This window comes from Dipteris shenzhenensis, chromosome 22 (genome assembly GCF_047967505.1).
Source record: "Dipteris shenzhenensis isolate YYH24624 ecotype China chromosome 22, Dip_SZ_1.0, whole genome shotgun sequence".
NCBI classification, from domain to species: Eukaryota; Viridiplantae; Streptophyta; class Polypodiopsida; order Gleicheniales; family Dipteridaceae; genus Dipteris; species Dipteris shenzhenensis.
Genome location: NC_141617.1, coordinates 39,081,477 through 39,153,565, shown reverse-complemented (window position 1 = coordinate 39,153,565; position 72,089 = coordinate 39,081,477). Strand labels below are relative to the sequence as shown.

General features: G+C 41.4%; 2 protein-coding genes across 2 annotated transcripts in view; one reads left to right on the top strand and one right to left on the bottom strand.

Annotated features, from left to right (window-relative positions):
* LOC147888092 (uncharacterized) overlaps positions 1-2,186 on the top strand; it is a 7,319-nt gene extending 5,133 nt beyond the window's left edge. Inside the window, exon 7 of the mRNA XM_087393781.1 lies at positions 468-2,186. Within this exon, the coding sequence (XP_087249907.1) occupies positions 468-1,403 (936 nt within the window). The 3' untranslated portion in view covers positions 1,404-2,186. The remainder of the gene's footprint in view (positions 1-467) is intronic.
* Positions 2,187-38,837: 36,651 nt separating this feature from the next.
* Positions 38,838-40,758, bottom strand: LOC147888091 (transcription termination factor MTERF8, chloroplastic-like). Its single transcript, XM_087393742.1, has one exon. It carries the CDS (start codon positions 40,554-40,556, stop codon positions 39,432-39,434), a length of 1,125 nt encoding a protein of 374 aa, XP_087249868.1. The 5' UTR covers positions 40,557-40,758; the 3' UTR covers positions 38,838-39,431.
* Positions 40,759-72,089: the final 31,331 nt, after the last annotated feature.

Here is a 72,089-nt window from a genome sequence, read left to right as displayed (position 1 = left end):
CTTGGTGTTGCTTTTCTTGTAATAAATCTCTCTCTCTCTCTCTCTCTCTCTCTCTCTTAGCTCTCTTATTTCATTCCTTTGTTATTCCAAATATTTTATACTTTGTAAGATTGGATAGATTCATAGTTTTTGAAGGTATTATGTAGGTTCTGAGAATCGGATATATTCTAGTCGTACAAAGGTATACGCTTCGAGAGGGTGTGAAGGCTCTTTGGCATTAGGCCATGAGTCATGCTGTGTGCCCTCCTCAAATAATGGTATTTCTTGGAAAAAGATGAGGTTCTTATTTTCAACCTTAATAGTGTTACACATCTTGAAAATTGTATTCTCCTGGTTTACCCTCTCCGATCTCTGTGTTTTTTTTTTTTTTGGAGAGAGAGAGAGAGAGAGAGAGAGAGAGAGAGAGAGAGATTTTTAATAATAGATAGTGGAATTCTAAAGAAAAACGTGGTATGTCGCTTGTACAGTTGGCAATGCAGTCATCCAGCAATTTGGGACATGATTCCTTTCAGCATCCGCCCAGAATGTCTTTACAGCCAGTTAGTTTACCTTCTTTGCAAATGCCTGCACTGCCTTATTCGAGAATGCCTGTGCAGTCTTTTGTTTGGGCTTTGGCTGTTGCACAAGCTACAGCTACAAATGAGGCATCCAGTCTGCAGAATAGTGAGATGCTGTCCGGAGTTGAGCAAAACCTTGGAAGTAATACAAATGATTCTTCCAGCTTTGGAGGATGTATGCAGCATCAGTCATCCCCCTTTCTTTTCCCTCATTCAGGGGGCATGTCTCCGAGCAATCAGGCCCCTACCTCTGTAGTTGCTGAACAAGAGATCATCTGCAATACAAACACAGATTCTCCCATGCCAGATTCGGTGTCTCAGAAAGAGACCAGCTCTGTTTCAGGAGCTTGTGTAGAAACTTCTACTCTTGAAAGCACAGGGATGCCTTGTGAACGCCAGGATTTTGGCTGCAGCCCTACAAATTTGGATGCCAAAAATATGAAACTGGTTTCACAAACTGTGAACAGTGCAGTTCAGCCAGCCTGCCAGCCCCAGCCCCTGCCATACGCCCAAGCCAGGTGTTTATCTGTCCAGCCTGCTGCAACCTTACCCGCATCATCCTTCAAGTCTCAGGCCAGCATTTCTGAAACAGTTGATGGGTCGGGGACATTGGGGCGGTCTGTTGGTAGTGCAAGTCCACAGTTTACACGAGCTCTTAGCTCATATGGAATCCCATTAAATGGAAGCAGAACTGGGGTTTCGTTCGAAGGATCTCTACAGGGTTGTTCATTTACTGGGAGGAAGACTTCTGCTGCAGCAATTGCTGCAGCTGAAGCCAGGAGGAGGAGGAAGGAGCTTACTCGTAGTAAGTTTTTGCAGTCTCGGGCATTCAGGTTGCGCTGCTGATCACAGGAACCTATCATGGAGATAAATTCTGATCAGGAGCTTTCCATCGATTCTTTGTTATTATTCTTTACTCGATCGTGTGAACCAGAACTAGCAGGTGATCGGCACAATGATTCATGAGGTCGATGAATTCACTAACATTCAATCACCGATGTTTGGAACACGGTGTGCTACAATGCTATTTGTCTTGGCGATTTGATATGTACATAGGATGTTATGGCAATGCAATTGTTCCAACCACAAAATCATTCAAAATGGTTGGAAGGATTAGAAGAGGCCATTTAAGTATTTTGCAGGTAAGTTGAAAAACTGTTTTGTTGCTGTTTCTTTTGGATGTTTTACAGCATATATCTGATTGAGGGGAAATATTCCATTATAAGTTTAGCAACAGTATTCTTTAAAGGGTGGCCTAAAGGCATTCCCAGAAGAAACTTTTTTGTACACTTAGTTTGAGTTGAAGTAAATCAAGGGCTTTTGGTTTTTTCGAAAACCCCTCAGCATTGAGGGACAATGATGTGTGTATTCATTACAATTGATTGGTAAGAGTCCTTGTGGCACCATGGAATATTATGGTATGCCAGGGTATTGTTCAGATGGACATTGCTCGTTTACGTCTCTTTAGAAATCACAGTTGTGTAGTAGTCCATCTGGGCTGTTATTAATGGTGTCTGGTGGACTATAATGCTGGTATCGTTCTCTGGTTTTACTGCTCTGGCTTCTTGCTGGTCATTTGATTGACCAATTTTAAAATCAAACGGTGGTTATCAAACATGAAATATGTTTTCTTGAGGACCTCAATTTCCTCCCTTTTGGGGTTTAATCTAAAGAAAAGAGCGGAATTTTGCATCTGTATGCAATGTTTCTTTATATTTACAAAGGTGTCAATTTTTTTAAGCTGATGTCAACTCCTGGCAAGGTACATGTCACTGCTGCCCTGTAGAATAAGTGGCCAATGGTAATATTGCATTACTGGCAGTTTTGGTTTTATGCGGTATCATATAAACAAATGTCTTTGTTTCTGCCCCCTTTGATCTGGTGTGGGTATGTTTTAAGGCACGCTGGAACTGACCCCCGCCCCCCCCCCCCCCAAAGGCCCAATGCCAAAAAGTAGAGTGTCAAATGTGAACTTACATTTACCAACTTGAGAACTACCAAGTTGCTCCAGACTTTCTAGCAATGTGCTTATTTGAAGTGTAATAATTCATCAGCCAGCTTTTATGTCAACTTGTATGTATTAGAATGCAGGACTTGTCCCCTAACGGACCTAAGTCTGGCATGCTAAATCTGCATGAATGCTTGTAAGGTGGCTGAGGTAAGATAATTGTTCTTTTATTTGCAGAAGCCTGGTACAAAAGGCAACAGAAGAGTCTAGAGTCTGTTTCCACTTAAAGTCAGTCCTGGGGTATGACAAGTTTTCCGCCTTCTGTGCTTTGTACTTTTTGGTCTTTTGGTGACAGAAGCCTTCTGCCTGATTCTTATGCTCTACGAATTTGACTTCTGTATGCAAGTTTTTTTAGTATGCTATGATACGCCGCCTATGGTGACTTGTGACTGAGTTTTTTAATGGCCACTGTAGTTTGTAGTTTGAAATTCATGTATGGCCTCAGCAACATTTGGTGACAGTATTAATGAGGTAAAATAATTGTTCTGCTATTTGCAGAAGTCTTATACAAAAGGCGATGGAAGATTCTAATAGAGTTAGTTTCCACATAAAGTCTGTCTTGGGTATGTTGCCCCCTTCTGTGCTTTGTACTTTTTGGTCTTTTGGTGGCACAATGCTTATGCCTGCTCTGATACCATGCCAATTTGACTTTTGTTACGGTTGCTTGATTGGTATGCTCTGATGCCAGCGTATTGTGCGAGTTTTTTATGGGTTTCCGGGTTTGAAATTCATTTATGGCCTCAGCATGACAATAATAACCTATTGCTCATTGGTGGTAACTGACGGCCTCTGCAACATTTGCTGACAGAATTATAATACTCTGTCTTTAGTTTACCCTATGTTGGTAAAGTACGCTACAATTTCCATGCATTTGCGAGATGGTAAAAACCAACTGGGAGAGAAGGTAACTGACAGCCTCAGGACTCTCATGGAAATCCTAAAGACAGATCCTTTGCTTGTCAGACAAATAGCTACATATCTTCACTGCTCCACTACTGCACAGGCTCATACTCATGGTAGATGTACAGCACAGCAGATGATGCCCTCCTCTCGCTCCTGAGATGAGACTCCTTTTGAATGCACCTTGTGCATCACAGGAGTGGAGGGTAATGTTTCTTGCCGTACCCAAGGGCAAAAGCCCTAGTAATGATGGTGTCACTCCCACTTTTTGAATGAGTCATTGAGATTTTATTGGGGATTCTATCAAAGCGGCTTTCCAGGATTATGCCTTCCTCCCTCTTGACAGGTTGATTAATCCCATTCTCCCAGGGATGAAAATACCCCGATCACATAGTGGATGCCTATCACTCAAGAGCCTCACAAAGGTAGTGAGCTTGAGACTCCCAACAACTTTGGTATGATCTCATTCATGAGGCCCAGACTGGATTTGTGTCGAGCAGGATCATTTTTAATTATATTCTCCTTTTGGCAAGCAGTAGAATGGGCCAAAGACTAAGAGAAAAGTTACGATAGACTGGACTAGGGCTTGGGAAAGGACTCTTTGGGCTTCTCACGATCTTAGATCTGCTGAAGACTGATTTCAGATTTCAATATCAATCTAGCTGAAAGAAAACATAATTGGCAGATTCACCAGGAATATGACGCTATCCCCCACACAAGTACAATCTGAAACACACATACTAAATTGCTACAAAATAGAATGCCGACCAGTGGCTTACAATGCTCTTTGGAGAGGTGAACCTGAAAATGCAGCGACCAGCTTGCCTCACAATGCATCCATAATAACTAGCAAACCTTGAGTGAGTAAGAGGATTGGCCACACCCTTTGACCTTTCAGAAGAGTCAGGGTCGAACCACTTTTGTGGCGTTGACACAATAAGAATGCAAGAACACAAATGCATGTATGCAATATTAACATTTGAATGGCTACCCTAGAGAGAGGGAGGTGACTTGCTGATTTGTGTGACACGTGACAAAACTACATCAGTTAGACTAGTGATATAGTTCTATGTGGTGCCACCATCCCCTCTATACATGGTGACTACCTACTAGCCATAGGTGACCTAACCTATGACCTAAGGTCTAGCTAACTTTTAATACTCCTAAGCCCAAATCATGCCAAGGGTGAATTAATGAACTAAATTCAAAGTACATCACCTCACTTCTCCAAAACTCCGCCTTATGAACAATGGATTAGGCTTTACACCCATCATGTGGAAAAATTATTCTTGCTTAATCTTAGCATGAGGTTTGCTTAGGATATCATGAAATATAGAATTTTATATAGAATTTTTAGACAATTTATCTTTGGTTGTTAGTAAATAAGGGACTTGGATCTTTTTGAGTAAGACCAATATCATTCAAGATTCTTCTTAATTATATCGTCTCACAAGTTGCATTTGTGGTTGCTCTATATTCAGCTTGTACTAAACTATATGTAATCAACCCTTTTTCGATATGGAAGCAATATTTGAAAGTAGATCTTTTGTCATCTAGAAATCTACCCGAGTCAATATCCTTTGTTGCCTTCTAATGGATTTTGGGGATCAATCATATATTGGCACATTGCATTGACTGAATAGCTATGCTTGGTGTGGTGGTGGTCAAATTTATTATGCTTTTAACTGCTGCATGTATAAAGTTCCATTTGTCTTGATTCTTCAATAATGTTTCTTCTAGGTTCATTGGACTATTTATAAGCTTGCAATCTATTCTTTGAAGTATTTAAGGGTCTTTGGTTGGAAAATATACTTTCTCTTCTATATCTTAACATTTAGTAGACCATAGGTTTGATGTTTCACTTCAAGGATACCAAATTTCCTTGAACCTTTATTTAGAAAATTTCATGGTTGTGTTTTCGCATGATACATCCCTTGTATATCATCTTCTGTTGTTGAAGATGAAGTAGCTGCTTACAAACCTTCTTCAGTTCATGAGAAAAGGCTTTGCATATTCAGATGATCAAACCGAAATTTCAATAACACAATACTTTTCATGCTCAGTTCAAATATGTAGGCTTTAAGGTTTGGTATTGAAGATGCTAACTTCAACTCCTTTAGTATAATCTTGAAATCTTTAGCCTTGTCTTTGATGACACAAACACCCTTTTATGATTCAACCTTTTTGTTTTCTTTATTAATGGCATTAACAAACAAAATGTTCTTAAGACCAAGAATGTAGGGAATATTACGTACATCTTTGTTCACCACTTGTATTGGTATCTTATCAATACCTTTGGTATGATGAAGTGATGAATCTCCTACATGATCATCATCAATGCTACTCTTTTAAAGGTGGGAGAACCACTCATTATGATGAGGGAATGGCTAGAAGCTCATAAGTCCATAATCGATTTCATCAACATGGCCAGATTTGTTTGGTTTTGATACTAACAATGCTTTTTCAGTACTAGAACTCTGCAACATCACAATGCTTGTCTCTACTGTTTGATGTAGACTCTCTTCTAGCCATGTCTTTATTATCTTATGACATTTTGAGGCAAAATGACCATGTCTCCCATTGTAATAACAAGAACCCTTTTTCTTTGTATTCATGAAGATCCTTGTCACTACCTTGACAATTATCATGTTGTTTGACTTTGGACTAAATTGACATCTCTAAAGTTACTTCATACTCATCTCTTAAGTTGTCATCACCCTTATCTACTTTGCCTTTTGGTTTGCTCAAAATGAGGTAACCATGAAGCTAATTGAGTGTGAGAGGCCTCTCTTTGAGAGCACAGTGATAGAATAGTCCCACGAGTGTTGAGAAGAATATCAACCCCTTGTTTAGATTAGGGAAGTAGCCAATAGGAAGGCTTGGGCATTTAAAAAATGAAGGAAACCATATTGGCCTCTCATTAGTGGAGAGACCTCCCCTAGGTCCCCTCTTCTCCCCACCACCACCTAGGGCATTCACTCGATGGGTACCCACGCGCCTTTTGGGTGGTCCCCTCACTCTTCCCTCTCTCTTGGTGGGCCTCCAATATCGTGAAATATTTAAAAAAGTGAAAAATTTCCAAAAATCTTCCCACTAGCCCAAACACCTTCCAAAAGTCCTCTCACACTATCCCCATTGACACACAGGCTTTGCATGCATGAAAAGGGCTCTTCTTGTGGTGTAGAATCTCCACAAACCTCTTCCTCCTCTCAAGCTATCCTTGTGCACCAAAGTCCTTTGTGTAAGTGAAAAGTGTTTTTCTTTTGGCATGAACCTCTTCTTCCTCTATGCTTGTTCCCATTCTTTCTAAGAGGGTGAGACAATTACCTTCTTCTAGACCAAATCTATCACTTCAAATTTGTGTATATCATAAGCTAAGGGATGAAAATGATGTTTAGATTGCTCGAGTTTAAGCTAATGTCTTGAGTTACAATGCAACCTTCTACAATGGATCCACATGAGGTTTCAAGAAAGAATAGGGCAAAGAAAGAGAAGCATTGGAAATGTCATATTGTTGGGTTTTTAAAGACAAAGAAAGGTCTCAAGGTGAGGGTTCAACACATGTACATGGCTCGAGATATAAACTTGGATCCTACAAATTGAGCTTGCTTTCCTTCATATTGTATGTATATTTATGCATCATAACACTATAATGTTCTTTACTTTTACATTATCATTTTTTTATTATGGCACTTCATTTGTCCGTTCTTGTGTGTGTGTGTGTGCGCGCGCGCGTGTGTGTGTGTGTGAGAGAGAGAGAGAGAGAGAGAGAGAGAGAGAGAGAGATTGGCATATTGACATCTTGCTTATCATTTCTTGGTTACTGTAAAGATATATTTCCCTCCACTAAAGTCGAAATCCAACCCTTTGAGAGTCTCATGAGGACATTTCAAGATCTCCATTTAGATATTAGGGAGTTAATAATCTTAGCTAAGTTGCATTAATTCGCACGTTTTTTTTTTAATTCGAAAAAAATGCTTGAATCCAAGTTTTTACAATTTAAAACGCTTGAAGCATTTTTTCCCATTTTATTCATACGAATAACTAGCTATTCGTACAATAACTTTATTCGTACGAATAAATGTAGTATAAGAAAAGAACCTTTCTCATTTTTGGTATTCGTACGAATACTGCCACATGCCTTCCTTGCCACCTTAACTACTTGCTTGCTAGCCCTGCTACCTCCTGCTTGCTTACGGTACCTTCCAGGTTTCCTTACCTACCAGCTCACCCACCTTTCATAGGTACCTTCTTCGCCCTTGTTTGCAACTGGCACTCATCTCTCTTGTGAGAGTTGTGTATGGCAATCTTTTTTATTAATTAATGTTTGTTTTGTTTTGTTTTGTGTTTTGGACTAACACTCATCTCTCTTACGAGAGTTGTGTGCTGCAGTCTTTTTTTATTAATTAATGTTTGTTTTGTATTGTGTTTTAGAGTCTAGACTGGCACTCATCTCTCTTACGAGAGTTGTGTGATGCAGTCTTTTTTTATTAATTAATGTTTTTTTGGTATTGTAGTCTTTTATTATTTATTAATGTTGGTTTTTATTTATGTTTGAGACTGGTACTCTTCTCTCCTATGAGAGTTGTGTGTTGCAGTTTCAATTTCTATATAAATAGTTATTTTTTATTTGAGGTTGGCACTCATCTCTCTTAAGAGAGTTGTGTGTTGTAGTCTAAGCTTAGTGATGTTTTCATAGATTCTTATTCTGGCACTCATCTCTCCCTTGAGAGTTGTGTGATGCAGATGTTTTCATAGACACTTATTCTAGAACTCATCTCTCTCTTGAGAGTTGTGTGATGCTGTCTAAGTTTGATATCATGCGATTTGTCAGAGTTACTTACTCAATAACACGATTTTTTGTGATTTGATTTTTTGTAGTTTGTTACATGAGTTGAGTTTAAGTTGAGAGGTTTTTTGGAATTTCTTGCATGTTAATTGTTATGGCTTACTCAGTTTTTTATCGCACAAATATTACAACCACGAAATGGTGGATCAATTTGGCTATAACCATTGATTGCCTCTTATTTGCCTTGCAAGTTGCATGTCTTTGGTCATAATAGTAACCCTTTTGGCATGGATTGCACACAAGTTTTTGCCTTTAAGAAGGGAGACTAGAGCCATTTCACATGCCTTTTGCAAGGTAGAAAGAGCAATGGATTTAATTCGGAGGCCATCTTTTGAATTCTTCCATTATCTCCTTTATCAACCAAGCTCTTGGTGTGATGATAAAGGAGATTTAGTGATTTTATTACTATGAGTTTATCATTAAATAGCCATGTTTATATTTAAGGCTTTATTATATCCATGTTAAACTTTTTAATAATTATAGGCACCCTATCTCTTAGACAAGAATCATTGTGAATGTGCATGATCTTTAAAAGAGAATGATGTTAAAATGTTGGGTTGATATTTAAAGTATACGAATTACTAGTATGCTATTTTTTAATTAAAAATAATAAAGTTAAGTTATCAAAGGTGTTCTAAGAAAAATACTCCAAAATATTTAAATTTACCAATGAGCTTTGAACTAACAAAAATCTCAAACCAACATTGAGAAACATCACTTTAGATTTTGTTTTTAGATACAATGCATTTAAAAAAAACTCTTGTTTGCCAACACCCTTTGTGCTTCTAGGAAGCTTCCAAAGATTTCCATGAAAGCCTCCTTTTACTAGTTTGAGTTTGAAAAATTGGTGATTCAAAACTTTATCTCTTGCTTTATAGAACCCAATTATTGTTGAGGATTCATCTCAACGACACGTGTTGTCATATGTTCATAGCACTAACACATAGAGTACTAAAAGGCACAAGGGTTGGAAACTCTAACCCTAACCCTAACCCTAAAGGGGTTTGTAGATATTCATTTGTTTCAAATAATCTAGTGTACATCTAGTCATTTGTGTTGTGCTCTCCAGTTGTTCCCTCTCTCTACTCGTCTCCTCTCTTGCTCCATAATTGTTCGCAGTATCAGAGCTTCCTTGCCTTTCGCTGAGGTTTCATGATCTTCTTATGAGAGGTCAAAGGGTGAGGTATTGAGATTCTTGAGTTTTTTCCTCTTTCATTCCATTGGTGAGAGAAATTTCGTTCATTGAGAGTTCTTTTTCTGTGAGAGAGTGTGAGTTCCACTAATTTATTTGTTGATTGAAAGAGAGAGAGAGGTGTTCTTTTTTTGAGATTTTGAATTGTGAGAGAGTGATTGAAATCCTCTCTTTATTAGAGTTGTTAATTTTAAAATATAATGGGAAAGAACTTTTGAAGCTCTACAAGATAGGAAAGCTATCTCCAAGCATGACCTCTAAGCTTGACTAAGCTGGACTCCTAGCTTCTTCTACAACAACAACTCGACAAAACTCAGGCGACCTTCTAAAACGAGATCTATGGGAGTATGAACTACCTACAAAATCTATCTTCATCAATAGAGGACTTCTCATATAAAGGTGGTTGATCGAGGCTCTGCCATTTTGATGCAAGCAACTCCTAAGCCATCAACTAAAACTCACACGGTGCCAACAACCAACACTCAAAGCGATTAGCAATAGCCCTAACAACAAGGCAAAAGCACAGTAGCATAAGACAATGTGACATGAAGTTGGGGGTAATAAACTTCACGCACCTCTTCACTTCCTACTGCTTTTGAACTGAGTGACAAAGATATTTATCATTGAGAAAGGGACATTTTAAAAAAAGCTTTTATGCCAAGATACCACACCATACTTTCCTCCCTTATATGAGAATGAAGATGGTAACATCCCAAGTGATGTTGTACTCAAGCATAGGGAGAAGGAAAGGATCAGCAAAGGCCATAATCTCAGCAAGCTGGTCTGCCTCAAAGAGAAGAGTGATACGTTGTTGAAAGAAGGTCTTGCGGCTCAACATGACATGAATTGATATATATCAAGGAGTTTGAAGGGCTGATTGGGTTGGATGGGTAGATTCTGAGGAAACGTTGCAGCTCCTTCATAGATACCTTTACAATTAGCTCAAAACACTCTACAAACTGTTATTAGACACAGAGGCCTATAACTTTCAGTAGAGACATGATATCAAATATTCAAACACATATAAGTTTCATCAAAATCAGACTACCGAGTGGAAAGTTATGAGCAAAACACTAACAGGGGGTCAAATTATCATAAAAGCTATCCTCCACTCATGCTAATTTTGCATGAGCAGGATGCTCCTTCAAGACTCCACCTTCATCAACGATCCACCACTCATAGATTTTGCCTAAAAGAGGGTAAGTAACTCCCTTAGTGGCTCGAGAAATGGATGGACCATGTGTATGCAATGAGTAGCTGAATAGAAAGAACTTTTAAGGCTTTGAAAGAAAAGGGAAGAGAGACTCAAGACAGGGAATATGAAGTGATCTTCATTGTCAATAGAGTGAGTAACCACTCCAATGCAACTCAATATACTATAAACACAAGGGAGAAGAAGAGGTTTCATACATAGAAGAGGGAGCGAAAGCTCCAAGACTACTCATAGAGAGAGAATAAACTAGAGAGAGATGACTCAAGAGTCTAGATAAGAGAATATCTACAAGAGGGAGTCAAGGCTCATGGAAGAGGCTTGAGGAGACTAGAGCTATAGCAACATAAGGCCTAATGGTGGAAGAGATGATGAACAAGGGGGAGGGCTTCTTTTATAGAGATTTTGTCACCCTCCTTCATCCATTTACAATTGCTGCCTATAGATTCCTTTCCCCATCAATCACATAAGCCCATATGTCACCATCCATGTCCTTTTTGGCTACTCTTGCCATGTGTACCATCAAAGATGCTCAAGATTCTTAAAATATTGAGAAAGTTAGGAGTCTCCCCACATGGAGCCCATAGGGACCCTCTCTTTTCCATATGTCCACATCCTCCTTATTCCACATAGGAATTCTAGAAGGATTCCTGTTGACTCCACACTCCTCCACATGCCTTCCACACGCTTGGCATGTAATCTCTCTTATATTATTGGAACACATGGACATGAGCCCACCTCTTTATATGACTCACTCTTCCTATTTTCTAAAAACCCCATAATATCCCATACACAAATAACTCTCACCCCATACCAAGGTACTTATCATTCATACACATGGTATTTATAATGATCCATTCCACTCATCCTCTCAATCCCATACAATATCTTAGAAAATGAAATAAGTGAGAGCTGCTAGGCTATCACTTGATACTCAAACTCTTATCAAACATAGAGAAAAACAATACCAATGCCAAATAAAAAATATCAAATTTTGGCGTCACATCTTTGCCCCCCTAGCAGATCCTCTCTAGTGACAGAGAGGGTCTGCTAGCCCTCAAGGTGGTCGAGCATAGAAGAATTTAAGGTGATACTCATTGGTGCATCCAGGTATCACCATGCCGTCAACATCCTCAAGCTGATAGGTTCCATTGGTGAACTTCTTCTTGAATCGATATGGTCCCTCCCATCGGCCGATAAACTTTTTGTCTAGCTACTTGTCCAAACGGCTATCAAATCTCATGACCAAATCTCCTTCTGCAATATCTTTCTTCTTACGTAATTTGGTGTCAAAACGGGCTTGCGCCTTTTTTGAGAAGCTCCCAAGTTTTGTAAGGCATGTAATCTGCATTCATCCAAGGCTTCTAGCTGTACCAAGCATTGAGCATAGGCATCCTCCTGTCCTTCTTTTCTTGCAATAGTAGTGCGAAGACTATGTATCTCCAATTCAATGGGCAAAATGGCTTCTATTCCATACACTAGTTGGAATGGTATAAACCCAAAAGCTAGCTTGTGTGTGGTTCTGTAAGCCCATAAAACTTCTACCAAGTGCCTATCCCAATGCCTTTTCTTAGTGTTTACAAGCTTTCCCATTGAATTGCATAATAATCCATTTGTTTTCTCAGCCAAGCCATTACATTGGGGATAGTATGGCATGGACATGCTATGATTTATCTTTAGCTTATGCACCACATCTTCAATTAGTTCATTTCTAAAAGAGGTTCCTCCAACAGTGAGAATTTCCAAAGGACAACCAAAGCATGAACAAATTTGATCAAAGAGAAATTTTGCAACTGTGCTTGCCTTGCTATTGACTATGGCCTTGGCCTATGCCCACTGAGTCACACAATTTGTGGCCATCAATAAATGCTTGCCTTGAGATGAGCAAGGGAGTGGTCCCACAAAGTCCAACCCCCACCTCTCAAATGGTCCATATGCTGGAATAGACTTCAAGGGTCTAGGAATCAACTGTCGCCTTCCAAACTTTTGGCATAATTTATAACTTCGACACCATTCATATACATCCTTATGGAGGCATGGCCAAAAGTAACCTGCATTAAGAATTCTCCTAGGTGTGCTTGCTGAAGCAAAATGACGAGCATTCATGACATATTTCTAGGATTCTCCTAGTCTCCATGGGATGGACCACCCAACGGAGCACCTTATCTTTTCCCAATTTATAAAGAATGTCATCAACAATAGTATAGGGACAAGCCTTCCTTACCAATCTCTGCTTCTATTGTGGAGTTAACCTTGGAGGAAACATGCCTTCTTCCACATATTGCTGAACATCTTGTAGTTCTAGCCATCCAGTGTCTACCAAAGAAACCACCTCCCGGTCTTGTACTACAATGGCTTGAGTAGCCAACTCATCTACCCTTTGATTTTCTTTTCAGTTTATATGAACAAACTTGCAAAAGTCAAACTAACTACATAGTGCCATAGCCTTTTGATTAAGCTCCTTCAAATGAGGACTTCTTATCTTGTAATGCCCTTGCATTTGCTTTATAATAAGCTGAGAATCTCCTCTTACTTCCAATTCTTTAACTTGACTTTAAAGACAACCCTCCAAACTAAGAAACAAAGCATTATACTCAGCTACATTGTTAGTTGTGATACTTGGAAGCTCTTGTCCTCTAGCCCATACTTCTTGACCTTCAGAATTCATCAAGACCATCCCCCCAGCTCCTTGTTGGCGTGAAGGACTAAAAGCTCCATCAAAATACAAGACAAAAGCTATTGGTGGTGTCTCCCTTTCATCTCATTAATGTCCTCCTTATATTTCTTTTCTTCTCTTAGATCTTGCCGTCCTGTGAGCAAATCTGCCATAGTGGACCTAGTGGCATTTTTAGTGACAAAAGAGAAAGAGAACTCTTGAAGCTCTGACAACCATTTTTCAAATATCCCCCAAGGATTAGGCTTGTGAACTAGATATGCTAATACAAACTGAGAGGTAAGAAAGAAAAATGGTCGAGGTAATAAATAGGAGCAAAATTTTCTGACTGAAAACACCAAAGAGAGAGCTTGCTACTCCATTTCTTCATACCTTGTTTCCACCTTTGTAAGCTGTCGGCTGGCATAATAGATGGGTTGCATTCTACCTACCTCTCCTTTTTGTAGCAATACAGCACCAACTGAATGCAAAGATACACTTGGATTTACATAAAAGTCTTGAGACCAATCAGGGGACTTTAATATTGGGCCCTTACTCATGGCCTCCTTAAGTTGCTGAAAAGACTCCAGTTGCTCCACACCCCATTGGAAAGGAACTCCTTTTCTTGTCAACAAGTTCATGGGATGCACTATCTCTGTGAAATCATCACAAAAGCATTGATAATACTTGCTCTTTCCTAGAATTCTGTGAACACTAGTGACACTCTCAAGACTTGGCAATGCCATGACTGCTTGAACCTTGTCAGGATCCATTTGCAGGCCTTCTTCAGACACAATATGCCCAAACATGACTACTTTTCTTTGAGCCAAATGACACTTGCTAGGATTTAGACACCCTTTTGCTTCATTTATCCTAGCTAATGCCATCTTTAACTTCTCTATGTGATCCATGCACCAAGAATAAATGCAAAAATCATCCAAAAACACCCTTATGAACTTTCCCAAGTAAGGCTTGAGCACTTGAGTCATGAACCTTTGAAATGTAGCTGGTGCATTGGTCAACCCAAAAGGCATCACTCTGTAAGCAAAAACTCCCCAAGGTGTGACAAATGATGTTTTCTTTTGATCTTGCTCCCAAATACGAATTTGAAAGTACCCAGAATACCCATCACATACAGAATACATCTCATGCCCTGCTACTTAGTCTAGTATTTCATCTTGGAATGGCAAAGGAAAATGATCCCTCTTAGTGCATGCATTCAAAGGACAAAAGTCCACAAAAACCCGCCACTTATTTCCTTTCTTTGGTGTGACAACTACAGGAGATATCCATTCTAAATCGTCAACCAGAAAGATGAATCTCGCCTCAAGTAGTTGTGTTACCTCTTTCTTTAGTGCCTCAACTTGGATCACTCCCAATCGCCTTAAGCATTGCACAACTGGCTTGCTTTCTGGCTTCAACTCAATCTTGTGCTCCACAAGAGAGACTGGTCGAACCTGTGAATAGCTTGTTTTGCAAAGAGATATGGGAAATCATGTAGCATATCTAAGTACTAGAGCTTCTCACTACCTGCTGATAGAGAATCACCAAGAAGCTCTTCATTGCGTTGGTGTCATTTAGTGTGCTCCACATCCTCCACATGAAGTGTCTCTTCAGGATCTTCTTGTACCACCACCTTATTCCCTCCTGACTCATCCCGATCAGCACCAAGACAAAGACCAGCGGCCACTCCTTCCACCTCACCCTCTGAGCTGGTCTCCTCGGAGCTACACCCTGTCTCTTCTTCTTCATTGGTTAAGTCAGAGCTTGAACTCTCTGATGTTGAAGACTCCTCCTTGACAACTTCCTTTTTGCAACTTCTAATGTTGTAGTGCACCGTCTTATCATTTCCCTGCTGCTGCAATATCAATTCTCTAGTATCCCACTTTTGAACAGCCTTCACCTTGCATAGCCAAGGCCTTCCCAAAATCAATGGATAGGCATGTGCATCTGGCTTGGTAGGGATCACCTGAAAAGTAGTCGGCACAAAAATTCCCCATACATCCACTTCTATGCCCCCGTTTAGCCATCATTACCTCTCTTTCCTCGTCCCTTGAAGAAGCTTCTAACAAGGATACTTGTTTTTTTTCTTTCTTTCTTCTAGGACACTCAGGGAAATAGTGACCTTTTTCATTACATTCATAGTAAGTGACCCCACTCTTCTAACAAGGATACTTGTTTTTTTTCTTTCTTTCTCAATCTAGGACACTCAGGGCAATAGTGACCATTTTCATTACATTCATAGTAAGTGACCCCACTCTTATCTCGAGGCCTATCCTCACTCTTTAGTACTCTAGGTTGTCGTGCATTAACCAAATGCAATTTCAAATCAGCAAACTCTGCCATCAATTGGGAGATATTATATTCTAACTCAGAGGACTTTGGTACCTACCTCCACCTTAGAAGTTCAAGCTGTTGAAGACACAAAAGAGGGTTCGATCTTTAGAGAAGCTTCTTTCTTGGTGGCAATGTGAAGTGCCTCCAAGTATGTTGTTGGATCTTTACTCATTACTTTTGAGCGAAGACGAGGCTCCAAAGCCATAACAAATTTGCTCATATTTAAGTGCTCCATCCCTATGAGACTTTGAGGGGCCAATTATGCAGATGCCATACCTCGCAAAGCTGCCCTTTCATACTTTGTCCATAAAGTTTCATATCGGATTGCCAACACAGAGACCATGTCACCCTCTCCTTGATAGAACCAGTCCAGCTGCAACATCAAAGCATTTGGTGATGCCACTGCCCCAAATCTCTGCTTCATTGCAGCACCACTTGGTTCCACTCCTCCTTGGTAGAGTCCGGCAAGGCCTCATGCCAACTCAAGGCTACACCTTCTAGAAAATCAGGCAAAATCTCCACCCGATCCTTCATGGACCATCCAAAAAGTCGACATCCTCGAACAAAATCTCAAAGATAAGACTCCGGGTCTTCCCCTTGGGTCCCTTGAAACACTGGAATCTTCATCATGATGAAACACAAAAAGGAAACACCAAGATTCAAATAATATCCCAAACAAGATCCAAAAAAGATCCCACATAGCCTTAGTATACCAAGACCAACTTATTATGCATAACCACTTGTTGAAAACCCTCCACAATGTGATCGTGAACAAAATCTTCAACAATAAGTGACCAACCAGCACCATGAAAACATTGTGTATACATGCATTCAAGAATCACCCTTGTCACAATTGAAAGTGCACACAACAGCTTCAAGATATTGTACTATTCATCATTTGCATAGCAAAAGAATTTGAAAGCATTGAGAATCACCACTCCACTATTATAGTCAAAAACTATCCGAAGACTCAACTCTTCTTCACACCAAGCTACCAGTGCATGAAACAATCCCCAATCTATCATTGTGCCTACTGCCGGCATTGTCGATTCACCAACATATTCAAGAGTGCAAACATAAAGGATATGATCATGATGACGGTGCGAATAGCTTGAGCATCACCTTCACAATCTTCTAGTTCTCTTAAACGGGCTACAATCTCTTCTAACGGAGTTCTTCCAGCAGGCATCTTCTTTATCACATCAGAGAAACACATGCCTATACTAGGCATAACATGCAATCAAGTACATGCGAGACCGTTTATTAACGTGGGATGAATCCAATACCAAACGTATTCGGTGTCTCCACCAAAAGATGTGACATGAAGTTAGGGGTAATAAACTTCACGCACCTCTTCTCTTCCTATTGCTTTTGAACTGAGTGACAAAGATATCTATAATTGAGAAAGGGACATTAAAAAGAAGCTTTTATTCCAAGATACCACACCATACTTTCCTCTCTTATATGAGAATGAAGATGGTAACATCCCAAGTGATGTTCTACTCAAGCATAGGGAGAAGGAAAGGATCAGTAGAGGCCATAATCTCAACAAGCCGGTCTGCGCCAAAGAGAAGAGCGATACGTTGTTGAAAGAAGATCTTGCGGCTCAACATGACATGAACTGATATATATCAAGGAGTTTGAAGGGCTGATTGGGTCGAATGGGGAGGTTCCGAGGAAACATTGCACCTCCTTCATAGATACCTTTACAATTAGCTCAAAACATTCTACAGTCTGTTATTAGACACAGAGACCTATAACTTTTAGTAGAGACATGATATCAAAGATTCAAACACATCTCAAGATGCCCTTGAGATGGGCTTCACACTACTATCATGAAAACAGACTGTCAAACACAGAGACTCATAAATTTTTGCTATAGTATTTGATTCAAGATATAATCATAGAAAGACATGCGTCTTGAAAAGAGCTTCGTGCTGAGATAAATTTCATCAAAATCGGACTACCGAGCGGAAAGTTATGAGCAAAACACTAACAGGGGGTCAAACTATCATAAAAGATGTCCTCCACCCATGCTAATTTCGCTTGAGCAGGATGCTCCTTCAAGACTCCACCTTCATCAACGATCCACCACTCATAAATTTTTCCTAGAAGAGGGTAAGTAACTCCCTTTGTTGCTCGAGAAATGGATGGACCATGTGTGTGCAATGAGCGACCGAATAGAAAGAACTTTTAAGGCTTTGAAAGAAAGAAAAGGGAAGAGAGACTCAAGAGAGGGAATATGAAGTGATCTTCATTGTCAATAGAGTGAGACTCCACTCCAATGCAACTCAAAATACTACAAACACAAGGGAGAAGAAGAGGTTTCATACATACAAGAGGGAGCAGAAGCTCCAAGACTACTCATAGAGAGAGAATGAACTAGAGAGAGATGGACTCAAGAGTCTACATAAGAGAATATCTACAAGAGGGAGAGAAGGATCATGGAAGAGGCTTGGAGACTAGAGCTACATCAAAATGAGGCCTAATGGTGGAAGAGATGATGAACAAGGGAGAGGAGGGTCCTTTTATAGAGATTTTATCACCCTCCTTCACCCATTTACAATTGCTGCCTGTAGATTCCTTTCCCCATCAATCACATAAGTTCGTATGTTATCATCCATGTCCTTTTTGGCTACTCTCGCCATGTGTCCCATCAAAAGATTCTCAAGTCTCTTAAAATATTGAGAAAGTCAAGAGTCTCCCCACATGGAGCCCATAGGGATCATCTCTTTTCCATATGTCCACATCCTCCTTATTCCACATAGGAATTCTAGAAGGATTCATGTTGACTCCACACTCCTCCACATGCCTTCCACAGGCTTGGCATGTGATCTCTCTTATATTATTGGAACGCTGGATGGACAAAAGCAGTAGAGCCTAATCTGCCTTCACAGCCACCCTCATCCACGTTTAAAGCAAGTGAACAACACCATCACAAGGAAAAAAGCATTCATTCAACATCCTTGTCTCTACACCCCTCTACATTCAGCACATACACTGGCCACATTTTCTCTGGAAGCCTAACAACCTCAGAAAGAAACCCAATGGACCACACAGCCCAACACAAGCTCCTACTGTCTGAGCTCAAGCTCACAAAGCATTCAAATTCATAATGCATCCAATCCCACAACTCACCGGCCAATCACCCACAAGGTAACCATGCTCAGAAACCTTATTATATCTTTCCCAAGGATCATCAACAAGCACTAGTAATGATGCAACCCATCTCCTTTACATGATCATGCATAATTGTAGTTTCTCTTCCACTCACACACCATGCCTTCAAAAATATCTCAAGCTCAATGCATGAGCGAGAAACCATATACCTATTGCCCACAAAGCTCCCATCACTCATCTACTTCAAGCCCACATACTTCAAGCCCACATTGTCCAAATCCCACGGCCAAGATTTCTGAGACTAGCACTCACTACCTGCCTTACAAAAAGTACCAACTTTGCCTTCCTCCCTTCTCTTTATGAAGATTGAGCCCCTACTTCTCTCCTTCTCCTAGAACATACACATCCATCATTCAAGGTGCTCCCAAAGTTAACTACTTGGTCTCCTTTTTCACCCGCTAGTTTGCAACCCTCTCCTCACAACAGGCACATGCCTTCATAGTTGAGACGCCCTCCAAATTCTCCCACCGTTCACCGCACATGGTTCTCCTTCCTCCATTACGAGCCACCCTCCAATAACTACGGTCCTTCTAGCATAATCACGTCCATTCGATCCCAGCTACCACCTTCCCACCTCCATATCGTGGAATTCGATCTGCAGTAGCTCACGATCCCCACCAAAGTCCTTCCACAAGAAGCTTCCATCACCGAGCCATAATTGACCTCCCTTGCTCACGGTTCTCCTCTTTCCCCCCCAAGCTCTTCGATCTCTGTCCATTGCAAGCCTCTCTTTCACGGTTCCTTCTTCTTTAGACTCCTACCAGTGAGCTCTCATGCCTCCTCCACTCAACTTCCCTCCAAAGCAACCCCCTGTTCAGTAGCACGATCCCCCGATGAACCCCAGACATCCTGATAGGCATTGCTACAGTCTCCTTTCTATCGTCCTCACCAAGCTCCCCATTTGCAATTCGCCATCCTCTTCTTGGTCCTGCAATTTGCCACAGAGCTCATGAAGCTCTCTGCGCCACCTGCCTTCTCCCTGCAGTGCGATGCCTCTACACTCTCCCAACTCCTCTCCTCACAAGAAGCTTCCCTCGCCCATCATCTTGTCCTCCCTGCCTCTGCGCTCACCTCCTTCTCTGTGAGCCACCGGTCCCCTCTGGAATCCTCTTGTAGCCTGTCCTCTTCGTGTATGTGACTTCCTCCTTCTAGAGCTCACGAAGCTCTTCGGTGTCTTCTCTCTCCCTGCAATCTCGCCACCTCACCATCCAGAAGCTCCTCGCCTCGTCTTCATGTAGCCATCTTTGCATGGATACTTATTTGATACGTGCCACATCATCTTTTGCCTTTTCACCACTCTCCCACTCTCCACCGAACTTTATACCATGGTTATTAGTGCCTATATTCCAACCTTAGGCATACCAATGCACATAACCTCCTAACCAGCATTTAATGCTCAGTTCCTCGTAGACTATCACACAACCATGAAGCCAATCCTGACACACTGGAAGCGAGGCATTCTCAACAAAAAAACTCATGCTTTCATGCACATATGGCATAGGACAACCATGAAGAGTACATGTCATCCCACAACAAAACTCTGTCACACTCTGGATACCATGCTCTGAATTGTCTACTGCAATCACACTGCTTTCCATCGTCTCCCAAAAGTCCCTGTAGAAGTGTCTACCATCTCAAGAAAGTATATCATCAGTGGTGGAGTCCGTCATGAGAGTGTCCATAGCTCAAAGCCACCACCAACTAGCTATATACATAGCTATGCACTCACCCATCAGCATGCAATAAGTGAAAAACATTTTTTCATTTTTATCCACACATCTCTAGCAACCCCTTTCTGCTGTGACATTCATGTCTAGCAGCTAAAAGAAAAAAATCAGCAAACCACCTGGATCAAAAGGATAACTTTGAACCCTCCACTGCTAGATATGCACAATGCACCATCCCCCTGGATCAAATGGAATCAACAACACACCAAATCGATATAGCCATTTGCTCCTTCCATATATCCACATCCTCACTAAGCGTCCAAGATCCCATAGCTTATCCTACCAAGACATTACACAACTCCATTGGCTATTAGCCATCACACTTGTATCATGAGTCTTGCTCAGCTTCACATGAGCCACATCTTTTGAGGTCACTACTTGTTGATACACAGATCTCACGGGCACAACCAGCCCATAATCTGTGATTAGAGACTTCTTAGCATACCCTATTGCCTCAACCTTGGAAGCTACAAAACTTAGCCCATCACATGAATTATCAAGATCATCGAGAAGCAAACAAACATCCTTCCCACCTGTGGAATACTCAAACATATCAGCACACTCTTTGCTATGCATCTTGTCCTCACTTACATTTTCATTTTCTGAATAGTCATAAGAAGTACATATTTTCTTGTCATTACCAACCACAGGTGCAAAATCCACAAGGGTATCATCACGTAAAGCATCTAGCTGATCATCAACCACACTATCACTACCATCCATCTCAACATGCATACTGGTGTTTACATTCTTTTTCGAAGAGATCAATGCTAACATATCATCCAATGCATCATCAAGAATGCAATCCAGCTCATCCTCTAAATCACCATCATCTTGTAAACACTGAATCTTAACTTCATCATACACACCAAAGTCCACATGCACACAATCAACACTTGCTGGTCCCACCCAAACTAAGTGTTTTAACTGTAGGCCTTTTACTTTATCAGTAATAGCCACATCAGCTTCATCACTGTCACACATGATTGAGCTCTCATCTTCACTGTTAGTTTCACCTCTCTCTTCCTCACTTGCTGAACCTGAAAACCCAACCCCTTCGGTATGCACAATCATAGTGTCAACCACGAATCGATTGCATACAACCATGTACACACATAGACTTATCCTTAGCTGCCTTTAATGGGCTCTCAAAATTTCTGCCATCTATGGTAGCAACCCCTTCACTCAGGCTCTCCTTTGCCACCTCACACAGATTTGGCTGAGCAACACCCTCCTCCATAGCAACTCACAAGCCTCCATTCATAATAAGTGTAATGATTTCTAGCTCCCCTACATCATCACCACTATATGCATCCAGTTCCTTCAGTAGTGAAGACAACTGACTCTCTTCCTCTAATGAGATGCTCTCTTCCTATGTATCACTCTCTATCTTGTTTGTGACTGTCTCCTCAGGTTCCTCTTCCAATTCCAACCTATAGCTCATATTACACTGCATGGGTACAAACATAATCTCTGGTATGGTCTCCATTCTTATCAGGCTAATTGCCTTTCCTTTCCCCTTATCTTCCCATTTCACACCACTGGTACAGAGATGATTTAGATCTTTCACCTCCATACTATAATCACTTGGTCTATCATTTGTTCTCTGCTGCTCAGGATAGACATCTCCTCCTGCCTCGGCTGGCTTATCACAGTGAGGGCTGATATGTCCCCACTCCCCACAATTCCAGCATTGGACATTGCTCATATAACCTGGTACTCTCCTTGCACCAGCTAAACTTCCTTCTCCTCCAGCCATAACTCCTTTCCTATTATTCTGGCATCTGCCTCTTCCTACAGTCTCCATCCAATTTAGGCTAAGTGTTTTCATCATCTCCACAGCTTCATGCAAATCCTTTTTCAGGGAATCATCTTGCACAGGAACAGACACGCTCTCTCTTTGCATATGCCTTAATCATTTCTGGGCTTCTAATGAGATTCTTAGGCTCCTCTTGCATGCCAAGCTGCCTCAACCTCTTGACTTTCCACTCCTTCTCCCTCGCCACTCTGACTACATCCTCAAAACTATCAATACTTTTCAGCTCCACCTTCAAACGGAGTGAAGGCTTCAAGCCTGAAATACAGCGGTCTCTCTTAATCATCTGAGGAGGTACCTCTGGCACAAGAGCTTCACACCAGAGACTCCATAATCTCCCAAACTGAATCAAATACTGGTCAACCTCATGTTCCTCCTCCTGTCTTACTTTGCACAGCTCTTTCCAAACTTCATTAGGGCTCTTGGATTGTGCAAACCGTGCAAGAAAAGCTGCTCTCACCAATGTATACTTCAAATTTTGTTGCTGAGGATGAGCTAGCGTGATCCCCCGAACCCCAGACATCCTGATATGCATTGCTGCAGTCTCCTTTCTGTCATCCTCACCAAGCTCCCCATTTGCGATTCGCCATCCTCTTCTTGGTCCTGCAATTCGCCACAAATCTCACGAAGCTCTCTGCGCCACTTGCCTTCTCCCTGCAGTGCGATGCCTCTACACTCTCCCAGCTCCTCTCCTCACAAGAAGCTTCCCCTGCCCATCATCTCGTCCTCCCTGCCTCTGCGCTCACCTCCTTCTCTGTGAGCCACCGGTCCCCTCTGGAATCTCCTATAGCCTGTCCTCTTCGCGTATGTGACTTCCTCCTTCTAGAGCTCACAAAGCTCTTTGGTGTCTGCTCTCTCCCTGTAATTTCACCACCTCGCCATCCAAAAGCTCCTCGCCTCATCTTCACGTAGCCACCTTTGCATGGATACTTTTTTGATATGTGCCACATCATCTTTTGCCTTTTCACCACTCTCCCACTCTCCACCGAACTTTATACCATGGTTATTGGTGCCTATATTCCAACCTTAGGCATACCAATGCACATAACCTCCTAACCAGCATTTAATGCTCAGTTCCCCATAGACTATCACACAACCATGAAACCAATCCTGACACACTGGAAGCGAGGCATTCTCGACCAAAAAACTCATGCTTTCATGCACATATGGCATAGGACAACCATGAAAAGTACATGTCATCCCACAACAAAACTCCATCACACTCTGGATGACAAAATATGAAGAGGGGAGAGGAGAAAAGTGGAGATGAGGAGAGAGGGCACAGCTAGAGAGCACACCACAAATGACTAACTGTACACTAGATTTAGTTGAAAAAATAGAATATATACAAACCCTTTTAGGGTTAGGGTTAGGGGATCTAACCCTTTCCTTTATAGCACTCTATTAGGTTAGTGCTATGCACATGTGATCACGTGATGGTGCTATGCACACATGATCACATGATGTTGAGCGTGAACTCTCAACACCTTCCCTCAAGATCAACATCATGAAGTAGGCCTTCCCTCAAGATGACGATTCTGGGGAATCGAAGAAGGACTGAGCATTACATTCATCACACCCCTTTAATGGGAATGTCCTTCCTCTGCGTCAAACCAAGAGCTAGTCGGTGTTTCTCGAATTTCTCTTTACCGAGTGGTTTGGTAGTGCAACAATTTCTTTGCTATCACAATGCTACAATGTGATGTCACCAAGTAACACTCTTTCTTTGATGAAGTGCTCTCTGACATCAATGTGCTCTGTCCTGGAGTGATATACTAGATTTTTGGCCAATGTTTGACCCGATTGAACCATCGATCTTCTCATCCAATGGTGAGCTTTGCAAGGATGGAACGCGAGGTCATGCAGGACCTCAACAATAGCTCAATGTCTTGATTTTATAGATGTGGAGTTGTGGAGGCTCCTTGGCATATTTCTAGAGATGCCTTGCTTGCCATTCAGCATGCAACTAAGGCCTACCTAGTAGACCTCATAGACGACACCTAGCTGGCTGCCATCCATAGGAAAAGGGTCACGGTGATCGCCAAAGACATGAAGTTTATTGTCATCTTAGGAAGCCCAAGGCCACTTAGGGATGTTGTATGCTCCACCTTGGGTAGTAGTTAGAGTTCATGTACTCTACCTATGGACATCAGTCTTGTATCAACCTCTTTTTTATATAATAAAATATCTTTTTTTGAACTGTCTTTGTATGTGCAATCTCAAATTTATTTTTATTGTATTTGCAATCTATTAATTTACTTACATGCAATCTCAATTTACTTACGAAAGACTTTTTGATGATGTATACAACAGCAAAATGAAATAATAAACATCAAATATCAATAAAACATGCAAAAGGAAATAATACTCAATTTTACTTAACATGGAAAAGGAAACAGTGTTCCATAGTGGGAAGAGAAAATAATTTAAAAATGGTATTCTTTATTGACATAGAATAGTATTACAAAGAGCACCCACTTGAACGCACAAGCTACTCTAGTCTACGCTTCTTTTTGCTTAGCTCAAATCCCTTTTTTGCTTGTTGAAGCAAAGAGGGTTGCACAATTTCATTCTCTATAGCCTAGGGATCTGTAACACTAGCCCTGCAATAGCTATGATACTAAGGAGAGGACCGGATCATATGTCCAAGAATAAAAATAAAGCTACACTATGCCTAACCAAAACAACACGATCTGCAGTAGGACAAATGGCCCTCATCTTCACCATCTGACTAAGGACCCTAAACTTCATGATATTCAGCTTTCCATCCGGTGATAATTGTCAATGGAACACCAAAATGTGTTGAGCCACTCTGTTGATGTAGTGGCTGATCGAAGCCATCCCCCCACCAGAAGACCCTCTGTTTCCACCCTTGCATCCTGTATATTCATCAACCCATAAGATATCCTGCAACCAACATATCACATCAAAACCGAAGATTATATAAATTAATAAAACATCATTTTTCAAGAATGAATAAGAATAAGGGTTTTTCACATATGAAAAAAAAATGTTTAAAAAATCATATTTGGGAGGCCACTAAGACATCAGCAACAATGTGCATGATTTGTATGACAAAAAACCACCTATAAGACTAGAGCCAGTTTCTACAAAAACTAGGCTCTGGCCACACGATGTTGGATTTAGGGCTTGCAGGGGTTTTTTTGTCATACAAATCATGCACATGGTTGCTGATGTCTTAGTGGCATCCCAAATATGATTTTTTAAACATATTGTTTTTCATCTCTGAAAAACCCTAAAACTAATTGTATTTCCCGTCGCTCGAAGAAAAACCATAAACCTGTTATTTTCCCTATGTTACAAAACCATAACCCTAATGTTTTCCACAAATGGAGTGGTAGGGGCAAGTGGCAGTGGCAGGATGTCCTGCGTTTAAAATCATAAAATTTGGTTGGGTTTTGTACCCTAAACCCTAAACTCTATTTTTTATTCCCTAAACCATATTTGGGAGGCCACTGAGACATCAGCAACCATGTGCATGATTTGTATGCAAACCCTAAATCCGACATCGTGCCACCAGAGGCCAGTTTCTGCAGAAACTAGGCTTTGGTGGCACGATGTCAAATTTAGGGTTTGCAAGTCTTTTTTTTCAAACAAATCATGCACATGGTTGCTGATGTCTCAGTGGTCTCCCAAATATGAATTTTTAAGCATATTATTTTTCATATGTGAAAAAACCCTAAAACTAATTGTAATCCCGATGGCCTGAATAAAAACCATAAACTTGTTATTTTTTCTATGTTACAAAACCATGACCCTAACTTTTTCCACAAATGGCGTGGTAGGGGCAAGTGGTAGTGGTGGTAGGATTTCTTGGGTTCAAAATCATAAAATTTGGTTGGGTTTTGTACGCTAAACCCTAAACGCTATTTTTTTTCCCCTACCAGTTGAAGAAAAAGCAATGATTTTTGTTGCTAAAATGGAACCTAGAATTATATTGATGATTTTGGATCACATGATGAAGCTGGCAAAACTACATACCCTTTCTACCTCATCGCGGACTGCGTCAGGTACAGTGTCCAACTAGACTCCCTTTTGTGGTTGGTCTTGAACTTCATGCTAGCTTGAGGTGCCAGCTTCTTCATCTCTCTCCCCAAACAATTCCCTTTGCAAATTCATGAACTGCTCATCGGACATGTCGTACTCTGGTGTGGCATCCTTAATTGCCTTCTGTGTTAGTTGGATTGCCTCCAGATTGGTGAGTCAGTGGCATCATCAAAGGTGTCATTCGAGAGCCGACATAGCACCTCAACCTCTCGGAGATTGGTTTTTTCCATCACTTCCAATAGGGTAAGGTATTCCTCATCCTCAATCTTGATTGGATCAACTGAAGCGAGGTGTGGCTTGGTTGATTCCTCATCTATATGATAGGTGGAGGATGGATATGCACGAGTCGAATATGATGATAAGATGACCTCGCTTTCAACTTGCTCCTCAGCTATGTTAATAGTATGCTCCTTAGGCTCCAGGTCTAGGTTTATGTCATCTCCTCCACCACTTGTTGATGGACCTACTAACCACTTGTGGATACAAAAGGACCCTCGGGCTACTCGCCAACATCCTCATCAAACTTGCTATTTGCAAGGAGAATGCTAAGGGCTGCATCTCTCTCTCTCTCGATCAAATGAATTGGGGAAGATGAATCATCCCCGATGGGAATAGCGTACTCACGGAGAGAGACAGAGACATTATCCATGGCCCTACATAGTGTCTTCTTGAAGTTAGCACTGTGGTTAATAGAATTGGTGAGGGGAGTTAGCAATTGCGATAGATTGCCCATGGATAAGTCTATTAAAAATTTGAAGAGAGGGATTATCAGCAGGAAGGAGAGCTCTCAAGTGAGACTCAGAATGGAATTCCTTGCAAAAGATAGGATAAACCTAATCTACAGAGGCATGGGAATTAGTAGATGAAATCCACTCGTCAAAAGCCTCTCTTGGGGAAGCCATCAGTGTAGCAGGATGCTCGAGAAGATGAAAGAGGAGGCTATGTAATGCAAGGTTACTTAAGAGTGGGAAACTGAAAAATGTGAAAATGACCTTAGCAGTGTACTTTATAAAATGGGCATTGCCCTTAAAAATTCTCTTAATTACAATATTTTTATATTTATTGTTTTCACTTTGGAAAGTGTTTCTCTCTCTCTCTCTCTCTCTCTCTCTCTCTCTCTCTCACACACACACACACACATATAGATCCACAAGGTCTTCTGAGGACATTAATATTTCTTTCTTTCTTTCCCTCCCTTTGTGTCCCTCATTGCTCTCTCTCTCTCTCTCTCTCTCTCTCTCTCTCTCTCTCTCTCTCTCTCTCTCTATCGCTCTCACTCTCTCTATCTCGTTCCCTCCCTTTGTGTCCCTATTTGCTCTCTCTCTCTCTCTCTCTCTCTCTCTATGACATCTGATGATCATCTTGTTGCCTTGTTGCCCTTAGCTATCTATGTCATGGACATTGGTTTTACATATACACTTTTTGTATTTTGTTAGCGGTTCCTCCCTTAGGACATAAATCTCATCCTGCCTCCCCTTTCCTGCACAAACCAGATGGAGTACTTCTACAATGCCTCCAACACTAGCACCACACAGCACGAGACCTCCCTATCCATGTCATCCAATGCTCCTATCGACCTACCAAACAAAGCCCTCAATACCTTGTTACGGCTGGCCAATCTAGTTGACAGACCAATCGACCTTTCGATCTCATGACATGCAAATGAGGACCCCATACCAAATGTTGATGATGATGTTGCTCTAGTGCCCCCCTTATCACTGCGAAAAGATGTACAATGGCATCCCGTCCTCTACTCCTTCCAAGGCTTATCGGATAATGATCTCATGCATCACTGGAAGGCCCCCATCTCAAAGGATCTCGCCTTCATTTGTACAAAATGATGGACGTTTGCTCCCTCACTACTTTTATCACTTAGTCTAATGATGATCGGAGGATGGCCAACTCGAAGCGCACATGTGGCAGCTACAACGTAGTTCCAGACGTGCCTATTCCCCTCACCAACATGGACACAAGTATCCAACCCCACTGGTGCATCCCATTTTTGAAGAAGAAGCACTTTTGGGGCTATTATCGTAGCACACCCCTTGAGCGACAAATCCATCCCCCCTATATGCCCATGTAACGACGATGGTCCTAGGCCCACTTCAAGGAGCTGCAAAAGAAGGATCCAAACATTATATACAACTTCCCTAACTACAACTTCCCCAAGGAGATGACTCAAGAGGGATTTTGCTTTCGCCTTCAGTCATTCAACGATACCTACAACTCGGTACCTGACCCCGCACCTGACCCCGCAGTGGTAGCAGTAGTGCAATTGTTTTGACCCACAAATGAATCAGGATCGAGGTAGTCACGAGGATCACCCAAATTGGAAAGGATAACACATTTGGATCCCATATATGGATAATACAAGAGCCATTTGAAGCTTGTGAGGATCGTCATATGCCTTGGCGCCATATGGGCCCAAGTGGTTGTAACAAAAGAGAGAGAGAGAGAGAGAGAGAGAGAGAGAGAGAGAGGGAGGGAGAGAGGTACAAGGAATAGTGTTGGCCCTCCCTTCAAAAGGTGACTTGTATAAAAGGCCAAGTAGTTGACTCTGGTCTTCATTATTGTATGCAACCTTTGAGAAATACAAGCTCTCTTCTTGCTCATGTGTTGAGATTGAGGTTTGCTTGCTCTCCTTGTTTGACTTTGGTGTTTTCCGTAATTCCCCTTCACCTTTTTCTGCTTCTCTATCCACTTCCCTTCTCCCCTCCCCCTTCTTTGACTCTTTCTAACCTCCTCCTTCTAGGTGGAAACCCCTGTTGCAATGATTCGGTAGGCACTCGCATGACACGAGTGAAGGCTTCACTATGCAAGGATCCCTTAAGGAGTAGCACGAGAGTGAGGTTCTCTGTCAACACAATTCCAGCATCCCCACGACACATGTGTCTCTGCTAGACCACACATTGGGTATTCCAGTGAGTCAGTGGACACTTGTCATTGTTTGGGAAGTGTGTGGTCCTGCATTGGGCTGCTAATAACAGGTCCTAGGTTTTATGTAGGTGTTTGAAATGAAATGGATGCCTACGGTCGTTTGGGTGTGAGAACAGGGCCCAAGAGGGCTAGTTTTTGGAACGATGATGCCTATTGAGAGTGGGAAGAGCACTAAATGCAAGTGGGATCGAATTGATTGTGTATCCTATTTGCAGGCTTTGGCAAGTAACATGTTTCGTGTTAGTATATGTTTTTGGTTTCTCTAGGAGATATGTCACATGTAGGCATTGGTTGTTAGGCAAATGGCACATCGTTGGTACATGAGAATCCATGCGTGAGATTGAAAGTATCCTTGGAACCCAGAGAGGGATGGTACAGGTGTGACTACCACAGTGTTTACTGCGTTGTGATGCAAGTTCACTTAAGGGATACAAGTTGATGTATTAGGATATGTGCGACCCATAGGGTGAGAGACTATTGGTCATGGGCCATCCTGGACAGTGTAGAAAGCTCCTGTATGCTTTCTTATCTACTTTGAGTAGATAGTTATCTTTTTGGGCACTAGTGATAGCTATGGGGAATCGCATGGCCAAGAGTGGTTACTAGTAACAATTTCGGGATGTGCACAAGCTTTCTGGATTAGGGATGAAGACTTATGCTAGGGGTGGTGAGAGCAGTGAATAGAAAAGGCTATGTAGGGTATGTGGATGCCTAATGGGATGTGGAATGCCCAAGATGTAATAAAGAATGTATCCTTTATGTAGATTTGAATTCTGGGCCTCTCACTTAACTAAAGAAATATCAAAAGGGGTGCCAAGGTTGGGGCCAATCTGTGTCTTTTTTTTAAAGCAGGGGCACTCTAGCTCCCAATATGCCAGTTAATTTTATTGAAGGCTAGTTTCATGGTTCCGTTGCCGGGACATCACCAACTTCCTCAAGGGGGTGAGTTCGTGGCTGCTTTGGTGAGGAGACATCACCATCTTCTTTAAGGAGGTGAGCTAGTGGTTGTCTCTAGTGTAAGTATTTCTTTCTGTGGTTGTCTCTCATGTAAGTATTTCTTTCTGTCATGGAATTGCAAGAAGGAAAATTCAGGAAGTATGTCACATAGTGATGAGGATTGGGATAGTAGACAGGAGTCTTCTCAAGATGGGCAATCTTTCTTTAAGGGATCTTCTGTTGATGATGATCAAAATGTTGATAGTAAACCGTATGGGCATTGATAGAGGAAGTGAGAGAGGGAGACAGAGAGAGGAGTACACACAATATAGCTACCTGTACACTAAGTTGTATTGAACATGAACATGAAGATATACATGTGAATCCCTTAGGGTTAGGGTTAGGGTTTGCCCCTAATTTCTTAGAGATATGGTGCAATTTACACCATCATCAACACCCCTTTTAAATTGCACTGGGTAAGTAGAGGGTGCATTTACAAGATCTTTTTGTGTTTCGCTTGGTGCATATGATAGCATCCAAAACTTAAAAGAAAATTGAAAAGAAATCAGAGTAGTATGTCCGTATGTGAGCACAGTGACTACGTAGCGAAAGAATGTACAATGAGTACAACCTTACGATCATGTACATAACCTGGATTTCCCCCTTTTAAGTTGTGGGTTATCCTTTGAATTTGGGAATAAAGCCTAGAAGATAGGCAGAAGGGAAGAGGAAGGAAATATGCAGAAAGCAAAGTCCACCTGGTGGGCAATTGAAAGATGACTGCGTGAATAATGGTGGCTGCGTCCTGAATATGTCAAAGTTGGAACATGTCATGAGTTGCCATGGACTGTGTAGTTTCTCTAAGGCATCTGGATCTAAGGCTAGTTGGTGTAGCTATGGAGAAAGAATCCAGTAGGTTGTGGCATATGAGTGCCACCAAGCCAAAAGAATTAGCAGCAATGGCAGAGGTATACTGTAGTAGAGTAATCTCTATCAAATGATGCAGGGTCAAAGAAGATCACATAGTCGATATGGGCAAAGTGACCTAGGGGCTGCATAAAAGCGGGGTTGAAGGTGCAGGTATGATACACTGCTTTGCTGATACAGAGGCCCATGAAATTGACAAGGTATGGTCAACTGTCATGAGCTGGAGGTGATGTGTGCATAGATAAACATCCGTCGGCATAGGATGTACCATGTGTCATAGGCTCGTCAAGAAGGAGCTGACAGTATAAAGGCCTAGAAGCCTGAAAGATCACTAAAAATGCATAGGATGTCCCTGAAGCGAATGAGGTGCTGAATGCTGATATCGAGACTGATTTGAAGTCGTGGATCCAACCACTGATCTGCATCAAGTATGGTTTGTATACGAAAGCCATGAGTGCATGCTGAAACGCTAAGTCTCCCCAGGTTGCACTATGTCTGAACCTAATGATTGCATTGGGGCAGGACCATAATGATGCATAAATATCCTCATGCTGAGGAACGATCTGCTGGTCGAAATTGCATCCAATGGTGGTGCAATGTGGCATGATTGCAACAATTCTAGAATGTCCTAAAGAATGATCTGTTGATCTGTACTGCTCATGGAAACTATGTCCAAGGAGATGTGCTGCTCTGTATAAGAGGTGAAAGCATCAGTGATGGATGCTGGAATGGAATCACCTAAGGAGTTGATTGCAATGTGGCATATATCTCTGCATGCGGTTGGGGATGTGAGAACCTTGTACTGGGGACTTACTTGCTGAAACACTGCATGATGATAAATGAACTCTTGCTGTGTATCTGCATCTGGTGTGACAATAGATGGAGTCAGATCCATGCATGAATGTGATGGTTGTGCATCACTGTAATCAGACTGTGCTAATGTTGATGGGACTGCCTCTCGTACTCAGGGCTTACCATCAAATTTGCCTCATGCTAAGGGCTTATTGCGGAATGTGCCTCATGCTGAGGGCTTACCAAGAAACGTGCATGATCAGAATGTGTGGGCTGATCCATGCTAACATGTGGAACATCTGCGTCCGATCGCTCAAGACCAATGAGGCTCGAGTCTACATCATATACTAGTACATACCCTATGGCAATAAATGATTGAACAAGGTTCTCTTTCCACTCATGGATCTCGTCCAAAGTCATGACTGGTGTATCATCAACTATGTGATGAGAATAACTCCATGCTGGAGGCGGTCTAATGCTCTGTCCACAAGGCTTACCTGCATACCGATGAGAGTCTCTAGCCATGAGAACGTTGTATGAAAGTTGCCACCACTGAGGGGCTTATGCTAAACTGTCAAAACCAAGTCATGTGAGAACTACTATGTGCCAAGGATCAAGCCTATAAAATGAAGATGACAACCGAGTGTTGGGCATAGCCAAGAGGCTGTACAAGGCTAATCTATGTGTATGGAACCAACATTGCCAAAGAATAGTCAATAAATATGATTGTACATGGGTGGCATGTGTGTGTGTGCAAATGTGCAACAATCCTGAATCCGAAGAAGGGCTAACTACGCCAACTGTCACATTGAAGTGTTGGACTACTGAATGCCAAGAGACTAAGCTGGTGTCAGTGTGTGAATGTGTGCACTGATGATAGAACCAAAGGGACTGTGCCGATGGGAACTAATTAGGTAATGTAGAAATGGCTTACTTGGCTTGGTGGAGTTGGATCTCCTCTATGGCGCTACTAGTCTATAGCTAGACTACATGTCGAAGTGTCAAATGCAACAAATGAATTTTATCTCATTCAATTTTTATGTGCTGTATTGGATCAGGTGGCTTTGATGATGAATATTAGATGATGTTGACTCGTGGAAATTTTAGACAGAAGATCTAAGGTGTTCACTAAGTAGAGCATGATATGGTGATCATTTTTGCTTTTTGGATCACCACAAAATTCCCTCTAGATCAAAAGTTATGGCCATTTGAAATATGTGGTAAATCTTTGTCCAAAGGAGTGCTAAAATGATGATGTGGCACATGTGGTGACATGGCAATGGGAAGTCACATGGTAAGTGGGAGGTCACATGTCAAATGCACTGTGTGCCTATGAAGAGATAACAATGCCTAGCAAGGGACTACCATGTGGCATTGATGATTGGGTAGAATGATGTGGCAGCTGAGCTGGACAGACTACTAATGTGACACATGACATGGCACATGTGGATAAGGATGCCACATGGCACAATGTTAACCAACCACCCTAACTCATGGTTAGCTGAACGTGACCATGGTTTATATATGACCAGATCATTGGACTCAGCCTAAGTTAACTGAAATTACCATAGATGTCCCAGCCAACACTTAACCCAACCCAATCTGCCACGTGGCATTTCCTAAGGTGTGAACCTTGGAGAAGGAAAACATGACAAGAAAAGATATGGCAACGTCACGGCAACAGAGATGCCTTTGGGGTGCTCACTGGTTTGAGTCGTGAGGTCATTTGCGGGGTCTAGCATCGTTTGTTGATGTTTGGGAATGGTCTTCATCTGTGTGGTGCTGCTGGAGTCAAACTTATGGCGAGGCGTTAAGATGGCTATGAGCGTCAATTGCTGCCTCATTACTTTGTAGCTATCGGATGGAGAAAGGGTGTTGAGACACTATTGGCATAGCGGGATGGAGGCTCTATGGAGCTTTGTTGTGGCTTAGGCAGCCTTTTGGAGAGGTCAAGCCGCTCTGTCACTTGGTGAAGGGAGGAGGCCGCCTGTGGAGCTCATAGGAGACACCCTTCGTGCATGCCGACCATTTTGGAGCTCCATTGAAAGCTACGGGTGGTAGTTGGATGATGTCTCCGCTCGTGGGTTGGTTGCCAGTTGCTATGGTTGTCTGCTTCATTGTGGAAGCCGTGAGCCACTGGTCATTGGAGGAGACGGTTGACTGGCGTTGGAGGAGACAGTTGACCGTCGTTGGAGGAGACGGTTGACCGTCGTTGGAGCTATGGCATTGTAGGCTTTCTTCATTTCTTGGCGTCATGGAGGAGCTGCAGTTGGGGTTGTGGAGCTGTTGAAGGTTTGTGGTTGAAAGTTGTATGCTCTCTGGAGAAGGACAGTTATAGTCATTTATTGAAGAGTAGTCGATGGCGCCTTTCATAGGAGACCCATTGCTACGGCGAGGTGTTGTCATGACGGTGTCGCTCCTTTGGCATAGACGTTGTTGTAGAAGAGCCGCTTGGGTTGATAGTCATTGTAGAGCTGGTCGGGGAGCAAAGTATCGTTGCTTGTACAGTGGTTGTAGCAGGTCATTTGAGCTGGGCTAAGGCTTTGTGTCCTTCCGAGTCGTAGAACCCGCTTGTGTAGTAGAGCCGTAGCTTGCTTTAGCTGATAGAACTTGCTTTGTTTCCACCAGAGCTAGAACCAGAAGGAACTAGAGTTCCAGAGAGGAAAAATCTCCAAAGAACCAAACTAACAAAACCTTATAGCACCTTTCTCTCTTTCACAATATCATTGAACTTCTCTCAAAACTTGAAATGAACCTGGCATAAAATGAATCTCTCCGGAATTGGAAGGTTTTTGATCCAAAATGGAGATGAAAAAGAGCTCTATAAGATGAGCTTGAGAGATGATGAAGATGCCTCAAAGAGAGGGCTTGTTGCCTCGACAGAGTAAGGGCTTGTGTGCCTTGATGGAACAAGGGCTTTCACTCTCTCTAACGGAAACTCTCTCAATGGAAGATGCCTCACGGAATTATGCTCTGGTAGCTTCAAGCATTAAGCTACATCACTGATTTGCTAACATACGATGCAAATTCCTTACACTGCTTTCAATAAAGCATCACTGCTTGTAATACCGAAGACGACCATGCATCTGAAGGAATCCACCTCTGAGAGTATAATCATGTTGTTTTCCACCAGACAACTGATCATAGAGCCGTGCAGCATCCCCAACCAACTCATGACTCAACGCATATGCTTCTCAGACAACCTAGTATGAGTGATGAAAATATCTCAAGTAATGGTGATCTGTCTACACATTGAAATCAGACCCTAGCAAGTGATGCTCCCACGCAGAAAGAGCAAGAGCCACAACCAGCAACTCTTCCTCATATACTTGCAAATTTAATTCAGCATTCTGCAACATTCTACTCCCGTAGGCAACAACCCGTCCATTCTACATGAGCATTGCACCAATGTTGTTCCCACATACATCAGAAGCCTGACCAACATTGTCATTACCCATAGCGGGGTTGGCTATACCATTCCCAATGCTCTGCATACCAAGCATGCTTACAAGAGCTCCCATAATGCCATGCATTCCATTTTGCATTCGTGGCTGCATGCATAGCTCTCTACATTCCGACTTGCATACCCCCAACCATAATCCCTTGCATACCTTGCATTCCAGGCTGAAAACCAACAAGGTGATTCCCAAGCATTCCTTGGCCATTCCCACCTTATTCCTTGGCCATTCCCAACTTAGCCAGCCATTGCTTGAAACATTGAACCACCACCAAAATATCTTGGGTGCACTAAGGGATGCAGAATGACTTGCAATCTCTAATTTGCATGCTAAAAACCATTACCTTCGCCATGCAAATCAACTCTAGGACCATAAAGAAACTGTTGCAATGGATCATCCTGTCCATTTGGTATACTTGTTGGTTGTCCATTCAATGGCATAGGTCTATTGAGGATGGTGTACATTGCACCATATCTCTAGGGCATTATGGGAAAACCCTAACCCTAAGGGGTTCCCTCTCTCTCTCTCTCTCTCTCTCTCTCTCTCTCTCCCCCCCTCTCACTTTCGCTATCATGGTATCAGAGCCTATGGTGCTCCCACTTTATGCAGGGACTAAATTACGTTGCGGAGGGAATCGAATGAGGAAGCATCAAGGCAGATAGATCCAAGGAATCGTTGATCACACTGGCCTTTAAATACGAGAAATAGAGAGGAGGCAGCAAATATGGTGGCAACAATTATTATGCCTTGCAAACGATGCGGCGACACACGCATACATGGAGCCCACTCAAGTCCATCACTCCGAATCAAAAGGAGGCCGTGTTGTTGGATGTTCGCTTTGGGTGCTTTTGAGAAGAAGACGGGTGAGGAAGCTTGCGGCTGCTGAGCTAGGAATGACGACGGGAAGCTTTGGGCAGCATGTGCGAATAGCGTAGAGGCTTGGGAAGGAGCACAGGTGTCATGAGCAACTAGGAGAAAAAGGGAGCATGAAAGCATAGCGAGAAGCTACCTGGAAGCTGGGGAAGCAACTACGGAGGGAGAAGCTTGGAGATGAAAGGCGAGAAGAAATCAGGGGAAGAAGCGAGAGACAACGCAACTACAAACCAAAAGCAATAGAGAGTTTCTTTAAAGTGGCAAATCCATCCGCTTTAGATGCGTTGCTACCGATTTCGGACAGATAAGCAAACCCGATTGCTATAGTGTGCCCCTAGCGGGGCAATGCATAAAAGGTCCCACTAGAAGGGCAAGGGGCAAATGAAGGGGATGCCACGTGGCATTTCCCCATGCCCTGATGGATATACAATTGCACGGAACCCTTGGCTGGTGCAGGATTTGTACGGAGAGTCGTACGACTACAGCCGTGCAGTTGTACAAAACAGCCGTACGGCGTACATACGGATCAACCATACAATTTGTACGGTCGGAAAGGGTACGGCCTGTAGGCACAGCGGTCAGTGCAGCTATGTACGGATTGTTCAGAGTACAGATTTGCTCACAGACTACTATTGGTTGGTGTTTTGGGGCTCGAGCTGAGCACATGAGCTCACGGGAAGATCAAGGCCACTACTTCGGAGCTCGAGTAGAACATGTATGCTCACAGGTTGCTGACAAGGACTGGTCTGACGGCTTCTCCTAGCATGTGCACATAACTGGCCATAAGGGGCCTGTATTTTTCCTTGGTGGGGTTGAGTACAAACCTTACACTCATGCATTTGCTCGTGAATGAGCTGAGTTGGTTGCCTTTGGGTTAATTGAGAATGCCCGATCCTTTCCTTCAGAGTATTCTAGGTTGAAAGCTAGTTTGGAGAGCCATTGCATGCAAGGAGATGCACGAGTACTGCTTTCAGTTCGAGTGCAAGTTTCCTGGAGATTGTGGGCAGGCTCCTTATGCTTTCACCCATTGTTTGGGTATTCCAATGAGTCAGTGGACACCTGTAGTTGTTTGGGAAGTGTGTGGTCCTGGATTGGGCTGCTAGTAACAGCTCCTAGGTTTTATGCAGGTGTTTGCACTGACATGGATGCCTATGGTCATTTGGGGGTGAGAACAAGGCCTAGGAGGGCTAGTGTTTGGAACGTTGATGCCTACTTAAAGTGGGAAGAGCATTGAACGCAAGTGTGATCAAATTGATTGTGTATCCTATTTGCAAGCTTTGGGAGGTAACATGTTCGGTGTGGGTATATATTTTTGGTTTCTCTAGAGATATGTCACATACAAGCACTGGTTGCTAGGCAGATGGCACATCATTGGTACACAGGAATCCATGCGTGCAATGGATAGTATCCCTGGAACCCAAAGAGGGATGGTACATGTGTTACTGCCATAGTGTTTGCTGTGTTGTGATGCAAGTTCACTTAAAAGGAAACAAGTTGATGTATCAATATATGTGCAACCCATACAGTGAGAGACTATTGGTCATGGCAGTCCTGGACAGTGGAGAAAGCTCCTGTATGCTTTCTTTTTCTACTTTTAGCAGATAGTTAGCTTTTTGGGCACTAGTGACAGCAATGGGGAATTGTGTGGCCAGGGGTGGTTACTAGTAACAGTTCCGGGCTGTCTGCAAGCTTCCAAGATTAGGGATGAAGACCTATTGCCAGGGGTGGTGAGAGCAGTGAATAGAAAAGGCTATGTGGGGTATGTGAGCCCCAGATGTAAGAAAGAATGTATCCTTTATGTAGCTTGGATTACTGGGCCTCTCACTTAACTAAAGAAATACCGAAAGGGGCCAAGGTTGGGGCCAATCTGTGTCTCTGTTTTTTGAGCAGGGGCACTCTAGCTCCCAATCTGGCAGTTATACTTTTGCTGAATTGTTGAGGTAACAGTGTTGGCTGGTTACTCGTTAGTTTTACTGCCCTTTAATTTTATTGAAGGCCATTTTCATGGAGTCCTTCCATATGCATAAAAGGGAGGCACTACAGCTTGAAACAACTTGTTACATACTCGTACAGATAGAACCAGGGCGTGTTCAGCACAAAGTAAGCATTAAAATCATGCAGATAATACAAACTATCAGTTCTAAGTTGAATATGTCCTTTGAAATTCACAATAGCTGACGAAAGTATTTCAATGCTGAGAGCTCAAGAACCCACGATGGCATAAAAAATGTTCTAAACTAAAATGCAGAACAACAGCTGTTGGCAAGGCCGGATGAGTCATACCTGTTTAAAACTAATATAAAACGAAACCAAACGAAAATAGTAAAATGTTGCAAAATTGAACAATAATAATACAGAAATTTTCTCACAGGACATGACTCCAGAGCATTGGTCTATTCGGAGAAAAACCCTTGCATTCTCAGGAGAGATTGCCCTCCTCTGGGAGCCTATAATCATGGGTGAGTGTCGGAATGAATTTAAACCCACCCCTCAAAAGGTGCTCAAGAAGGATGCACTGAAGGCTGGCAGAACAATGCTTACAAAGAGGGCGGAGCAATGTTGCAACTGTATGAAGAGTCTGCATCTGCAACAAAATTATATCAAACATTGTGTTTCCTTTTAAACACTGATCAGCCCCCCCTCAAAAGGTGCTCAGAAGGATGCACTGAATGCTGGCAGAACAATGATTACAAAGAGGGCAGAGAAATGTTCCAAGAACTGTATGAAGAGTCTGCAGCTGCAACAAAATTATATCAAACATTGTGTTTCCTTTTAAACACTAATCAGCCATCTCGATCCAGTATGCCTGAGACGATCAACCAGTAACCTAGAGCCATGACTAACATTTTAGCCTGAACTTCAGAATCTTTTCTCTCTTTACAGGTGAAGTCATTGAAAAGGCCAAACGACTTCAGTGATGGAGAGTTGAAAAAATTATTCTTGTGCTGGTCAAACGGCTCCACTCCACTCAAAAAAATCAGTTCTAACAGAAATAACAGAATGGAAAGGCGTCAATCACCCAATTCCATTGATTTTTCCGTCTTCTCGGAATCCGGCTCTTCGGAGGGAACTATCTTGAAGAGGGTTAAAAACCGTGCGTCTGACATTGTTAATGCGTAACTTAAAGTCGGCTGTTGTTTTATCAAACATCTGTCTTTCAGCTCGTTTATGATCATGAATCGAGGAATTATCCTCTTTTCCAGGCTTAAAAGCAGAAAAACAGGGAATTTGGCCACTTCATGGATATCACGATGTAAAACTGTGACGAGGTAGTGCAATTTCTGCTTTACAGATTCTTCACGAAGACATAGTACACCGGGCATCCGTCCAACGATTCCCGAAGCTTCCGCATGTGAAAACCCTTGATTCTTAAGAAATTCAAATCTGGCACGTAACAGATCGCAATTAGACCCACTCCACAAACCTAAGGCCCGAACACCAGAACTGCAAACCAGCTTCAAACCGAAATACTGCAGCAATTCGAGTCTCTTGCCTAGGCCCAGGCCCTGAGACAATTCCAGTGCCTTAGGGCGAACTCGTAGCAGTTTACAAATGGCCTTGTTGTTCATTCCCTGATCCTGTAAGAATTTAATTTTAGGCTCCAGATTTTCTTCGATGCTGCATAGGAAGAAGTTGGGATTTTGTCTTAGGAGCTTGCAAACGCCGTCCATGGGCATGCCCAAATCCTGAAGGAAGGCCACATGCAGCTGCAATTTGCAGAGCGAAACGCACACTACCGACATGAGACGCGTACGCAAGAACATCCTCACAAGAGCGGATCGGTCGAATTGCAGGCTTTCGAAGAATTCGAGCTTTCGTCGAAGGTGATCGACGCTGAGTTCGAGAAGGTCGGGGCAACGGGAGAGCACATCTCCGGCGGTTTCACCGGAGATATCGCGAGACTTGAGGAGGTCGATGACGGAGAGGAGCTTGGAAAGGGAGACGTTCTTGAAGGGGAGTTTGGTGAGGAGGGTTCGGATGTGGGCAGGGGTGAAGCCATGGAGGGAGGCGAGCTGCACTTTGTTGGAGATAGACCTTGGGAGAGAAGAAGATGAAGATGAAGTGAACTTGTGAAGATGATGCAGAAAGAGGGTTTTAGGGAGGTTTATGCAGAAAGCTCTTTGCACCCTCCTCATCCTTGAAGATGAAGAGAGGATTAAGATGACGACGAAGATGATGAAGATGAAGAGAACTTGTGAAGATGATGCGGAGAGAGGGTTTTAGGAAGGTTTAAGCAGAAAGCTCTTTGCACCCTCCTCATCCTTGAAGATGAAGAGGATTAAGATGAAGAAGATGAAGAGGATTAAGATGAAGATGAAGATGAAGATGAAGATGAAGTTAAAGAGAACTTGTGAAGATGATGCAAAAAGAGGGTTTTAAGAGGTGTAAGCAGAAAGCTCTTTGCACCCTCCTCATCCTTGAAGATGATGAAGATGAAGATGAAGTTAAAGAGAACTTGTGAAGATGATGAGGGAGGTTTAAGCAAAAAGCTCTTTGCACCCTTTGCATCCTTGAAGATGAAGAGGAAGAGCACATGTCAAGATGATGCGCATAGAGGATTCTAGGGAGGTTTCCTTCTCATCCTTGAACATGGAGAGGAAATGGAGGAAGAGGCTTTTAGGGAGCTTAAAGCATGTTACACTCCTTGATGTTCTTTCAAATGTGACCTCAGGTGGACTTTGTTTGTTGGAGAAGGTGGTGGGAAAGCTTGGGAGAGGAGAAGAGGAAGATGAAGATGAAGAGGACGATGACGAGGACATGTTAAGGTGATGCAGGAAGGGGGTTTCACGGTGGTTTAAGCAGAAAGCTCTTTGCATCCTCCTTATCCTTGACGATGAAGGGGAGATGAAAAGTGTGGAGGAAGAGGCATTGATGTTCATTCAGTTGAGACCTCCAGCTTGGACTTTGTTGGAGATGGTGATGGGAACCCTTGGGAGAGTACTCTCCGATGATTTTTTGAAAAAACCCAAATGGAAAAGCGTGTGTCCGATATCGTCGACCTGGCGTGTCAGACGCACGCTTCTCCATCTGTTTTTTTTAATAAATCATCGGAGAGTGCCCATGTTTACTGACGTTTTTAGGGTTTTGGGGCCTTTTGAGCTCATTTCTAATGTCAAAAGGGCCAAATTATGCATCTAATTTTTTTTCACTTTTTTTTAATAATTTAGAGCTTTTAAAGATTTTGGCTCGCGTGGTCAATGATATCATCGACCAAGCATATAGCTTGGTCGCATAAAGCAAGCAAGGTAGAGCTTGGTCGATCATATCATTGATGGAGCAATTGGGTTAGGTATTTTGGTATTTGTATTTCAATTAACACATGCGGGGAAATTGCCAAAGGGGACACAATACATAGCATTATCTTGAAAGATTCCAAAGACATTGATTGGATGTAGTGCACAACTTGAAGCTAAGGCACGCCATGCAAGAAAGAGGGTGGCGTCTCAACTTGGCTAGGTTGACTCAGAATATTCTAGTGGATAGTTTGTAGGAGGAAGGCTCTACAAATTCTACCCCTCAAAGCTTTGGCTCTAGTGCATTTGAAGGTGTAGGATTGAAGGATGAGTATTGTTCTTTGTAGGATCAATGGCATGTATGTTTTTGGCCTTGCAAAGGGTCTTAGGGATCAAGTGGATTTTTGGGAGGTGGGTTGGGAAAGTGGGGGTTTGTGAGTAGTCAATCAAGTTGATCGGGTTAGTGGGGGACTAGGGTGCAGTCTTAAGTTAATGGGATAGTTAGGAATGTTTGACCCGTTTAGTAACTTTCCTATATAGGAACTTTCTTGTAGCAAGTTTCATGCCCAAATTTAGCAAGTTTCTTGCCCATTTTTCACTCTGTGTGTGTTAAAGAAATGATGATCACTCTAGTTACTAGGCATACTGGCTATGGCATCCATCCCAACACATCCCTCTCTTGCCTTTCCTCTTGCTCTTACTCCCCTCTTCTTCGACTACACCTCTAGCGCAGAACCCAACCCTCCTTCGTGTGATTGTAAGTTCTCTTGCACTGATTCACCTCAATGCTTTGCTTTCTCTCTTTCCAAGCGTAATCCATCACATTCACCATCGTAACTTTTTGCAATCTATCGCAGTTGTGCGGTTTTGTCAACAATCATTTTGAGCGATTCATCGCAGTTGTTTTTTGTTGTTTACCAATCAATTTCTAGCTAAGTGTGGTGGTGAGGATGAACTCTTGACGCTGTAGGTTTTTGTGTGGCAACATGCCCTCCGACAAAAGAAGTCAAGCTCGTTTCCCTCAATGTACAAATTACTAATATGATAATGCTCGCAACCCCTTTGCACGAACAATTGTGTCCACCAATGTAGAGTGAAAAAGAAATGAAACCACAAGCATCCAATCATACGCTCAAATGGTCCGACAAAAAGATCCACGAGCCCCGTAAAACTTCTATTATCTGCTTTATAGCACTCCAAAGATCATACTCTCATCCTTCTCTTCGCTTCATGGGAACATCTGCAACCTTTGCTTGTTTTGCTTTCTACCTTGTTTTCTCTTTTGCCCTTCTACTTTCCACAACTCCCATAGATGCAAACTCTTCTAATCTCTATGCAGAGTGCGGTTATCTTCGTGTCCTTGTTCCTAACATCACTTGTTTTCCGCAGTTTGTAAATTGTTCCGACCCCTTTATGTCACAGAATACTCACATCGATGTCTTCACGGAGGTTGTTCAAAATTTCTCCTTCACAAAATTCAACTTCAACCCGAATAAGACCAACCCTGGGGATACAATGCTATGATAATTGAACTAGCAAATGAGATACATGACCTAGACATTTCAAAATCTTCAATGCACACAGTGGATTGACTCTCAAGCAAAATCACGACCCTGTTTCTTCCCCTGCTGTGGGAAAAGATTATGGGCGTATTGATGTCTGCTGCTTCAGAGCGAATACGATGCAGTTGTTTGAGACATGACAATTAGAGCACAGTGGATAACGATGGTGAACAACAGCCAACCATACCTTCAGTCTGGAATTATAATGGTGGTAAAGGCTAGTGGACTGCATATTCACCATGGATGCTCTTTTTCGTACCTTTCACAACACAGATGTGGTGCACCATGATTGGATTGTTTATGCTCACAGGAGTGTTGTTGTGGCTGTTGGAGTGCAACACTCATCCCCACCAGATAGTTGGTTGGTGAGCCTCAACTACGCTCTCAACATTTTTGCTTGAACTCACCGTTAGTAAGGGTTCCCAAACTACCCACTAATAGTTAAGTTTTGTTTTGTGTGTATTTGGTCAACATGGTTTAAGTGTGGGTTAGTAGTAGTTAAGGGCTTCTAACACCTCTTTTCTCTCCTCTCTTTCACTCATCACCTTCCCCCATATTGCTTCACCTTCACTTGTTTTTTCTCTTTTCCTTTCCTTCCAATTTACACCTATTGTTTCCCTTTTACAAGTTATTGGAAATATTTATCAAGCAAATTTACACTTACACTTATAATGACACTCCAAGAGGTAGGGCCTTAGTGGGATCCCCACCTTGTTTTAGCAATGTAATTTGTAGCTTTTAGGATTTTGAAATGCGCTTTGCCATGGCCCTTTTATCTACATTGGATGCATATTCCATATTGTAATGGTTTTGAAAAATTAATGTATTTTATGCAATTTTGGTATTCTAGACGATAGTTTTTTAGTTCGTTTTTTCGAAAAGGATTGTGTTAGCAAGATTTCAAAAATACATGGTTTTTAGTATTTTTTCAAAAGTTGTCGTGCAAAATGCTTATCTCTATGTAAATACATCTTGAATGATTGGCAATCATTTCTGAGATCATTCTGCCACTTGAGGCTTGACTGATTCGTGCCTCTATTCTTTGACAACCATGCATAAGTCCAAGATATTATCGTAGCCCATGTCCCAACCAGCCTTTTGTCCATCCATCCACCCACCCTTACTACATTAGGAATGGATGAAACCACCTGTGTGTTGATCTCATGATAGGAGCGGTGATTGTTGAGAGTCAACATCAAATTTCTTATTCTCACTCAGACAAAGGAGTCCCTCCAAGTTTGCGGGCGACCTCAATTCAAAGAAAGGTGTGTTTTGAGCCTGTTTAGTTGCTTCAATAAGCTCTATGATTTTCAAAAGAAATGTCTATGTCTACTCCCACTTCTGTTCCTACTTCCTAATTGATTTGCACTTCAAGAGTTTACTACAAGAACTTTGAATCAGTTGGAAACATCCACGGCTGAAAATGGATTTGGAGAGAGAGACAGAGAGACAGAGACAGAGAGAGAGAGAGGGAGGGAGGGCGGGAGCGCAGGGGAGAGCGCAAGAGCGCAAGAGCAAGAGCAAGAGAGAGAGAGAGGGGGGATGAGGGAGGGAGGGAGGGGAGCATGCGCGCGCATGCGAGAGAGAGAGAGAGAGAGAGAGAGAGAGAGAGAGAGAGAGAGAGAGAGAGGGGGGGGGGGGGGAGGGAGAGATGGAGGGACGGAGGGACAGAGAGAGAGAGAGAGAGAGAGAGAGAGAGAGAGAGAGAGAGAGAGAGAGAGAGAGAGAGAGAGAGAAGCACACCACACTAGGGGACAAAGCTCCCCCCCCCCCCCCAAAAAAAAAGGTCTTCATTGCAAAGAGCTTAGAAGCTCTACAATTTATCCACTAGGGGTAGCCATGCTATTTTTTCCTTTACCCTAAAAGCTGGAGCTTTTGGCTCATAAAAGCACCCAAGCAAATAGAATTTCCGATTTTCTCCATGTGGCCTTTTCCTAAATCTAGTCATCCACCTTGGGGGTGAATTTTTTAGAAGTTTTTTTGTAGTGAGTTTGAGAGTTTTTTTGGCTTTTATAGAGGAAAACATTATCGGTGATAGCAATTGCAACCATCAAATATAATTTATTGCAATGAAATCTTCAAACAAAGCTACAAGGTCGATCCAACACACTTTAACCCATTAAAGGTTAGCTAATGCATGCATTATATTTCTTGGACTAATCCTAGCCCCTTGTTGATAGACTTTTTCCCTTAAAACAAGGAACATTTTTCACTCTCCAAGGTCCTGCAAACAAATACAACAGTACTGAACACACTTTAACCCATTAAACGTTAAGGGCATCCCCATGATGCACATCAACCAATGCAAAAGAAAGGAAAGGGAAATTGCTCTAGTTGACTGAAGTCAACAATACTGATATCTCTATTTATTTTCTTGGGATAAATACATTTTGATGCCATCCCCTCAGTTTCTAATCAGTTTCCCTCATCTGATACGCTTCTTGGTACAACTGCAAAACTTGTGGTTACTTTGAGAAAAACTCCTCGTCCACCCACTTGGCATCTAGGGTGGAGTATTTGTTAGACTTTACAAGGTCCCAATGGGTAACCTTGACTCTATGTTGTACACTATCTATTAGGGTTGGAGGATCTCCTCCATCTCTTACACCTCGGTGGCTCTTTAGTGACTAGTTCTATGAGCTCAAGTCCTTGATACTAGTTCTGTGGGCTCACGTCCTTGACACTCTTTAGAAGACTCTCATGAAAGGCATTGTGAATCCTCTAATGCTCTAGCAGCTCCTATCAATATGTGACTCATTCATTGGCTCTATGATCCAGAAATCTTTATAATATTTGGTAAAAAATCTTTGGATATACCTTTTCTTTTCCCTTCAATCTTCTTGAGCCGCACTTCAAACTTCAGGAGTACTCAATCCCCCTCTTAAAGATTCCTTTCTCTTCTATGTTTATTTGCAACTCTCTCTTGATTCTCTCTAGATCTTTCAATGGCTATCCAAACTTGAGAAAAGCTTGTTTATAGGTCTCAAACATACTCATCACCTACAAAAATCTCATCCTTGGTGATCAAAGTAGGTGGCAAAATTGCCTTTCCATAGATTACTTTGAATGGGGCTTTCCCTAATTGGTATTGTTATAAGCAAACTCCACTAGAAAGAGATACTTTTCCCATTCCACTTTATGTTCAGACACACACAACACTTTAAAAGATATAGCTCCATGGAATTGGCAATCTTGCTTCGACCAGTGGAAAGAAGATGAGAAATTGTACAAAAGGTGAAACTTAGTTATTTTTAGCTTAGCAGGGTTTTAAATGGCTTTTTAATTGAGTGGTACTTTAGAGCTAAATTTTGCCCCGTGGCATCCTAGGATGTTTATCCCATAATTCATGTTGTAAATGTTTCCAGACCCAAACATATCAATGGGAGGGGGCAGAGGGGGGGCTCTACTGTCCAAGCATTCATTCATGATTGGTAATCAAATAAGCATTCATTTCAAGCTGAACTCCCATGCTCTTGGTAGCTGAAATTGAGCTAACCTCAACTAGGACTTGACTCCTAGCCTAGGAATAACTTTCCTAGTCTGTAGCTTCTATAACCCTCACAAGCCATGGTTTCTACCTAAGATGCTAGGTATTTTGATGAATCAACACATGTATTCCACTATGTTCATGATGCTCTACACATCTACTACTGTCTACTATCATTCCTGATCACATAAGCTATGGAAATAAGACCAAACTAGCAAGTTGTAGGCTAGTTTAGGTGCATTGGTGTCAATGCCCTTTTCAGGGGGTTTTGTGGGAAAAACATATCATTTTATTTTGACATTTGGAGAATCGCATCTTGAGCCTTGGGCCTACCTCCCTATAAAAATTCATCATCAAAAGATGCTCCAATTATCAGATGACAAGTGTCAACCTTTGAGACCCTCAAAATTCCAGACTACTCAAAATTTTATAATTTGCATGTCATTGTGTGATCAAGCTCGATAGGATACCTTAAGCTCTCAATCCAGAAATTTTCTAAGTCAATTGGCATAGGAAGAATTGGGAATTTGCATCTTTTTGGCAAATTACAGTCCAAGCCTACTTTTTCCGACATATTCAAAATTTCCCTAGCTTTTTACACCCCATTAGGGAAAAAGGGAGCTCATTTTGGGGCCCTATAAGAAATTCACTATTTTTTGATTTATTTCTCTCCTAAAAGATCTCAAATATAGTAAAATACGGAAACGTGGCTCAGAACTATCAGAAAGGACTACAGAACTGTCAATTCAGAAAGGAATAAGATAATGTTTTGTCTGACTAACACGATTTTGCATTAAATATCTCCTTTTTTTTTTTTTTGTTCACCAAAGATTCAGCATCTCTTTTGCCGACGTGTGCAGGCCTTTCATAAAGAATCCATCACTGAACTTGGTGATTGCAAGTTTTCAAAATATTTACATGGATACCGCCACACTTCCATGATTCATGTTACAAAATGACTATGAGATTGACGAGCAAACTTCGCAACCTCAGAAGCACAAAAAATGGCCGATACTAGTGAGTCACTATCTCAGAAGAAGTGATTACACCATCTTCACATCGACTTCGAAGAACAATATGCTCTAGCACAAAAAAGACGAAAGGATACGGTGCTGAATGCTCAACAGCGGGAAAATATGAGAAGAGAAGGGCTTCAACATATTGACTTATGGTGCGATGGAAGCATATATCCAAAAATTGTTTGTTTAATATTTAATGACACCACTCTATCTAAATGTACAAATCATTTCATCTTCAACTTATTATTCATTTATACAAGATCATACCAGACATCAAACACTTTGTACAAATCAGTTCAACTTCAATGTAATGTTTGTGCTATATTTGATGACTAAATCCTATTTCTCCCAGGGCCTGCCAATCGGAACTCTCTTTTTGATCTTGATTGGAGTCTTTTTCTTCCTTATTGGCTTGATGTCGACTGTTTGTTTATCAATGCTTGCCTCTGTTGCTTGTCTGGGAGGAGTATCCTTTTCTTCAGCTGTCTCCACGTGTTCTTCTTCTTGGATTGTGTCGCCTGATGCAATCCTGGGTGGCTCTCAAAACCTTATGAGCTTGTGTTTTCCATAGCCCTCCAGACATTTGGGCTCCTTAACACCACATGCTAATGCATAAGAAGTGTAAGACAAAAAGTAAGAGGCCCTAGAGGCCTGCTTATTCACATAATCTCCAAATATATCTATGGCAGACAACCTCTCTATCAAAATGATCTTTTCCTTTTGCCATGAAAGATCATGTCCACCTAAAACCCTGGACAAACATTTTAAGAAGTAAACAATGGCTTCTCCATTGTTGCTCAACTGCTGATGGTAAATCAAGATCTTAGCACTACCTAGATCATGAATATAATGAGCTAGGCTTGACATTTTGCGAAACCCAACCGGCCTGCTTCCACTTGATATCTGGAGGAATGTGTCATCCTCAATTTGTAGCTGCCACATATCAAAAGATTGGAGTGAGACAATACACAACCTACAAAACATTTAAGCAGAAGAGAAAGTATTTTATTTGAAGTACCTTCTCATTTTCATCAGTAACAAGCAGTTCATCTTTCCAAAGATTTATTCCTCTCCCCTCCAGTCCAGCCTCTTCTTTAAGCTTTTCCGTGTATAGTGCTGAGAGATTCACAGCTTCCTGTGTGAGCTGGTGGAAGGCAGCTTCATCTGGCTCTTGGAACTTTTTCAGCCTCTTTGAAACAAAAAGTAAGGGCTTCTGCAGGATCAAAAATTGTTTCCAAAGCCAGTAGTGAATGGTCATCCTCTATGCCAACCTCCTTGTCAAGCCTTGAAGCCTAGGCAATAAGGGAAATGGCATAGTCCTCCCTCAAATTGAACATACGCTCTATATCATGGAGGAAAACATAATCTTTTCCACCAATCAAGACACCTGGAAGCATGGGCACTGTATAGTTGCTACTCTGAACATCAAAATCTTCAATTGGCTGTGCTCCCCTAAGAGTTTTTGTCCTCAGTTGAACAAGGTCAAGAGCAGCCACTTGCAGCCCCTCATCCTGAAGGTTGATATCTTCTTCTTGCTCTGCCATTTCTGTTACCAAAGGAACATTCTCTTTTTCCTCTGCTTCAGATGTGTCTTCTTCTTCAGTCTCCTGCCCTTGTTCATCCAGAGAGTCTTGACTAAAGACAATGTACATAAGGAATGCCATGGTTTCCTCAAGCACTCTGCACTTTCTGGTGTGCAAATTATAGTTGAATTTATATTGATGAGGCAGGCTGTTAAATCTTCTATTCACATGGTACCTTAGCCTGTCAATGGAGACAATATGATTTATATGCACAAAAACCTTTTCACCTTCCACAATTCTTTCTGCCTCTGTCAGTCCTCTGAAGGTATCCCAATGGTCTGAAAGAAAATCTTTATGATGCTCCAGTATAGAGCTCATTGTGAATTCCATGTTGAAAATACTGTGGTATATGTGGAAGTTACTCTGAGCCTTGCATTTGTGAAGAAACTCAAATAGGAGCAAATCTGGAGACTTGTCCTCTTCTGGTTCCTTTTGTTTTGTGATGGAAGAATCAGCATTCTGCTCCAGTCTCTTCCTTTTGCCTATTCCAAAATTTATATACATTGAATTCTATATGCTGACATATGCAATCAGTGAATGCATAGGATATCATCAGAAAATTCCTTCATGAGCTCTCATGACTCACCTGGTGATTGTTGTGGTCTAATAATAGCAGCAGAAAAGTCCAGCTTCCTCTTGAAAGGAGGGGCCTGGGAGTCAACTGTTCCAAAGCAAAAACATTTCTCATCATCAAGGAAGAATTCCACAGGGCCAAAGATAGCAAAGCAATGAGGTAGTAGTGAGAACCAAAAGAGACACAGGAATTTGCAGCAAAACACGATGTGGGACCATTTGGAAAATATAAAGCACTCTCCTCGCATTTTGTTGCAAATTCTCCAGTTCTGTTGATATGCATGTCAAATCAAACACTAGGTTCATCTCATTGATTCTTGGACAGTATGAGTTGATATGCAAGAGAAAGGCTGGAGCTGAGTGAAGCTTTTCATGAGGAATGTGTCAACAATAGGAATTTGCAGCAAAATGCGATATGGGCTACCTAGAGATGTATAAACCACTCTCCTCGCATTTTGTTGCAAATTTCTAGGTTCCATTCATATCCATCTCCAATCAAATTCCTGGGTGATTTACCACATTCTTGGACAGTATCAATTGAATATGTAACAAGAAGGGTGGAGTTGAGTGAAGATATTTGGACATCAAAAATCCAATGGATGGAAGAAATATATGTCAAAAAACATTGAAAACAATCTAGAAATCTGACCTTTTTTTTCCTTTTCCATGCTGCTGGAGATGCACTGGTGAATCTCCTGCTCTTTCACTAGCTTGAACTCTGCACTCTAGGTAACCTGGAGATCTGGCAGTGGTAGTAGTCTTCAGGCAGGTTGCAGTCTGGAAGGAGTGTGCTGGGTAGGAAAGGATCAGAGAGAGAAGGAAAAGCAAGATGCGAGGGTCCTAGCACGGATGAAAGATTGGGAGGCAGGGGAGGGAAGAGTGGTTGTGGAATTGATTATGAAATCATGAATGGCACAAGTTCCAAGGCATAAAGTGTACCTTTCACATGTGCCAAGTTTCAAACTCCATGAAATTTGGGTCCCATCCACACGTGTGAAAAACGACTACATTCCACATGTGTGGGATTTAGTAGCTGCCTTATTTGTATTTTGCACTTATCCTTTCCCTCCTGTCTAATCTATCCTATCTCAGCCGTCTTGCCCTCTAGTCTTAGCTCTCTTGCCTCCCTACACCCCTACTCTGCAACATCAGCATCCTGACCAGCAGCACAGGTTCATCCCCAGCACAGGGTACTCATCAGTAGCACATCACACCCACAGATAGATTTCAGGTCAGTATTAATGGGTTCTTCCCTCAGTCTCTGCAATCTTCTTGCCTACCATAGAAACAATCCATCCTGCATGGAAATGCATAGACTCAGTCCATATTTTATTTAGTTGTAAAGACAGAGAAATCACTGTAGGAATGCAGATCTTCAAGTGTGATAATTGCATGTGAGGGTAAAATTGTACATATGGGTTCTTCCTTCAGTCTGTGCACATTTCTTGCCTTCCATAGACTCAATCCATCCTGCATGGACATGCAAACACCTTCAAATGACTGAAGGCATATTCCAACATGCAGCCTCATGAATTTGTAGGAAAACGTGAGGAGAAGGCCTTAGGAATTTCAAACAGCTGAAATCGCGTTTTGTTGCAAATATTGAAATGTTGTTTCATCCACCCCTGTCATTCTGGTTTTGTGACTTCCATAGTTATCCATGGCTGTACTCTTCTTGCATAAACTCCATTCATATTGTATTTAGTTGTAAAGAGAGAGAAATCACTATAGGAATGCACCAGCATATCACTTCAGGTATTTGCAGGAAAACGTGATTTGGACCTGTTAGAAATTTCAAACTCTCCATATCGCGTTTTATTGCAAAATTTTCAATGTTGCTTCATCCACCCCTGTGATTGCCTTTTTGTGTCATACCATGTTCTCCATGGCTGTAATCTCTTTCCATTGCTTTGTATGCAGTTTGTCAGAGTGATGGCAAGAACCAAGTCAACTGCAAGGAAAGATGGCAAAGGGCCAGGGCTTGCAGCAACAACAGCTAGGGTAGGTACCAAGAAATTTAGTGTGCCTCCAAAGGGAAGAGCTGCACATGGCAGGAAGGGTAAGCCAATGAGCCTGCTCCAGCAAAAGGCCAAGAGATTGAATCATGGTGCAGGTGTGCTAAGGGAGATCGGGAAGCAATAGAAAGCTATAGGCTTTGCAATCCCCAAGGCACCTTTTCAAAGACTGGTGAAAGAAATATGTGATAGTTGTCACCTTGGGTTCAGGTGGAACAGGATTGCCATTCTTTCCTTACAAGAAATGGTAGAGGATTTCTTGGAAAAATATTTTAAAGATGCAATGTTGGTAGCAGCCCATGCTCACGGGTGACTGTGATGGCCAAAGACTTCAACACTTTGTCCACAGTGAGATGGAGGTATGACAAGCTTGTTCATCCTGTGGAATGGCAAGACATAAAGATGAGAGACATATTATTAATTCCACCTACAAGGAAGTTGAAGGTAGATGAGGTTAAGGTTGTTGAAGTAACCCACTCAAAGAACACCAGAGGGAAGGCTGCTTATGAGGATTCACTGAAGCAGCAAATAAAAGAAACAAAATCTGTTATAGATGTGGAGACTGGAAAGAGGGAGCTGCAGATACATAGAAGGTTGCAGGAGCTGGGCCCTAATATAGTTGTCCATATTGAGGATGAATTTTCAGTGAATGATTTTGACTTGACAAAACCATGCTTGGCAGCATTGGCTCATAAGAATGAGTATTGCTCAGATACTATCATTCTTGCAATGCTCTAGTAAGTGTCTATTATTTTACATTTTTTGCAAAACAATCCTCCTTGTACCTCCTTTATACCCTACCCTAATTATTTTTTGGTCCTATGCAGCATGATGAGAAGCTGGCTTCACCCCTCTGTACAGCATACAATCCATATTATTGATCCTGCCATTTCTTCTAAGTTAAGAGATGCAAAGGAAACTCCCATCGGTATTTCCAACTGGTTCAGACACTACAATTTTGAAGTTATTGATGTTTTGCTACTTCCATACCATAACAGGTATGTGGGTGACTGCTTCTTTTAAGATTCTTCTTTAAGATTGAGAACTCTTGTAGCCTTTGATTTCCTAATGCTTTTTTCCTTACGCAGTGACCACTAGAGTTTTGTTTCTATTGACATCCAGTAGAAGCAATGCTTTATATTCAACTCTCTTAAAAACGCACACAGAGAGCTGAAATTGTAAGTGGTGTGTGTGCTTTTTGAACTTAAAACTTCATTATTTTGATATCATACTAACTAAATTATATGTATTGCAATTGTATTAGAAGGCTTCTAGATGCATTGGATCACTGTCCTCCTAATGTCTCTCTTTTGGATTCAATAGAGCCAATAAATCTAGAGGTAAAAAGTCGTTCCCTCTACTGATTTCTATTTCATGCTATGCCTTTGAACTTATTGAATAATTTTATTTTGTTTAGATGTTAACAGTTTCTAACATATCTTTCCAACTGTACAGACACCACAACAAGATGATTCAAGTAGCTACAGATGGAGAGTGCTGATCAGTGCCAAATATCTACTTTCAAGCTATTTTGAGAAAGAACAGCCAGACCTTGTAAGAAAAAATAATTTTCATTTAGCTTGAAGATAATTGATAGTGATACAAAGTGTTCTAAATCATCATATGCCATTGCAGATGAAAGAAGATAGCTTCAGCTCAAACTATGTATATAATTTCAGAGCTCATACAATTTGGAAGTTTTTGAGCTATGCCTCCCCCAAACTTAGTGTACCAGCTACTGTCGAGTTGGGTGAGAGCTCTAAAGTACGAGAAGGTGTCATACACCTTGATGCCACAGATGAAGCTGATGTGGTGCCACAGGAACAAGGACCTAGTGCTGATGAGGAGAAGCCATAGGAGCAAGGACCTGCTACTGATGTTGTTGAGGAGAAGATGGGGCAGCAGCAAACAGATGCTCTTGGGGCAGTAGAGGAGACAATGGAGCGGCACCAACATACTGTACAGGACAGGATGGAGCAGCAGAAAACAGATTCTTTAAAAAATGATGATAGGGAGAGCTTGGACCATGTAGAGCAGCCTCTAGATCAAGCTGTACATAAATAGAAAATGGTTGTCAGGAATATGTTCTACATGTACAACTGAACACTTCTGTACAAAATTTTACTTGATTGAATACAAAACCTTTGTTTATGGAGTCTGTATTATCTCAATTTTCAAATTTTCAATGTCTTTGCATTTTATTGAGCTCTCTCTTCTTTTGAGCACCTGCAAAAAAGCAATATGAATCAATAGGGTAAAGTAAACTAATAGCAGTGCTTAATGAGACTAGGATAAATCAGATGGTGTACTTTTTTATTGCTGTAGATAAATAAAAAGTCGTTTGAAATAGAACCTCTTGTCTCAAACAGAATGTCATTGCACAATTGAGCTAGGGAGCAACATTCTCTTAATGAGATATTGACTAGCACATCACCATTCTCAACAACATCAATATCAAGAAGTTTATTTTCTGCACCAAAAGAATCTTCATCTTGATCCATTGGGACTAGTTTTGTGCCTAGCATTCGACTACGCTTATAATAAAAAGAAAAAATAAAATTTTGTGATGCAACCATGTACTTCAGTTGCATAGAAGGTTGGACAACCTCACAAAACATTGAACTACATGTCTTCTTATCCCAACCTTTATCCAAAAATTGTAGCATGCATGCCGAACTTGTTGCTTTAACTATGAACATTGTTTTTGAAACCTTCACTGGAAAGGTATTAAACAGGTCCACAAAAACTATGAGAGGCATGCATAAAGAAATTTTTATTATCCTTGTGGCAATATTGGGCCTCATAGCTTTCTGTACTTCTTTGAAAAGCTTGGCCCTATATGCCTCTGTAACACTAGAATGTGGGTGAGGCCAATCCACTAAATTCCATGTCGGAAGGTCTTGTTTCCTTAACACACCATGTGTGTTAGCATTGTCCAGCAACTGATAAAAATGATTAGTAAAAAATATACCCGATTGAGCTAGCTCTGTTGCACATCGACCTTGGTATTGTTGTTCTCCTATCGATCCATGCAGAACATCTATAAATCCCAGAATACAATCGATGTTTTGCCATGTCTCATATGATGAAGGGTATAAATCTGAAATAAAACAACACAAGAATGTCAATAAGCAAAGAAAGAAAGCTTCATCTTAAAAATCCATACACCTCGTAAAGAAAAAAACCACAATAGAAAAATATACAATTAGGCCTGTGTTGCGGAAGATCATTTGGATAGTCTCGCAAGACAAGTTCTTTATGCATGTACACATGCTGAATCAAAACTTCTTTCACCGATATCTTCCCTCTGGTGATTTTAAAATCTCGTACTCTTCCCTTCCATGATACCAAGAAAATGTTTTTTGTCTGGGGTCTTTTTCTTTTGCTAGGTTGCATGAGCACCCATGCTCCTTTCGAAACACTAAACCTTTTCCAAGTTCCTTCCGTTTTGACTGTACTTGAATTCTCTACCGAAGAAATAGAAGAAGCAGGTCGACGGGGTAAGGATGTGTGGTATAATTCTGCCTTCATAGCATTATCATCCACAGAGCATCTTCCACAAGAACGGCCATGGTTTTTATTCACCATGGAGACCTTTTGAATCTGTAACAATAGCAAAGTAATGTAAACAAGATAACAAATTGAAGTTTCAAGAAAGAGAAAGTGGGTAGACAGACAGTTGACAAGAAACATCTTACTCTATGCCAAACAAGATCAAGGGAGCAGTTTTGGAAAAGAAGAGGCTGCTACACAATGAGGCAGTGGTGTAGAATGGTAGACCTTTCAAAGGAAAGGCGGCACAACATTTCAAAGTTCAAAGGAAGGTGGAAGCGGGAAGGCCCTTGTCAGATAAAATGTCAAACTAGATTCTATCTCCTTGTCCAAAGATCTTGTGAGAATAAAAAACCAATCTCCACATTAATGTAGCACGCTTGTACCTACATAAAGTATTGTTTCTTTTTTCTATTTTCTCTTATTTTCGTGAATTTTCAACGTTACGTTGGCCCTCTATTGATTGGTTGAGAGCTTATTTTTCCAAACCGTAAAAGGCCCCAAAATGAGCTCCCTTTTTTCTTAATGCCACACCAAGTTTGAGGTTGATTAGATGTCATTTGCCCTAATTTTTGCTCCAAAATTGGTTTTAGCAAGTATACTTTTGGCTAACATCAGTTATGGTTTCTCAAAACTTTAGGACTTTTGAGTTTTTCCAGCAATTCTGACCTATTTTATCCCATCTATACCTAATTTGAACATTTGGTTAGTGAATTGAGCTCGAAATTGGGCCAAATTATGAAATATCCAGTCATAGATTGACACGTGGCACTAAATTTGCTACTCTAGTTAGCAATACTTTCTGATTCAAATAGTATTTTCCCACACAATGGGTCAGTCAGTGCTCGTAATCTCACAAAGGATCCTTTAAAATGCTTTGATGAGGAATTAATGTTCAAACAATGTTCAAATTATGCAGATAGTGCTTCTATTAAGGCTCAGACATTAAATTCTATTCACTCACCATTTTTGGCCTTCCACAATGTTTGACAGTGTTTTTTGTAGTAAATCATTGCTCATTAGAGTTCTAAACAAAGTTTTTCCAGTGACAAATATTGATCCCATTTTTCCTTGTGTTCCAAGACATAGCACTTCAAAGGGTTGAGGACGGTGGAATTCGCCTCCTTTGACTAGCCATCAGACATGGATGAAACGAGAATGAGAAATTTAGTGTGATATCCAGAATCTCAAACAATCCTCTCTAGAATAGACTTGCCATCCGTGGGTCCCTGTCCCTCACTGACAATAGACCGTGCCATTCCATGGTATTTGAAAACATGAGACATGAATGAAAAGCCTTTCCATCTGGTCTATTGTAATTTTCTTCCTTAGTGGGATAAAGTGAGCCTGTTTGTTGCTGAACCTGCAAATAATGGTCCAAATACCATCATGACATGATAATGTATGAGGAAGATAAAAATGAACTCCAATGCTTTGCCATGGTCTATGTGGAATACGGAGTGGCTGGGGTTTTCTGCCTATAACAGTCCAGGGGCTTTCTGTCTGTCATACTTCAATTTCTGATAGGTGCATGTCCTAACATACAATTCAACTTCACACTACAAAGCTGGCCACTTCATAGTTGCATCTATTCCTCTATGTTTTGAATAAGGCGGTGACTTTTAGCCATAACCTTGGCCCTCAACTACTTTGTGACACACAAATGGCCATGCATCAATAGAAAACCATCTCAAAGAGCATAATGATCATTTATCTGTCACTCAGACAATTGACATATATTCTTGCATAGTCATCATCCTAGCATATTGCTCTTTCATGGCATCCAATTTATCATGATAGGTAATAGAAACTACCAAAACCTGTGGTTTCTTTGATATGGCATCAGGCACTCACCCACTAGAGAGTGCATCAGCAACCATATTCTTGGTTCCCAGAGTATGCACAATCTAAAAATGAAACATCAAAAAAAAGTTGGCCCAATGCATGTGTTTCTCAGATAATTTAAGAATGAGCTTTCTGAACATAAAAATCAACACCCAACAAGTAGTGCTTCCACTATGACAAGGCATGAATTACAATAAGCATCTTCTTTTCATAAATCTAGAAATTCATTTTTGTAGGCTGCAACACCCTACTCTCATAAGCAACTATCCATTTATCCTACATACGAAAGCCTCCAATGGTGTTCCCACATGCATCACACTAGACAACAAAGTGCTTTCTCAAATCTGCAAGATTAACATAGGATCAGAGCAGCGTTTTTCTTTCATCTCTTCAAAAGCTGCAATTTCCTTTGTAGTCCATCGAAAGGATACTCCTTTCTTCTGCAAAGAATGTAGAGGTGAAGCAATCTCAGCAAAGTAATGGATAAACCTCCCATAGTACGAGTATAACCCAAGAAAGCTTCATCCTTCATGAATGTTTCTGAGTGGTGGCTAATTCCTTATTGCTTCAACCTTTAACGGATCCATCCAGACTCCACCTTTGGAGATGATGTGGCTAAGAAAGTGGATTTCTGGCATCTTTGCATTAATGGACATCTTGTCTTTTCTCAAGTCTTCAAACACGACCACTAGATGTTTTCGATTCTCTACCTCACTTTTGTAGAACATAGTGATGTCATTGAAGAATGCCCCCACAAAAGACACTGCTCTCTAAAAATCTTATCCATCATATGATTGAAATTGGTAGGAGCATTATTCAACCCAAATGGCATGACAATATACTCATATAACACAAATGTGGTCCTAAAGGTGGTCTTGTGCACATCTTCTAGTCTTACACAAATGTGGTGGTATAAGCTCTTCATATTAATGTGGCAAAAATGGAAGACCCCTCAAGTTTATCCAGGATGTCCTCAATGCAAGGAATAGAGGGGGAATAGGAAACATGTTCTTCAGTATGATCTTATTAAGTGGATGGTAGTCAATGAACATTCTCCAAGATCCATCCTTCTTCTACACCAAAAGAACTGGTGAATAGTATGGGGAGAAATTGTGTTGAATCAGTCCATTTTGCAACAATTCATTTACCTAGTTCAGTACTTCTTTCCATTGGGCAACGTTGACCCTATACAGTGGTATATTCGGTGGGCTACTATCTGGCATAATATCTGTGACATGGTCTTCGGGTCTCTCGGGTGGGAGTTCCACTGGTAAAGATTTAGATAAACAATCCTAAAACTCAAGCAAGAAATATGCCCGCTCTTTATCCAAACCAAAAAAAAGTGGCAGATCATCTTCTCTCCTTTTCTTTGACAAAAATCAATTACATAGAAAGATTCTTTTTCATTTACTGAAGTAATTCTAGAAGCAAATAGAACTAGAATAGACTCTCCTTTGAGTTTTACATCAAGTACATGAGTCTTTCCCCATGTGAGTCAAGGTACTTGTGCCTTATTATATGTATCAACAATAGCCAAAGATGATAACACCATGGGATGCCCACAACGCATCACAACAATTTAGAGGCATAATATCAAACTCTTCTGTATTGACATAATAATGAATGTGAAGAAGGAGCTTCCCAATAATTGGAGTAATAGGCATACTCGGCCCTATAGCAACCATGTCTACCCTGGAGGCAGTCAATAGAGCGAGCGCAAGCAAGCCCAAAAAAGCTTGTTGAAGTGCTAGGAAAATCAAGTAAGAAAAGAAAGAATTCAAGTGTCCCTTGAAGTAGAAAGTATTCAAAGGGGAATTATGTAACACATTTCTTGAAGTTTAGTCCAAACTTAAGGACTATTTTAACGTGACCCATTTGGATTTGGCAATTAACCGGGGAAGGGGGGAGGGGAGGTCACTCATAAGCATGTAACATAGCACTTTAGTGCACTGAGGGGTATTTTTTTATTGGGGGTACTTACATGCCATTTATGTGCATGAGGGGGTTAATAAGATAGCAACTTAACATAATTTATATATGTAGATTTATGAAGGGGTGTCACAATTTTAAGATTGAATATGTAAACGTGAACAGGTTTTTAACCAAGTACATGAGAAAATGTAAAAATGAAAGAATAGGGTAATTTTTAACACATGCTTGCTCGCACATGCTTTATGGGTTTATGAAGAGTGACCCCTTGAGTGCAATTAAAAGATAGAGGATGTTAAAATTTGGCTTTTTTTTTTGGCAAAATAGACTGTGTCTTCTTGCTCCCTATTATGGGAAATCTTGCTTTAAATTTGGTGCAACATACTGGACAAAATTTCATATTTTGATGCACACAATTCTTTTAGATGATGCAAAAAGGCATGATATTTATCAAAATCATGCCTTGTAATTTATAGCATTATGACATTTGGATTTGATAATCAAAAGATGCAAGGATGTCAAAAACTCATTTTTTAAACCAAACAAACAAATTTTGCCAACTTACAAAGATACAAGAATATGAAAATGTCATCTATTGGGCCAAAACAAGAAGTGCATTAACGCCCTGTTTTGGCCCAAAAGATGACATTTTCACGTCATTATAACTTTTGATTTACAAGTCTGAATGGAGTTATGTTACATATCAAATCAAACGACAAAGCATGGTTTAGATGATTATCATGCTTTTTTGCACCATCTAGTAAATTTCATGCACCAAAATATGAATTTGTGGTGGTCAATTTGTGCACTAGTTAAAAGAGTGGGATGTAAGAGTATTTGAATTATTAGGGAGGGATGTTTTGTAGTAACAAAGAAACATGGGTTTTTTTCCAAGAGAGAATAGAGTTAAAAAGGCTAAGCACTTACATATGCATTGAATGTAGACAAACTCATTCAAGGAGTCCTTGTTGGAAATGCCCCACTTCTATGCAAGGTTGCATTGATGGTCTCAATTACTATGGTGGAAAGAGAGAACTTGATTGCACTAGGGTTTGTCTTTGATACTAATTGGCAATGAAACATACCAATTCTCTTATGGGTGATGTGAAATTAATGTTAGTGGCTTTAAAGTTATATGCATATTTAACCTTCTATCATTGAGGAAATGTATGGACATTTGAATAAATTATTATTTTTGCTACTGAAATAGGGAATCTATAAATATTTTATTATTTTGTATCACTCGCTTTTTTTAGCTTGCTCGCTTTTTGGCAATCCTCTCTACCATGCAAGTGAACCCATTCCTTTTGGACGAATACCAAGCTTTCTTGCTAGCTCAGGATAAATTAAATTTTCTTTAGCACTTGGGTCAAAGAAAAAAAGAGTGGTCATAAACTTTTCCCCAATCTTTGCAAAGCTCTGTGTCATCCTCCTATTTCTTATTACTAATCATGCTAGGCACAAGTCCAATAGATGTCTTTTGCTTCTTCCCCTTTTGATTTGTTTCTTGTTCCACGTTTGGTTCACTTTTATCTTCCATGGGCTACTTTCTTTTCTTCTTATGTGGGCATTCATGCACATGATGGCCCTCTTCACTGCAATAAAAAAATTTATTTTACTCCCTGAGGACTTGTTTCTCTTCTTCTATCGTAGGCCGTGACCTGAAAACATGCCGACATCTTGCAACAATGGTAGCTTTCAAAGGCTTACTGAAATTCTCCTTCTTTTTGAACTCTTCAGCAAAGCATAAGCTTGTCCTACCATGTAGCAAAGCATAAGCTATATTGGCATTTTCTATCAGCTGAGACATGTCAGATACGTTTGATTTAGAGCAAAAAACTTGAATTTCCTTTGTCAATCCACAACAATATTTCTCTACTTGCTCAAAAAATGGAACATACCGATAGGAACTAACTAGCAATAGTGCTTCCCAGAATTTTGTATTGTATTCTTTCATGTTGTGGTAACTGTCTGCATCCAACTTATGCCAAGCAATCATAAAATGTAGTAGTCAACCATATAGCTGAAAAGACCTGCTTGAAATCCAGCCAAGTGGTAAGAGCTCTTCCTTGCAAAAAAATATTTGTCCACCATTGTAAAGCATTTCAACCCTTTAAGAAAGTGGTAGCTTTTCTAATTTTTGATGACTATGAAATTTCCACTTAAGCTGCATCAAACTTCTGAATAAAAGTAACAACTTCCAACATGCCTTGACTCCCATTAAAGGTGTCAAAATTTACACAAGTAAAGCACCCTCTTTATAGTCCTTCTTTCTCTTGGGGGTGAGATTATCATAGGCAAGTGGTTGTATGTACAGAGGCTACATAACATTACCAAGAATTAGTTGCACTCTGCCTATTACTCACAGCAACATCAAGCAGCCCCATTGCATTCATTCCACAAAAAAAATCCATCATACTAAGCATAGTAGTATGCATCCCTGGCTACATCCCAATGTTACCATACATCATGTTAGGCATCATAGCAGGCATACCTCCACTAGCCTTGCATTCCAGGCTAAAATCAAATGCCTTGCTTATGCTATCTAACCTATAGCTTGCAATACTGAATCTCCTCCAAAATAACCTTAAGGCATAGAAGATGGAGGAAAAGTGTACTATTTTGAATTGAAAAATGTAAGATTCCTAGGATTTCCACCCATACCAAATGCAAGAGGTATTGCACCAAGCTGCTACATTTTCTTTTTCTTCTTCTTAGGCTTCAAAGGGGCATTCAAAAACTGTACAAGGCATGGATCTTGTATTGACTAGGAAAAAGTCTCAGTGGTTCCCTCCAACCATGCCCTAAACTATTCATCATCATTTGGCTTCTCAAATTCTTCTTGTTCATGTTGAGAACCCTCAGCGGCATGTTATGATTGAACAAGTTGTTCCTCATCTTCTTCCAACCATGCCGTATAATCAAAATAGTCTGATTTCTCCTCTCCATCAATGCTATGTGCCATGGCTTTAAAAAATTCTCTAAGCTGCAAATTTATTACAACAACTAGTATTTGTTGTATTGACCCAAACGGAACCACGGGCTCACCCTCTTGAGAATAATGGTGCGGTCTAGACAATAGAACCACTAAAATCGGCTTTCAAAAACTCAAAATGGCAATGAACAAATAATACTAAACTTGTAGCCATTTAGAAAATATGCAAAACACACAAAGCCAATGTTCAAGAGTAGATTACAGCCATTCTACACAGACACTAGATTGGCCTTAAACTTAGCACTCCTTTTAGTATTTCTTTACCATTTATTCAGAAGGAATCCAAATACAAGAAAAATATTGTTTTGCATCAACCCAAAATCATCCAACTAGATAATTTGTTCATAAGCACGTCCGTCTTGCTATGCTTCCGTTTGAGTCTCAAATAGGCACCCCAGTCCAGTGCAATATTCTATGGTAGCCTTTCTTTCAATTCCAACTAATAGTACTAACTTGATAGATCTGATAACCTTCAAGGGAGTCTTGGTAGGAGAGAAATCAGTTAAGTCTATCCTAATAGCTTTAAAATCCTTCAAGGGAGTCCTAGAAGGACAAAGTCCAACAACACAATCAACCCCAGTTGTTCCCAGCACGTAGAAATGCTAGCTGCAACAAAGCAATAGGATCTGACAATTTTGAGACAGTAGGAAAGCTTATGAGAAGCAATCGACTAATTTGAAGGATTTGGGAACCTTGGATTAACATTAACTAAGAAGGCGAGCAGTTCTCTGGCACTATAGTAATCAAAGTCAATAGGGTCATCCCTAGACAAGAGGAGAGCAGCAAATGTCTTCCCTCTGGCACTCCTCGGATCCCTAGCAGTCCAAACTTGATGGGCAACTGAACCTAGTAGCTGTTTAAAAATCTTGGAAGCCTGCTGGGTTTTGGAAGCCCTAGATGACCTTTGGAAGATGCAAAACAATTGGATGAACTACTTGGAAACCCTAGAAAAGCTCAGATAATGTGAAATTGATAGGTGATTGGACTAGTGAGTGAATCAACAAATAGGCTTTTGCAGGGTGTGAATTAAAAAAATAGCCTTTGGAAGATGTTAAATAGAGAAATAACTAGCCTAGAAGCTTGAAACAGTCCTAGGAAGGTGTGAAACATAGAAACATCTATCTTGGTGGGCTGTTGAAGTTATATGAATCAACAACTGGCTCCTAGAGTGGCCTTGGCAAGACACGAATTTGCAAAATAGCACCTATTTTGTGAGTTGAGAACTAACAGGGTTGCTGGCTGGTGCCAAATTAACAAGATGGGCTCCTAGAACATGTGATGATAGCCGGGGAGTAGGAAAAATGAGATTCTATACCAAGAAGGCATTAGACGAGCCCTTGCTTAGCCCCCAATCCAAAATAGCTACCTTTTCTTTCCCTGCAAGTCACATGATTTTTACCCCTCTCTAACCTTCAAATCCTTTGCCTTGGCCCATGAAATTAATTGCACTGAGTTGTCCATTACAATTTCAATCAATTTGAGGCTAGGTTAGTCATCACAAAATCCTAAAATTTAGGAATTCACACCCCCGTGACATAACTTTAGCAAGAAGCATCAACTAGGGGACCTAGAGCCTATCCTAGAGGATGAAGCATTGATGGAGTCAACCAGACTGGGTAATAGCTCCAATAAAGGATTCCAATATGATGGCATGGACCATATTGATGTCCCTTGTAGCAACAAATAGAGTACTACAAAGAGCACCTCGTTTATACAAGCTTCTCAAGGCTAAGAGCGAATTAATATGGGTTATTTGGATCCTATATTGCAAGTGCTTAAGAGATGAGAATGGATATAAAGGTAAATGGACTAAGGATGCAGAATTCCTTTGCCACTATGTATAGGAAATTAGATTATCTCAAAAGAAGCCATGACCATGGAGGAAAGAGGCCAATGGAGCAAGCCATGGAGGATGATTTAGATTCTTAAACTAACACCATTCTTGGGCCCAATGGAGATCCTCATGGATTCATGTCTTTAGCAAGGAAGGCTTATCATATTAATTGGAAAATGGCTCATAAGAGTAAGGAGTCAACAAGTGTTAATGATCTTAAGGGTACTAGCCCTAAGACAGATGCTTAGCCAGCCTCATGGCCTCCCTCAAAGTGCTATACATTAGCTGCTATACTTGGTTGGAGACCATGAATGAACATAATCACCTACTTTTGTCATCAATCCTAGAAATAAACAAGGATGGCTTTTAAAACTTTTGAATATAGTTCCTTATTCAGCCCTGCTGAGTTAGCTCAAACCATTCACATACCAATATATCTCTAGCCAGTGGAAATGCAAAGGCTTGGAACATTTGCTCTTTAAAATCCTCCCAAGTGTGGATAAGAGTTCCCTCTTGTTGGAGGTGTAGCAGCTCTAATAGTATGAATGTATTGATGAAATGGCAAGACTGCAACAACTGGTAAAGCCTTATATTCATTAAATAACCTAAGTACAATCTCAAGGAGACAGGTGTGGGCATTGGTCACATGGATAGCAAACCCATTAACAAGATCAACCCTCCAGTGGTTACTAAGTAGATGTTACCTTCTACAATAGTGAATTCCATTCCTAGATATCCATTAGTTTATGGCAGTCATGTGGGTACCTTCAAGCCTTTCAAGGCTAAGGAGGCAAAGCTTCCAAATAAGCCCAACCCCAAGGATGATCCAAAAGACAAGAAGGATAATGTGGTCAAGCAATAGTCACAAGCCATCATTGAAGACAAAAAGAAGAAAAATTTGTGTTGTTTGTGTGGGAGAAGTGGATCCTAGAACAAAGGAGTGTATGCAAAGCAAAAACATGGGCTAAATTGAGTATGATTCTTGAGATTGATATCTCTAGCTAATATTCTAGCAATAGATTTTGAATTTCATGATTGTACTAATGATGTCTAGGAGGAAAATGTGAACACTCATGAATCCAAAAAGAAGACTTCTTTCCCATTTGACCCAGGTGGTTCTACCTTGGGAACCACCAAGAGAATCTGAAGGCAACTCTTGTGTGGATGACAAAATATATTAAGGGACACCCAATCTAAGACCTATAGGATTTCTGCAAAGGCATTTATGGGTTCCCAAATCAAACGAACACTCAGGTTGAAAGGGCCATCAATGGTAGTCCAGTCCACATATTGGTTGATAGTGTGAGCACCCACAATTTCATTAACTCCAAGTCTATCCTACTAGTTAGACTACCCCCTACACAGATTGAGAATGGTCTATGGGAGCACTCAGTAGATGTTGCTGTTAGGCCACCCAAATTCAGTTCTCCCCAGACTTGTTAGGGTACTAGCATGTATGTTATCGCATATAGCACAGTTATGGAGTTAGGTGGTTTATGTGACTCAAATTGAGCACATGATTGGAATACTCGACATTTGACTTCTGGCTATTTTTTAATTCTTGCTTCAAGGATCATTTCATGGCTAAGCAAGAAGCAACAACAGTCACCCTTTCTTCTATAGAGTTAAAGCACAAAGTTCCTTGTATTACAGCATGTGAGGAAGTTGTGGTTGAGATGAATTCTGGAAGACATGGGTGTGCGTCAAGAGGATGCAACGGTGATTATATGCGATGCTCAAAGTTGCATTTAATCCCATGTACCATGCATGACAAAGCACATAGAGGTCCATTACCACTTCGTTCGAGAGCTCATAATCGATGAGATTATGGAGCTGATGATTGTCCAACCACTGACAATCTTTTGGATGTTTTCACAAAGGCACTCCCAAGGGATCAACTGGAGCATTCCATTCAATGGTTGGGATTGGCCCAAATTTGTCCCACAGTGGTGTCATTGAGAGGGGTGTTAGAAGTCACTAACCAAAAAATTTTCAAATAGGGCTGCTCCTTTGGCTTGTGGTGTATTATATTGGGTTAGGCTATATCTGCTAGGATGATGATGATGTTAGTGAGGACTATGACTATGGTGATATTGATGATGATGATGACATTGGCTATGTCCTACATAGTTTTCAAGCATGGGTTAGGATTCTTGTTTAGTAGCTCCACTCTTTTTGCTCATTGTATGAGGTTTTCTATCAATCTCATAGACCCATCGGTCTTTAGCAATAAACTTTATTTCTATTGATAGCTTTGTCACTCACCCGGCTTTCTTAGAAGTGCTCGACCTATTACCCAACTCGGTGCCATGCTCAGTGAAGATCTTGCAATCCTAAGGTGAGTGTGCTCAGGTGTAGAACAAATGCCAACAAATAAACACTCAGAGTTTGGGATCAACAACAGAGGAGAACATTATGATGACGGGATAACATCGAGCTAACACGTACTTCACACTTAGACCATAAGGCATAACAATAGAGTTGAGCAGAGGAGAATTCATAACTTGCTCATTATCATTAGATCAAAACCAGCTTGATACAACCAAGCCGCCTCGAGTTGCAATGAACACTCCTTAACCTATCAACTCAACTCAGAGGAAGAGAACTCGGCACACTGTCCTCTCTCATTTTCTTCCCCACCTATTACAACTTGATTTTTACCTAGAGAGCCACCTTCTATTTGAGTATGCACTCGGTGTGCCAATCGCTACTCATCTATGGGTCCATTTTTTGGAAGCAACTACACCTCTTCCTATAAAATGGGTGCTCGACTACCTCCACCACTTCTTGCTCCTAACCAAGGTTGGTTCTCATCACTCGATGACCTCATACTAGTTGGCCTAACTTGAGCATAACATCTCACCTATGTGATCTCCTTGCTCAAGTCCTCACGGATTAGCATGGACTAGATGTTGCTCAAAGGCGAATGCTTGAGGATTGAACCCGTGGGGTAATCAGCACCTTCATTGGATGGGAGGTCAGGGATGAATAGGTTGTCGAGATGGCCCAGCTTCATCTGTAGGTGGTGGTTGAGGAGGGAAACGTGGTAGCTCAAAACGTCGGCCCCTTGGTGGCCAAGGATAGACATTGCTGACGTCCACTGATGGGCACTCAGATTCAACAAGCTAGTAGTCTAGGGCCCAAGCCTCGATGACTAGGTCTTCAAATGGAATGTCAATACCTAGCATTTTCAAAATTGGCATGGTACTGACTCACTCCTGCCACTTGATCCTCAGATCTTTACATAAATCGTGTATGTTATCATGCATAGACCGAGCTTTTGTTACATGAATACCGATTAGTTGCTTGAGTTCCAATAAAAGTTTTCCATAGTAGAGAGATAACTCAACCATATTAGGCTTGGGTAGTTGCTGTACTCGGGTGAGAATCAACGTGCACTTGGTCTTGAAGATGTTGTGCTACCTCTGAGCATGCTCTTCTACAAAATGGTTGAAATCTTGAATTGTCTTGTCATAAACTAAGACAATAGGCTATACAGGCTCCAAAATTTCTTGATGCATGGAGGGTGTAGTAAACACTTCATTTGCTTTTGGCTATCGCTAAACCTTGTAACGAATGGGAATCTCCTCCCTACCCAAAACATACCACCACAAAACTGTCATGGTAGCCACAGCAACCAACAGAGTTTTATCCGAAAAAATAGGTTCAGCATCTGCAATCTACTTCATTTGCACCTCCTTATCTGACTCCTCTACCAAAACTTGGTTCTTCATTAACGTATCAAAACTGTAGTCCATTTGTATCTCCTACTCGGTACGTGTTACTTGACTCGAGTGCAATGCCAGTAAAGTTTGGCCCGTGACCCCTTTTGGCCCCTTTGTCTCTGAGGTACCTCCCTCTGCTCAAGAATGTTGGGCTGAGGTACCTACCTACTCGCTCAAAATAGATTGCTTGTGTCATGTGCATGGTGTACCTAGGGTTGGATAGCAGGTGAACATGGGTTACGGGATAGCTTAGGGCTAGATGTCTATTTTTAGTCGAGATCGCTATATATAGAGATTGATTCATATATAGTGCTCGCTTTATATGGAGGGAGCTATTCATAGCATTGTGCTATCTATAGTGGGTTTCCTTCTATATAGAGGGAGGGCCAGTGCTATTGTGTAGATCAATTGAGTGCTCCTCAACTGATGGATGGAGCTTGGCGGGACTCTGGCCATCTACATGGTGGATCATAGGTGGAGTATCGAAGGTCCTCTAGACGGACTTAGGTGGTATGGGATCTGGGTTAGATATGGGCCTATGGATGAGTTGAGCTGTAGCCCACATGCTCGGGGTGGTCGGGAGGATCGAGGCATATGCGCTATGATTCTGGTTGGATTGAGGGTGAGATTCTAGGTTACTAATAGGGTTAGATCCTGCGAGGTCGTGTCATCTAGTATCAGAGCCGTCCTATCACAATTGAACTCAATGCGAGGTATGCAGAAAAGATGTCTTCCAGGTACGCTTTTTGAGATTGCTCTTGCAAATCTGAATTTCCCCTCATGTATGGGCTGAATCGTTGGCTGATGATGTGCGCTCATGATTGGGAGAGTTGTGGAAGAAATAGAAGTCCATAGGCTATGTGCTCTCTCTCGGTTGCTATGTGTTTAGAAATCATGATTCCTTGAGAAGGGTAGGCGATGAGAAGACTTGATGCTTTCAGCAAGAGATATGAGGATGGATCATTTCTGACCTATAACTTCCCACGCTTGGGTTGTTGATGTGATTGGCTATGTGGGGGGTTGAGAGTTCACGCTCAACATCATGTGATCATGTGTGCATAGCACCATCACGTGATCATATGTGCATAGCACTAACCTTATAGAGTGCTACAAAGGAAAGGGTTAGATCCCCTAACCCTAATCCTAAAAGGGTTTGTTTATATTCTATTTTTTCAACTAAATCTAGTGTACAGTTAGTCATTTGTGGTGTGCTCTCTAGCTGTGCCCTCTCTTCTCATCTCCACTCTTCTACTCTCCCCTCTTCATATTTTGTCATGGTATCAGAGCTCCCTTGCCTTCCGTTGAGGCATTGTGATTCTTGAGAGTGTGATTGAGAGATTGAATGTTATTTCATTTCCATTGAGTGATAGAGAAATTTCCATCCATCTGAGAGGAATTTCCATCATGAGAGATTTCTGTTAATCTCCTTCCATTTGATTCATTGTTTCATTGAGAGATTCATTGTGTGAGAGAGAGAGTTTATGAGGGATTGAAGTCTTCATTGAGAGAGAGAGAGCTATTCTCATTGGGAGTTTCTAACTCCTTCTGAGAGAAATCTTAGAGAAGTTCTTTTTCTTTGCACTAAGAGAGAGCTCCTCTCTTACTTTTGAGATTTGTAGTCGATGAGAGGTGTGTGTAGTAGAAATAAGCTCATCTAGAACACCGTGACTTCTCAAGAGAGTCCTTATAGCAAGCAAAGCCTTCTACAGCCACTTTTGCAAACAAAGCCAAGGTTCCTTCCATCTTCGACTACGATAGCCTCTCCAAGTAAAGCCATCGACTTCAAAGGCAGTCTCAAAGGCCATAATGCAACAAGCTCTCCAAGCAACACCTACGGCATCTACTACAGCAAACAACTGAGCAGCGACATCCGTGACAATGGCCAAGACTCTATGCAACAAGTATAATGCCTTCGACCAACGAGCCTACATCAATAGCTGCACCACTAGCCTTTACACATGTAGCGAGCTCTCCATGGCCACCTACAATGCCACTCTGACTCTGCTACACACGAATGCTCACGGCTCCAACTGTGTCTGCAAACTAGTTTAGGGGAGCGCAAACCATCTCACAAACAGCTACAACAACCTCTACGACCTCCTACTCAACACAACACAACTCGTGCACACGTCCAGTTGTGCCATTCCAGCCTTCTACATTGATGCTTGCCATCCTTCAACGAGCAACATGCAAGCCCAACTAACCAGCGTGCAGTGCCTCTCCAACACTCACAGCAAAGCTACGGTTCAATGCCAACAAATTTACTAGCGTGATCGCATGACGAGCTCACAACTCTCCATGCACAATGAAGCTTAAGCTCACAGGCTACCTCTGTTCCAAAGCGATCAGTGACTGACTCCTTCAGCACGCTCCCTTGATGAGCCTCCCTAAGGCAGCTCCAACAACCATAGCCTCTGATGAACTCAACTTCTGCACTACAACGGCCTCCTTCCAAGCCCTACTGCACTATGTAAAGAGAGCTCCATCAGTGCTCTTTAAGCCTCACGGGCCTTCCAAGCTCCTACGATAGCGAGCTGCCAAGTCTCACAGGCTCCTCCACAAGTCGTTGCACATGCTCCAGCTTCTGCCAGCTACGTCATAGCTCATCTACACGTAACAACAAGGCTCCAGCCTCCCACTAGTCGACTCCAAGAGCTCAGAAGGAGAAGACGACGGTATCCTAAATATTCCATCAGAATCATCAGAGATTCTAGTCCTCCGTGTAATGCCACGTGGCATCCCACACTCAACTTAACTGCCACATGGCAGAACATGATGCATTTGGTCCACCACAATTAAAAAGCTAGCTGTCACGCTGTCTTGTGAAAAATTCATCAAGGCATTGTGAACCGAGTGATTTATTTTCGAGTTTCATATGTTTGAAGAACTCGTTGCTAAGCATCATTGAATAGTGTCTCCCACCATAATCTTGCTTGCTTTTCAAGCAGTTATCTCGCCTTGAAAGTATCCTCCTAATGGCAGACCTAATCGAGTCTCCTACAACACAACTGCACCACACAACTGCAAAGAATCCCATCTGTACATTGTCAATAGAGCTGCCCACCAATAAGAGTGTATTTCCACGCCCTGAGAGCGAGTTGTTTGCTCTTATCTCGAGGCATAGTGTCGAGGAATGTGCCTTTAGAGAGATAATGTATCAACTCGACATATTCATTCTCACAATAATCAATTGCAAACAAGTCAACATCCATGTGTTTGCTCGAGTGCTGGTAACTTGGACAAGCAATCAACTCACTCTTGCCTAGCTTACGAATAATTTTGAAGTTGAACTCTTGCAGTAGAAGCATCCAACAAACAAGCCGCCTTGAATGACAATCTTGTTAATAAGATAAAGTAAAGCTTGATGGTCCATATAGAACAAAAAAGTATATCTGAGTAAATAATGCCTTAGTTTTTATACACTAAAAACCATCCCTAAAGCTTCTCGCTGCTATATTTTGACTCAGTAGGTATTAGCAACCTACCATCATAATATATTGGATAGTCCAATCAACCATCCGACTGAGCTAGAATAATACCAAAAGCATCCACATGCACATGAAAGATGACATTCCATCTTAGTTGTTTGAGGATTGGAGTATTCATTGCTCGATTTTTCAAATCATTGAAAACTATAGTCAAATCGGCATTCCTTTAAAACTTAGTATCCTTTTTTGTCAATTCATACAAGGGAACTGAATCTTGGCAAAGTCCTTGATGATCTTGTGATAGAAACCGATAAACCCCACAAAAGAATGTAATTGAAGTTCAGGCATTTACTATATGGCTTTTATTTTACCTAGCTCAGTTATAATTCCATCCTTAGAAATAACATGACCAAGCAGTATACCAACTCGGACATGGAAGACACTCTTAGCATGATTCAAAGAGATACCCACTAGTTTACATCTCAGGAAAATCTTCTCAAGGTATCCCAAGTGATCAATATCCGAGGAATAGACATAGAAATAATCTAAGTAAATTGCAATAAACTCAATGAGGTAATCTCTAAAGGTTTGCATCACAAACTTCTGCAAAGTTGACTTGGCATTCCAAAAGACTCCCTGACCCAATGAAAGTCATCATACAGGCTTTCAAGAAGACAGACGCCTTCATTCCTCACAAGCCCAGTTTAAGGATAGGAAGAGCAACTTTCTTATCTCGAGGCATAGTGTCGAGGAATGTGCCTTTAGAGAGATAATGTATCAACTCGACATATTCATTCTCACAATAATCAATTGCAAACAAGTCAACATCCATGTGTTTGCTCGAGTGCTGGTAACTTGGACAAGCAATCAACTCACTCTTGCCTAGCT

Bases quoted from the DNA above. Each gene is read 5' to 3' on its own strand.
- LOC147888091 (XM_087393742.1), bottom strand. From the start codon at position 40,556: ATGAGGAGGGTGCAAAGAGCTTTCTGCATAAACCTCCCTAAAACCCTC.